This window comes from Cannabis sativa, chromosome 2, assembly GCF_029168945.1.
Source record: "Cannabis sativa cultivar Pink pepper isolate KNU-18-1 chromosome 2, ASM2916894v1, whole genome shotgun sequence".
Classification (NCBI taxonomy): Eukaryota; Viridiplantae; Streptophyta; class Magnoliopsida; order Rosales; family Cannabaceae; genus Cannabis; species Cannabis sativa.
In genome coordinates this window covers 23,220,306-23,292,394 of record NC_083602.1, presented here as the reverse complement: position 1 = coordinate 23,292,394, position 72,089 = coordinate 23,220,306, and the positions used below count along the sequence as shown (strand labels likewise).

At 32.2% G+C, this 72,089-nt stretch overlaps 5 protein-coding genes across 6 annotated transcripts; 4 read left to right on the top strand and 1 right to left on the bottom strand.

Annotated features, from left to right (window-relative positions):
• The first annotated feature begins 25,388 nt into the window (after positions 1-25,388).
• Positions 25,389-29,887, top strand: LOC115717639 (uncharacterized). Its single transcript, XM_061109248.1, has 8 exons — positions 25,389-26,158; positions 27,664-28,560; positions 28,666-29,067; positions 29,150-29,197; positions 29,295-29,360; positions 29,490-29,555; positions 29,734-29,798; positions 29,884-29,887. The coding sequence occupies exons 1-8, from the start codon at positions 25,871-25,873 to the stop codon at positions 29,885-29,887; spliced, it is 1,836 nt and encodes a 611-aa protein (XP_060965231.1). The 5' UTR covers positions 25,389-25,870.
• Positions 29,883-31,411, top strand: LOC133034205 (uncharacterized). Its single transcript, XM_061109247.1, has 4 exons — positions 29,883-30,196; positions 30,299-30,580; positions 30,692-31,048; positions 31,154-31,411. Exons 1-4 carry the CDS (start codon positions 30,062-30,064, stop codon positions 31,409-31,411), a joined length of 1,032 nt encoding a protein of 343 aa, XP_060965230.1. The 5' UTR covers positions 29,883-30,061.
• Positions 31,265-33,970, top strand: LOC133034852 (uncharacterized). Its single transcript, XM_061110308.1, has 2 exons — positions 31,265-31,676; positions 31,782-33,970. Exons 1-2 carry the CDS (start codon positions 31,432-31,434, stop codon positions 31,987-31,989), a joined length of 453 nt encoding a protein of 150 aa, XP_060966291.1. The 5' UTR covers positions 31,265-31,431; the 3' UTR covers positions 31,990-33,970.
• Positions 32,829-35,353, bottom strand: LOC115700217 (uncharacterized). Its single transcript, XM_061109246.1, has 3 exons — positions 34,369-35,353; positions 33,415-34,205; positions 32,829-33,284 (listed from the first exon to the last, which is right to left on the bottom strand). Exons 1-3 carry the CDS (start codon positions 35,351-35,353, stop codon positions 32,829-32,831), a joined length of 2,232 nt encoding a protein of 743 aa, XP_060965229.1.
• A 30,219-nt stretch (positions 35,354-65,572) lies between these two features.
• LOC115720628 (uncharacterized) lies at positions 65,573-71,137 on the top strand. 2 transcript variants are annotated; one of them, XM_030649792.2, is made up of 15 exons: positions 65,573-66,107; positions 66,912-67,034; positions 67,165-67,224; positions 67,307-67,402; positions 67,513-67,596; positions 67,688-67,806; positions 67,898-67,999; positions 68,649-68,765; positions 69,198-69,266; positions 69,456-69,522; positions 69,826-69,879; positions 69,998-70,093; positions 70,374-70,433; positions 70,516-70,560; positions 70,711-71,137. In XM_030649792.2, the coding sequence occupies exons 1-15, from the start codon at positions 66,090-66,092 to the stop codon at positions 70,804-70,806; spliced, it is 1,206 nt and encodes a 401-aa protein (XP_030505652.2). In that variant the 5' UTR covers positions 65,573-66,089; the 3' UTR covers positions 70,807-71,137. The 2 variants fall into 2 exon arrangements, with proteins under 2 accessions (XP_030505652.2, XP_060966290.1); XM_061110307.1 differs by lacking the exons at positions 70,374-70,433; positions 70,516-70,560 and having other exon boundaries at positions 65,727-66,107.
• The last annotated feature ends 952 nt before the right edge of the window (positions 71,138-72,089 follow it).

Sequence of the window (72,089 nt, the reverse complement as noted above, 5' to 3'; positions counted from 1 at the left end):
TATTATTATGCTTTTCTTACTGAGTCTGTCGACTCACAGTTCTACGTTTATGTGTAGGTAAAGGCAAGGCTAAAGCTGATGGACCGTGAGCGAGCTTATGAGATTGTACATGTCGGGGCGGTTAGGCCTGGAGCGTACGATCATCGGGACAGCGAGGCTGATTTTTGTAACTGGTCGTTAGACGACTTTTAATTTTATGTAACAGTTAAACAGTTAAATCTTTTGTAAATGGTTTTATAATCGGGATCCCGAGTCTTTTGTAATATTGTTTTATAAGTTTAATTAAAAAGCAAAATTTTAATTAATCACGTTTTTCCATAAACCTCGTTGATTAGCAACGAGCTGCACAGTACGTTTAAAAATCACGTAATAGGCCTAAGTTAGTTAGGGTGTTACAAGAGGAGAGAGGGTTTCGGCCAGTATAGAAAGTGGGGAAGGCTCAGTTTTTCTGAAGAGAGAAATTTCTGTCAGATTACTAATGAAAAGCATTGTTTGAGACTGAGCCATCACTTTCTATTTATAGGAAACTACTAGGTTTAGGTTAGGATTTATTTGGCATTAAAATAATGAAAATATTAATTTGAAAAAGCACATTAAGTGGCCGGCCATGGTGTAGTAATGGGCCTCACTTAATTTTGCAATTTTATCAAATTTTATCTCTATTTTCTCAAAAACGCCAATTTTCCAATTCTAATCTTTTAAATGCCAAAACTAATTATTTAATAACTAAAATAGATTATTAAATAATATTTTCATTTAATTTAATTATTAATTAGACATAAAAAGTCCATTCATAAATAAATAAACCTAGAAACTCTTTTCTTTACAATTTCACCCCTGCTTAGTGAAAATTCATAAAATTAGACATAGTCTAACTTTAGAATTATAATTGATCAATCACGAATCAATTAATGAGTCTTACAAGCAGAATGTTCTCAACTAGAATGGGGACCATGGATCTATATGCTGAGCTTCCAATAAGTGAACCAAATTTACCAAGTAAATTCCTACTTATTAATTCTTCGTTGAATCCACTCTTAGAACTTAGAATTGCACTCTCAGACTTATATAGAGCATATTGTATGTTCCACGATATCAATATACTATCTCATTTAACCATTGTTATAATCTTATTGTGATTTAAAGATCCTCTATATAGATGATCTACATCGAGATGGGATTTCTTTACCGTTCTCACCCCTCAATGTATTTTGCCCCTTAAAACACTTAGCTACCTGTAAATGGTGTTTAGTGATCTAATTTAGTCAGTTAAACAAGAGCTCATCCATTTACTTCTATTTGCTAAGCTCGAAGGGAATCATCACTTGACTTCTATACACCAGTAGAAGCTATAGATTCCATATTTATGTTCAGCACTCCCACTCAATCATACTATCATGTTCCCAAAATATACGTATCACCCTGACCCGAAAGTAGGCTTAACTAATAAATCAAAGAACATGAATAGCACTCCTGAGTTGAGCCCAAGCCTATCAGGATTTAGATTCTTTTAATCTTAAGATCAACTACTGATATTGACTTGGAAAGATATGTATAACGGTAAGTTTGTAATATCTTAACTTAGTTACAATATCGGTCCAGTCCAATGTATACTCCATACATTCGAAACTAGTATACTTTACTAATGTCCTGGAAAGAACATAACACTTACTCCAAGTGTAAGTACACATCATCGCTGATTATCACATTAGTGTAAATCCAATAACACTGATGAAACAGGGACCAAAACTTTTGATTCATATGATCACAATCACATTCCACTGTGTTGACGATACTGTAATTGTGAATAAACATATGATCTGGATTTAACTGATTTTGTGTGTATGAATGTAATAAACATATTAAACATATTAAACCATTAGCATGTAAAATTCATGCAAACATCAATCACTTCAAATTTCTTATATTGATAACTAATCAGATTGTAAAGAGTTTTATTTAGGGCATAAAACCCAACAGGCAGCATCATCTCCGAGATAGTTGTCCGAAGGCCGGAACCAGCTGGACGTAATGTAAGCTGAAAGACCTAAGGGAACAGGCTCCGGAGGACCAGAACCCATCCGGGACCAACCTAGGAAATCTCCTAAGTTTGAAAAATAAAATTCCTTCAAATGATCTCCCCACCGGGTTGAGGGCATCCTAAACCTATACAGACGCTCATCGAACCCTACAAGCCTAAGACTGGCATACTCGCCAACGGAAGGAACATAATGAACTACCAAAGGAGACTTACCACCGGCGCCGGAAGTGCTGGCACCAGGAGCCCCAGTGTTTGGCTCTGGAACCAAAGGTTGTGGCCTGGGAGCCCTTCTCTCCGTTGAATCCCCAATGTGAAGGGGCTTCCCGGCAATCGCCTGACTCCTTCTCTCCACCGGGCTCCCCATGCGGAGCGTCCTCCCGGAAGCCGCCTGGGCCTTAGAGTACGCCTTCTCCTGGGCCTTCCGGTAGAGATACTCCTGGTATTTCTTCTCTGCCGTGGCAATGATCTCGTCCCGGAAGGTCTTCTCCGCGACCGGTGCCCTCACATTGGGACAGATGACCCGGGAAAGGTTAGAGTCCTCCACAGATTGATGCGGAAGGATGAGTGTTGCCTTTCTGCAGTTCTCCGTAGTGACCAGACCCCGACGTCAAGATCGGCCCGGTCGTAAGAGGCAAAGGCCTGGGCTCTCCGAAGAAAGGCCTGAGTAGGTGCAGTCCGTTCATATAGAGGAATCCTCACCCACTCAGTAAGGAGCTCCGGATGGTCCACTGCCCTGAATCCGGAGGAGAAGAAAAAGCGATGGCGATACTCCTTAACGTGAGTCTGCCTGTTATACAGGACCACCCCTTTGTTAGCAGGGTGGGCCCGGAACCCATAAAAACTGTCCTTAAGTTTGTCCCCCTTCTTGGGGACGGAAACAAGTTCATAAAAATACAAATTTCCGCCGGGCGAGGAGATCCCCATCCCCGGGCGGCATAAAAAATAAATAAGCCTGAGAGCAGGCGGTATGCTTGGGGAATAAGTTGGTATGGCGCAAGGCCGACAAAAACTAGAAAATTAACAAAGTAATCCTGAAGAGGAAGCATGGCCCCAGCCATCAGGTGCGTTTGGCTCCAGGCCCCGAAGCCGCCGTAGTTGTGGTTGGGCGTCTCTGCGTCGCGAGGTGGCCGATGGTAGGTCCCTGAGGTGGAAGGCTTGATTCCAGTAACCTCCACAATGTTCTCCAATTGGTGGGGACAGGTCAAGGTGGAATAAAGCTCAGCCGCTTCCCATCCGGTCGCCCGGGACTTATACCCCTCCTAGGCAACGGGTCCCAGGGAGACCTCTTCAAGGGTAGCCATGCGCTTACCACTTTTCTTTGATGACTTTGAGCCAGAAGCAGACATTTTTCTGAAAAAAGAGTAAGATTCCAGCAGTTAGGCCCCATACCAAACCCTAAAATAAGAAAAAGGGAATGGGGGTCCCCTAACCGCTGGAAAGAGGCCCCCTTCGGACACGTGTCACACTGGAAACCCTAGAAGGATTCCCTGGACAAGTGTCGGGTGCAGTAAATTCACAGAAGAGGGCTTTACGCGATAAAGAAAATAGAAAGAAAAGAGTCTGTCCTATGCCCTAAGCAATCATTATACGAAGAACGTATGGCCTTCTACAAAGAAAATACACAATAACAACAGAGGCGTGACAATAGCAATCCTATCACTAGAGCAGTAAACTCAAACAGACTATATGAAGGATTTAAACACTTGCATGCCCAGAAATTTCGAGTGCAAACCCAGAAAAGAACAAACAGATAAGTAATAGCATGCCATTCAATAATAAAGCAAAGGATGCAAAAAACTTACGATGAAGTGTTGAACTGGGGGTTCTGCTGCAAGTCGAGTTAAGACGAGAAGGACTGGTAGCAACGAGCGAAGAAGAACTGGAAAAATCGCAAAGTGTTTAAAGGCCTTGTTCTAGGTCTGAGAATTTTCTCTCTAGGAAATTTGAGCAAAGTTGGCAAGAAATGGGAAGTAACCGAAATGAAGAAAAGGTGGTGGCTTTTATAGGCAAAAATGCATGAGGAACAGGCGTCATCACCTACCAATCGAACGGTGAGGGAAGCGCACGATTCAAATGCTCAAAGATCAACGGACCAGATTGATTTGCAATAAAGGCGGTGGAAACGCTTGAGTATTTGTCTGACACCATTAATGCGCCGTATCAATCAATGGGCGTGAAACGAATCGACCTCTGCAAAAAGTGAATCGCTGCATTAAAAGCCATCATTAAATACACCCTCACGCGCTCAAAGCTCGTGCCAAGAAACCGAGGAGTCAACCGGAGGCACTTGAGCAAGCCTGGTTTCATTTTTCAAATAAACAAGGCTTGGGGGTAAATGTTGCCCCTAATTTTGCCCAATATACGTGGACCAATCAGACAGGGACACGTGGATCAAGTAATTCACTATATTTGCTAAGTCTTTATGCCATAAGGTAGCGTCCCGGACGTAGGTCCCGGAGAAGGCGTATGAGACTCAATATGCTCCCGGAAGCTCAGATAACGCTAAGGCATCTCCGCGAGGTGTCAGGTTTCTCCTGAGCAATCAAGTCGCATTAAATGCCGCATGGGAGGAAGCGTGTTGGGACTGCTACACGCAATAAAGTCTAACGGCACAACCTCCAACCAGCAGCGCCACAGTAATGATCATTTAAGTCTAGCGACGGCTACACTGTGAAGAGTCACGTCAATCAAAAGGCAATAAGGACATTCCACATAAAAACCCTACAGCACCTAGGGATTTGACCATGCATTACCCATGGTATATTCATTGGGAATACCCAACTTTATGGATACTTACAGATACACTTGTAAGGACAATTCTAGGCATTACCCCACTAAAAATACTATAAATACCCCCTCAAAGCTCATTAAATGGGATCGAGAATCTTGGGCTGCATATGAGCAAGTAGAGTAAATACTCACCAAGAACATTCTCTGTATTTATAAGGGTGAATCTCTCCCAAGTACATTGTCTGTATTAAATACATCCATAAATAACAAAGACTCGTGGACTAAGGCTCATTAACGCCCCAACCACGTAAAAATCCTTCTCTCACTTTCTTACAGCTCAATAATTTTATAATATTTTATTAGTTGCCGAAAATCTCGGTCAACAGTTAGCTATTCTAAGTGATTAGGGGTGGACCATCCCATAGTCAATAGATAAGAAAGTGTTTGTTTAAACAAATACTACTTTTCTAAGAAAATGACTAAGTCTGAAAAGTAGCAAATAAAGGAGATATTTTTTTCTTGATTCCAAAAGTGTTCTATCATCTTATTTGACATATGATGATCCCACTGCCTCTGTTGTCTTGTCACAACTGAAGAGATCAATACCATTTAGTTTTCTTAGACATAATTCACGGTACCTTGTCGTAGTGGGAGAGTTTCTAAGAACTCACCTTCTTATGACTTGGAACACACTAGTGATTAAAATCAATTGTGAGTTTAAACAAGTAATGGATTGTCAAGATAAGAAACTAAGAAGAAAAGCCAATAGGACTATGGTTTAATCCATTCACATGGAGTAACCTGATCTTTCTATTACAAGGACATAAAAGGAAATTTCGTGTATAAGTCTATTCAATGGACTTAACAAAACTTCATGTTCCTAGTATTATAGGTTTGAGTTTATCTAAACCTATGGCTTGTGGTATACCTGGTAATTACTTACTCTAATGCAAGCAACTTACTTTAGTAAGATGCTGAAGCATTTTCTTTCTAATGGAAATCTATAGAAGCTTCACAACTTCCTAGGCATAGATTTTATTTATCTAAGGAAAAGTCTCAACTATTCCAGAAAAGATAAAGCCATAAAAGAATTTTTTATATCAACAGTGAGAGGTTTCAGATATGCTTTCGTATGCCTTAGACCAGACACCTGCTGTTGAGTGGGAGTAATGAGTAGTAGGTATCAGATTAATCCAGGAGAAGAACATTGGAAGACAATCAAGTAAATCTTAAGATTAAGAAGAGGAACTATATGTTAGTCAATAAGGGTTTATTTAAAACTCTTAGACTACACCACATCATATTTCGAGATTTGCCTTTGTGCTAGAAAATCTTTCTGATAAGATGGTGATTACTCTGGGGTGCAATGGTGATTTTGGAGAAGTGTAAAAACCTATCTGAAGTCTCTAGGTCTACCAGAAAGGGACTGAATGTTAAAGTTGCAGGAAAGGTACTTATTCAGTCTAAGAAAGTTCTATACATTTTTGGCACCATTCCAAATTGTCTTAACTACTAGTGTTATTTCTTGATTAACCAAAAGTAGTTGCCAAAGGTATAGAATCCAGTATCCCAAATGAGTAGACATATAGAGAGGAATTTAGCATTATCAATGATTTTGTGATTAAGGAAGAGTAATGGTGGAGAAAAGGTTGTGTTTAAATCAACATTTCAGATCCTATTACGAGGAGTTTACTACTACTACACTTGATTTGTGTATCAAGGTGTTGAGATTATTTGAAATGCACTTTTTGTTTTATATTAGTGCAAGTGGGAGTTTGTTGGGTTTTATGCCCTAAATAAAACTCCATTTCAATGTAATCCATTTTATTCAACATCAATAAAGAAACAGAAGTTTTTTTTCATTCATTTGTATGTTTTGGTTCATCTTATCAATTGCTTGTCTATTTGATTTATAAATTCATCTGAAACCCTTTTCACATACTTGATCCTGTTTATTGTGTTGTCAACACTTTGGAAAGTAAACATGACTATGTGAATAAAGTTTCCTAGATTTATCAAACACAGGGTTTTACTGATATGATAATCTACAACAGAGTTTACTTGCATTTGGAGAAATGCTATGTTCTTTCCAGAGCATTGGTTAAAGTAAAGCTCAGGTGGGATGCATGGAGTATGCATCGGAAGGGACCGATATTGAACTTTGACTTAGATTTATTAAACTTACCGTAATATCTATTCAAGTCAATATCGCCTAGTTGATCCTAGATCAAATGATCTTAATCCTGTTATGATTAGGGTCAATCTCAAGAGGTTATTCGTGTTCTTTGATTTGTTAGTTAAGCCTACTTTTGGGTCAGGGTGATACGTACATTTTGGGAACACGGTAGTGCAATTGAGTGGGAGCGCTAACATAAACATGGAATCTATAGCTTCTATCTGGCGAATAGTAAGTAAAGGATGATCTCTTTCGAGCTTGACCAAACGAAAATAAATGGTGGAGTACTCATTTCACATAAGCTGAAATATCATTTATACGGGGTTAAGTGTTTTAAGGAAAAAATACATTGTAGGGTGTAATGGTAATCTAATCCCTTTATAGTGTAGATCATTTATATAGAGGATCATTGATCAAATTTGGATTATAACAATGGATAACTAATGATGTGTCTATTGTTGGAAATTATTTTACCAGGATCTTAGATCTACTCACAAGTATGTTTATTAACACCCTAAATATGAACTTTCTAAAAACGAGCAAATAAACACATATAAAGTTTAGGAAACCTTACATTGGGTGCAGCGGAATAATATGACTCCTTCCGTTCAGATATCTAGCGCTTGATTCCTTTCTGTAGCAGAGCATTATCAATATTTGAACCTCGATCTCTTTCTCTGATTCTTTAGTGCTGAAAGTCTTTCTTCACGATCTTCCTCACTATGATTGAGGTATCACTTGCTGTGTGTGGGCACTATTCTCACACTAAGAATTTCGAAATTGAAGAGGGAAGAGAAAGAAGAAGTGGCGGCTAAAGATAGGGAGAGAGAAAGGCTCAGGTTTTTCTCTGAAGGGAAAAATAGAAAATTTTAGTGTCAATTTCCTGAAGCCTTCACTATCTATTTATAGCATTCCACTAGGGTTAGGTTTGAATTATTTGGCATTAAAATAATGAAAATATCAGTTTAAATTCCCTACAAAAGTGGCCGGCCATGCATAGTGGATTTGGGCCTCACTTTTTGCAATTTTGCAGTTTTATCTTTTCTGCATCTGATTTTCTCAAAAACGCCAATTTTCTAATTCAACCATTTAAATGCCAATTCTAACTATTTAATAACTATAAATAATTATTAAATAATATTGTCATTTATCATATTTATTAATTGAACCATACAAAGTATCATAATTAACAAATATGCCCCTAAAACTCTTTCTTTACAATTTCGCCCTTACTTAGTGAAAAATTCACAAATAGACATAGTCTAATTTGAGAATTATAATTGATTAATCAAAACCAATTATATGAGTCTTACAAGCAATATTATCTCAACTAGTGCGGGGACCATGGGTCTATATAACTTAGCTTCCAATAAGTAGATCAAGAATTTATTACTAAAATTCACTAACTTATTAATTCTTCGTTGAATCCACGCATAGATCTTAGAATTGCACTCCCAGTATAATAGAATGCTCCATATGTTCCACCGTATAGACACATCATTAGTTATCTATTGTTATAATCCTAATTTGATCAATGATCCTCTATATGAATGATCTACACTGTAAAGGGATTAGATTACCGTTACACCCTACAATGTATTTAATCCTTAAAACACTTAACCCCGTATAAATGATATTTTAGCTTATGTGAAATGAGATCTCCACCATTTATTTTCGTTTGGTCAAGCTCGAAGGAGATCATCCTTTACTTACTATTCGCCAGATAGAAGCTATAGATTCCATGTTTATGTTAGCGCTCCCACTCAATTGCACTACTGTGTTCCCAACATGTATGTATCACCCTGACCTAAAAGTAGGCTTAACTAACAAATCAAAGAACACGAATAGCCTCTTGAGATTGAGCCTAATCATAACAGGATTAACATCATTTGATCTACGATCAACTAGGCAATATTAACTTGAATAGATATTACGATAAGTTTAATAAATCTAAGTCAAAGTTCAATATCGGTCCCTTCCGATGCATACTCCATGCACCCAACCTGAGCTTTACTTTAACCAATGCTCTGGAAAGAACATAGCATTTCTCCAAATGCAAGTAAACTCTGTTGTAGATTATCATATCAGTAAAACCCTATGTCTGATAAATCTAGGAATCTTTATTCACATAGTCATGTTTACTTTCCAATGTGTTGACAGCACAATAAACAGGATCAAGTATGTGAAAAGGGTTTCAGATGAATTTATACATTATGTACATATAATCATGAAATAAATCATGTGAACCATGCAACATTAAATATTATTTCTGATCTATATTAATAAGTAAATCTGATTATATTGAAATGAGTTTTATTTAGGGCATAAAACCCAACAAACTCCCACTTGCACTAATAAAAAATAAAAGGTGTGTTTCAAATAATCTCAACACCTTGATATACAAATCAAGTGTAGTAGTAGTAAACTCCTCGTAATAGGATCTGAAAGGTTGAATTAAACACAACCTTTTCTCCACCATTACTCTTCCTTAATCACAAAATCATTAATAATGTGAAATTCCTCTCTATATGTCTACTCTCTTGGGATACTGGATTCTATACCTTTGGCAACTACTTCTTGGTTATTCAGGAAGTAACACTAGTAGTTAAGGCAATTTGGAATGGTGCCAAAGATGTATAGAACTTTTCTTAGACTGAATAAGTACCTTTCTTACAACTTTAACATTCAGTCCCTTTCTGGTAGACCTAGAGACTTCATATAGGTTTTTACACTTCTCCAAAATCACTATTCCACCCCCAGAGTAATCACCATCTTATCAGAAAGATTTTCTAGCACAAAGGCAAATTTCGAAATCTGATGTGGTATAGTCTAAGAGTTTTAAACACGCCCTTATAGACTAACATATAGTTCCTCTTCTTAATCTTAGGATTTACTCTATTGTCTTCCAATGTTCTTCTACTGGATTAATCTGATACCTACTCATTACTCCCACTCAACAGCAGGTGTCTGGTCTAAGGCATACTAAAGCATATCTGAGACCTCTCACTGTTGATATAAGAAATTCTTTCATGGCTTTATCTTTTCTGGAATAGTTGAGACTTTTCCTTAGATAAATAAAATCTATACTTAGAAGTCGAGATATAGATTGCCATTAGAAAGAAAATGCTTCAACATCTTACTAAAGTAAGTTGCTTGCATTAGAGTAAGTAATTACCAGGTATACCATAAGCCATAGGTTTAGATAGAATACTAGGAACAGGAAGTCTTGTTAAGTCCATTGAATAGACTTATACATGAAATTTCCTTTTATGTCCTTGTAATAGAAAGTTTAGGTTACTCCATGTGAATGGATTAAACCATAGTTCTATTGGCTTTCTTCTTAGTTTCTTATCTTGACAATCCATTACTTGTTTAAACTCACAATGGATTTTAATCACTAGTGTCTTCCAAGTCATAAGAAGGTGAGTTCCTAGAAACTCTCCCACTACGACAAGGTACCGTGAATTATGTCTAAGAAAACTAAATGGTATTGATCTCTTCGGTTCTGACAAGACAACAGAGGCAGTGGGATCATCATATGTCAAATAAGATGATAGAACACTTTTGGAATCAAGAAATAAATATCTCCTTTATTTGCTACTTTATTTTCAGACTTAGTCATTATCTTAGAAAAATAGTATTTGTTTGAACAAACACTTTCTTATCTATTGACTATGGGATGGTCCACCCCTAATCACTTAGAATAGCTAACAAACCATGGTTAATAGTTCTAGCTATTCTTAAGAATTCGATTAGGTCATCCATGAATCTAGTAATGATTTACATCAAGTATACAACCATTAAATCATTCTGAAATTGTATTACCGTAGAAGGATTTAGGCAACGACTAGTAACTAATCATCAATATGCAACTCAAAATTTCTGGGGAGGTAAGTTTGGATATAATTCAAAAATCAATTTAATGATCTTTGAACTGCGTATCTACTAACTATTTCTCCACCCCTATCAGTTCGCAAGATCTTTAACCACTTACCTTAATGGTTTTAACCATTGCTAGAAATTAATGAAATTTTTCAAACATTTCAAAATTCTTGCTAAAAGGTATAATCTAGAGTTATCGTTTTAAGAATACAACGAAAAACTCATATCCACCCCTGAATGTACATCCATCTGCGAATGAGATGAACTACTTTCAGTGGATATAGGCATATTAACTCTTTGCAGAGATTGATCTTGTCAAATCCACTATGAACAAGATACAAATGCCATAGATTAAAAATAATGTGGTTGTGTCTTTTGATGACTTAGGTTTAGTTACATCAAAGAATTCTTAGAATAGTGCAAGTGGATCCTGGTCACAGAATACCTAACTCATATTCCATACAGTTTGAATCCATTAATAGAAGATGGATATTAAACACTTGGAAAGTGTAACTATATTGCTTCCTGGAAATAGAAATATAAGAAAATTTCTGTTTGGATTCTAAAATTAAAGTCAAAGACTTAAATTTATACCAAATATTATGAGTAATTCTATCTTCGACCACCACTACTAATTTAACTCTAAGTCTGATTTGCCCACACAAGTAGGAGATTTCTAAGATTGAGGATTTATATCAATTGGGAATAGAATTTCGGGATTATAATCATATGCGTCATTTAATTTCTTAAGAGAAAATATAGAATGACATTAAATGATATATAGACCATTCATCCAATGATATGTTATTGAGCTAATTCGAAATGAATAAGCTAAGAGGAATTAGGATAATTTCGTTTATAAATAAGAATCCAACGATGCTTCGATTAACGAGAGTCAAAGTAATCTTATTATGTAATCTTCTTGTTTCATATTGTAAAAATACTAGTCTAAGGTGTCATCAATTGATGAACAGCTAGATGTCGCATATACAATATTTATCTTTCGAGATCTAACACTATTATGTATGTCTAATGGTGAAAATCCACTAGGGATTTATCTCATTAGATAAACAAACCAAGTTAGACCAACAATGAAGATTCGAAATTAAACTACAATTTAACAACAGAAAATAACATGGTTCAATATAAATTCATACACAATTAAGAAATTATTAAACATATAGCAAGTAGGAATGACGAGTGAAAATACTAAAACATACAATCCTAAATAATTTCCAAGGTTTTCAACAAACTGATATCAGTGTCCCGTTTAGGCGAGAGTCAAAGCTACCATCCATTGAATAGAGTTGTCAGCTCATCTAAAATGCTAAACATTCTAGCAACCTTTTATTCGATCAAGATTGGAATTCAGCGTTGTCCCGGTTAGGCGAGAGTCAAGGCAATTCTATCTTATGAGCTTCCACCATTGTTTCATAATTTGCAAGTCAAGTATGGTCGCCACCATTAGGGTGATCCATACCATACAAAACACTTACAAACTACTTATCTTTCGAGAGTAAACGGTGCGAAATTGCTAATGAACGTTCCTCAATTAGGGAGGATTACTCACTAAAACAAACGCGATGTAAAACCAACAATGGAGATCGAATATCTTAATAATAAAGCTCATTATTTAAAGAGAGTTGTATTTTCTTTGATTCTCTTTATTTAATCTATTTATTTTAAATATATATTTATTTAATTAAAATTTCCAATTTGAATGAAAAATTCTAAATATAAATTTTAATTTAATATTTATAAATTTTACTTAGATGGATATAAAAAATAACATGAATTATTTCCATCTTAGTAATAATTTCCAATAAATATTTAGAAAAATATTCAATTTAAGTTGTTACAAAATTAATTTAAATTAATTTACAACTCAAATTTAATTTTCAATAAATATATATTGCATTTCAAAAAATTAAAGTATTTAAGGATACAATTTTCGAAAATGCATGTTAAAATAAAAAATAAATCTTGGAAAAATTATTCTAATTTAATGTTGGCCCAAAATTAATTAATAAAATTAATTTACAACAAAAAAATATAATTTTCTTATTTAATTAAATACATAAGAAAATTTTCAAATATTTAAGTATGATGATGAAAATCAACTTAAATATTAATTTTCTATTTAATTAAATACACTAGAAAAATACTTCAAGCAAAAATATCACCAATCTAGATTTTCCTTTGACTAATTAATTCAATTTCTAATAATATATTTTAATTCATTTATTTTAAATTAATCAATTAATGAAAAAATCATTGATTTAAGTTGGTCCAAAATTAAAATAAATAATTTACAACTTTAATCTATTTTTCAAATAAAATTCGAAATTCCAGCATTTAAGAAATGCAATTTCGAAATTTGATTAATAAAATAAAGAAAAAATATATTTTGAAAATTATTTAAATTTAAGTTGAAAAAATAAATTTCAACTTAAAATAATTTTCTATTTAATTAAATGTCATGAAAAAGAAATATTTAAGTATCATGATGAAATCAACTTAGATATTTAATTTTCAATTTAATTAAATGTATTAAATTGAAGAAATAAATAATTAAGTGTAGAGAAGGCTTAATTATTAATCTCTAGTTTAATACTAGGAAAAAATATACTTAAAATAAATTGTACCAAAATTAATTATTTAAATAATTAATTTCACAATGTATAATATTTTCCTATTTAATATTAGAAATAATAAGTAGTCTAGAAATAACTATCTAGAAAATATCTTATTTGACTAAGTATCTTTTCCACAAAATTTGAAAAAATATCTAATTTAAGTTGTATTAGAAAAAATCTAGAACTTAAATATTTTCAAATTTAAATTTAATTAAATATCAAAAATTAAGTTGTAACCACTTAATTTAAAAATATTCCATTTTAAGTTAATATTCGAAAAGATATTAACTTAAAAAATATCTAAAATATTCCATTTTAAATTAATATTCGAAAAGATATTAACTTAAAAAATATCTAAAGAATCTTAATAACCAATGCCTAAAATTCCTCAACTTAATTTTGAAATTTTAAATCCAAAAGATATTCAGATTTAAGTTGGTTATTTGGAGATAACTAAATATCAACTTAAATAGGAATATTTAATGAAAAATTTAAATTAAGCTTCAGAAAGAATCTAGATGGTTATAATTCTATATTTAATTAAATACAAGAAAATACATATAGTTTAGCTTAGAATAAAAATTCTTTAAACTATGGTTTTCTTAAATTAATTTCAAAATAAATGGAATTAATTATGTTGCTAATCAATTTTATTAGGTTAAACTAATTTAATTAACCTAGTACAGTTATTCAAACCAGGCAAATGGGCCTTCACAATTGGGGTGGTTCATGTGAGGGGGTGCTGGGTTCAGTATGTCGTACCCACTTCTATGGCTCCCAACTCTCACACAAGGCCCAAAAGAGAGGAATTTAACCTTAAAATGAACAACTGTTATTAATTGAATAGGCCCAAAAACTAAATGGGCCTAAATAAAATCTATGAAGAACTATGATATTTTATTTAGCAACAACAAACTATATGCATCTATAATGAAATTAAACACATAGGCTCACACAGGCACACTTTGGATGGGTCCTATCATTTTGCTAGGTCATACACAGATGAAAGAAGATTGTAAATATACCTGTTACAAATTATTGACTTGACCAAGGGAGCCATCAGATCATTAGATCTGGCAAAAAGTTAACCATGGCTATTTGCAATCAAGCAATAATAGGTTTTGAAAACTTACAAACAAGCTAAAACATATACTCCTGCAACAAGGTTAGCTGGATAGTTGGATGTAGGATTTATTTAATTTTAAATAAATAATTTCGAAAAAAAAATAATTAATTAAATAAAAAAAATTATTTTTTGAAAATTTTAAAAATTAAAAAAAAAATCGAAAATTTAAAAAAAAAATATTTAAAATTAAACCTACAATTTTAAAAAATTAGGTTTCAACCAACCTAAATATCATTTCAAAATTTGCTAACTACTTTTAAAAATTTAATGTTATTTTATAAATAAAAATTAAATAAAAAATTAAAAAAGATATGAATATCTTTTTGAGATTTTAAATGTAATTTAAATAAATAAAATAACAAAATTTGAAAGTTAGCAAAATATCTTACATCTATTTAAAATTACATGATTATAGTTATCTTATTTTAAATTTAAATAAGGTCAAATTATTTTAAAAAAAAGATTTAATTTAAAAATTTAAAATCTGACCTTAAATTTAAAAATAAGATAAGATATAATCAAATTTAAAAATAAGATAGATAATTAAGCAAAAAAGATAGATACTAACTATTTTTAAATTCAAATTACACTAATATCATGAATTAAATTTAAAAAATATTAATAAATTTAATTATGATAATTAGAATTGAATTAGGAATAGTAAATTTATAAATACAGAACTACACAAAAAATCAGAAGTTAATTCCATGAAAAAGCATGAAAAAACGAAGAAAAACGAAAAAAAAAATGCGAGCTGTACAGACAGTAGCGCGCAAGGGGCTGCATGGGCGTGTAACCTCGGCGCAGGGGGCTGCTAGCAGCCTCTCCGCGCGCGCACGTGCCTTGTTGCTCAACCCCGATTTTTTTCGAAACATCAAAAAATCATAACTAATTCAAATTAAATCGAAATTGGGTTCTGTAAAAAAGTAACTTGCTTAATTTTTTTCATAATATCCAATAAAAATAATTCTAGAAACAGATATTCAATTATTTTTCACGAAAATTCACAAACATCAATCAATCATCAAATAACACTCAATACAACATGATACCATCTAAAACATCAAACAATCCTTTTAAAGTCCAAATTTCTTGCAAGCAGATCAATTACCATGGCTCTGAGGCCAGTTGTTGGAAATTATTTTACCAAGATCTTAGATCTACTCACAAGTTTGTTGATTAACACCCTAAATATGAACTTTCTAAAAACGATAAAATAAACACATATAAAGTTTAGGAAACCTTACATTGGGTGCAGCGGAATAATATGACTCCTTCCGTTCAGATATCTAGCCCTTGATTCCTTTCTGTATCAGAGCACTATCAATATCTGAACCTGGATCTCTTTCTCTGATTCTTTAGTGCTGAAACTCCTTCTTGTTGAAAGTCTTTCTTCACGATCTTCCTCACTATGATTGAGGTATCACTTGCTGTGTGTGGGCACTATTCTCACACTAAGAATTTCGAAATTGAAGAGGGAAGAGAAAGAAGAAGTGGCGGCTAAAGATAGGGAGAGAGAAAGGCTCAGGTTTTTCTCTGAAGGGAAAAATAGAAAATTTTAGTGTCAATTTCCTGAAGCCTTCACTATCTATTTATAGCATTCCACTAGGGTTAGGTTTGAATTATTTGGCATTAAAGTAATGAAAATATCAGTTTAAATTCCCTACAAAAGTGGTCGGCCATGCATAGTGGATTTGAGCCTCACTTTTTGTAATTTTGCAGTTTTATCTTTTCTGCATCTGATTTCTCAAAAACGCCAATTTTCTAATTCAACCATTTAAATGCCAATTCTAACTATTTAATAACTATAAATAATTATTAAATAATATTGTCATTTATCATATTTATTAATTGAACTATACAAAGTATCATAATTAACAAATATGCCCCTAAAACTCTTTCTTTACAATTTCGCCCTTACTTAGTGAAAAATTCACAAATAGACATAGTCTAATTTGAGAATTATAATTGATTAATCAAAACCAATTATATGAGTCTTACAAGCAATATTATCTCAACTAGAGCGGGGACCATGGGTCTATATAACCGAGCTTCCAATAAGTAGACGAAGAATTTATTACTAAAATTCACTAACTTATTAATTCTTCGTTGAATCCACGCATAGAACTTAGAATTGCACTCCCAGTATAATAGAATGCTCTATATGTTCCACCGTATAGACACATCATTAGTTATCCATTGTTATAATCCTAATTTGATCAATGATCCTCTATATGAATGATCTACACTGTAAAGGGATTAGATTACCGTTACACCCTACAATGTATTTAATCCTTAAAACACTTAACCCCGTATAAATGATATTTCAGCTTATGTGAAATGAGATCTCCACCATTTATTTTCGTTTGGTCAAGCTCGAAGGAGAACATCCTTTACTTACTATTCGCCAGATAGAAGCTATAGATTCCATGTTTATGTTAGCGCTCCCACTCAATTGCACTACCGTGTTCCCAAAATGTACGTATCACCCTGACCTAGAAGTAGGCTTAACTAACAAATCAAAGAACATGAATAGCCTCTTGAGATTGAGCCTAATCATAACAGGATTAACATCATTTGATCTAGGATCAACTACGCGATATTGACTTGAATAGATATTACGGTAAGTTTAATAAATCTAAGTCATAGTTCAATATCGGTCCCTTCCGATGCATACTCCATGCACCCAACCTGAGCTTTACTTTAACCAATGCTCTGGAAAGAACATAGCATTTCTCCAAATGCAAGTAAACTCTGTTGTAGATTATCATATCAGTAAAACCCTATGTCTGATAAATCAAGGAATCTTTATTCACATAGTCATGTTTACTTTCCAATGTGTTGATAGCACAATAAACAGGATCAAGTATGTGAAAAGGGTTTCAGATGAATTTATACATTATGTACATATAATCATGAAATAAATCATGTGAACCATGCAACATTAAATGTTATTTCTGATCTATATTAATAAGTAAATTTGATTATATTGAAATGAGTTTTATTTAGGGCATAAAACCCAACATCTATATGGTGGAACATATAGAGCATTCTATATACTGAGAGTGCAATTCTAAGTTCTATGTGTGGATTCAACGAAGAATTAATAAGTCAGTGAATTTAGGTTATAAATTCTTGATCTACGATCCTGGTAAAATAATTTCCAACACCCAAAACTGCCCCAACCGGTAGACCAGTTCCCCAACCGGAATTCCAATTCTGTGGGGTTTCCTGGGGACCAACCGGAATTCTGGTTCCTACAGGTCCCACTGAACCGGACCGGTTCAGTGCAGGAAAACTTCAAAAATTCCTAACTCACACAATCAACCCCAAATCAAACTAAAGCTTCCACACCTGTTATATAGACCACATAAAACATATCCAAGGCAATAAAACAACCTAACATGCTCAGATTCAAGATTCAACATTAAAGAGCCAAGCTTGAGTTCTAAAACTCAAAGCTTGCTCAAACCTTACTACAGCGACCAAAATCAGTTCAAAACAATATATCTAACCATAATTAAACCTTAGAAACACAATTCAAACAACAAGAGCAACTACAGAACTCATAACCCCATTTCATGCAAAAACCTTAACTTAAAACTCAAGAAATCATAAAGAGAGGTACAAGGAACTTACCTTGAGCTTGAATGTACTTAGAACTTGTTGTAAACTACTGGAATTGATGAAGAAAACACCAAACCCTATTTGCTCTAGGGAATTCGAGAGAGAGAGTTTCTTTCTTTTTTTCTAAATTTGACTTTTTAAAATAAAATGAAATAACATATAAAAAAAATGGTTTTATTAACTTAACTTTAACAAATAAAATCAGAATAATAATCCCACTAAAAGACAAAACTAACATAGGGCAAAAAGACCATTTTGCCCCCACTTAAGCCAAATGGTCATAAAACCACCTAGGGGTATTTTGGTCAAATCTAAAATCTCGACTAATCTTGACATCTCAATCTCTAACTATAATGCCCCGCTATACTAAGAATACTAAAATATGATTCCAATAGCCAAACGCCGCGTTCCAAAGTTGTCGGGCACAAAACATGTGAAATTATAAAATTCCATATATAACCTATAAAATGCATTCTAAATTCAAATAAATCTCCGTAAATTAATAATTCATAACTCATAAACAAGTTTCATAATTAAACCCTAATTATTTGTTAATTTCCAAATTAAAATTAAGCAGTCTTTACATATATACAAGAATATAACATCATTTAATATCTTAAAATTCTTATAATTCAGTTTAGAATTAGAATTATAAAATAATGATATTATTTGATAATTTAAATATACGGTAGTATTTTAAATTCAAAATCTCAAAATGATTAAATTTAAAATATAATGAGATAAATAAATTATTATTATTTAATTTTTAGAAGAAATAATTAAAATATTTGTCAAATAATCTCTTTATTTTAAATAATAATAAAGAGATTTCAAGACTCAATTTATCACAAAAAGTGGTCAAATTCTAAATTCATACAAAATGGTACAAAACTCCAAATGATCTCATCAAAATTAATCTAGAAATATTAAAGAGATTATTCACCTCACCAAAATTTTAAAGAGGTCATTAACCTCTTGAAAAAATCTCAAAAAGAGTAATTTTACCTAAACAAATTCAAAAGTGAACTAAATTTTAAAGCCATAATAAATTAAATGGCATTCCTAAATGACGTCATTCACCTCAATAAAAATTGAAAATGAATTCACTTTTCATAAAAAAATTTGAACTACGTTTGACTTGATTCCTACAAAAGGATACATAAGCAACTTAGTTGCTAAGACTAAGTGCAGTCGCCAGTACCGTAAAATGGTATAAAATAAAAATTTCAAAATTCCATAAAAGGTCATCCACCTAAGAATTTTTTTAAATTTCAAATAGCAAAGAATTCCTGAGAGTGGTCATCTACCGGAATTCTTATATTCAAATTCAAAAATACTTCATTCTGAACTACAAGTGGCTTGATCCTTCATAAAGAAGGTATGTAGGCAGCTCGGTTAATTAAATTGACTGAGTTCAGCGGCAATTCTAAATTTCCCTAAATTATTTCAAATCATTTAATATCATCGTAATTGGAATCAAAAGATATTTCCTTTAAGCAAAAGATTGTAATTAAGAGATTATTTTTATAATCTTGGATGGGTCAAACTTAAATTAATTAACTCTTATGCTGTAAATTTGGCATAGATGAAATTATGTTTTGTATTTACTTTTAATACTCTAAATGTGAAATTTTTGCTTAACATAGAGCAATGAATAATATTCTATAAATGTAGAGCATGCATAGTGTATTTTAAAAAAAAAAATTAAAATAAAGAAGCAGTTTAGAGTATCTACTGTCGCATATTTTATTTTTAGTATAGTTCTTTAAATTTTTTTTAAAAATTTTCTATTTTAAAAAAGCTGTTGTGAGTGCTCTAAAACAAACCTAAAATGAAACAAAAAAGATTGTGAACTTATGATAGAAGGGATTTGGTAATTAATAAATGCTTAGAAAAAAAGAGGGAAACTTACAAAAATACTAGAGTTTGACCTAATTTTTATAAAAATACCGCCACACGGCAAAAATAACTTTTATACTGCCTTGGGACTTTTTTTTTCTTTTATATTGTAAATACCAAAAATAAAAAACGAGGTCTCCATCTTCTACACCCAAAGACAGAAACACCACAATAACACCAGAACAACCGAAAAACAACAATTAAATCCGGTGAGATGAAGCAGAAACATTAAAACCATTAATATTTGGGTTGTCATGGTTTTTCTAATGTTGTTTTTGGGTTGTTCCACTATTGTTTCGTATGTTTAACAAATGTTAGTTTTAAATTACACATGTTAAACCAACCACTAAATATTTATATGAGGTAACCAGAATGAAAGAATCATGGACAGTAATAGACTTACCTTCCATTAAAGTGGTAAAATCTAGAATATAAAAAAAAAAAAAAAAAAAAAAGAAGAAGAAGAAGAAGAATGGAAGCTGGCTGGGAAAAAAACAACATAACAAATGTGATTAATGAGTAAATTTGTAAATTTTAAGCATTTAATTATGTACATAAAATTAATTTAATCAGATATTTTCATAATTTTAATTGTAAAATTATTTTAATTGAAAATATTTAACTTATTTTAATTTTATGTCATTTTTCAGATTTAGAACTCAAGTGAATGATTAAAGAAGATATAAAGCCCAATTTAATGGCCCAGGCCTATCCCCTTCATTTTAGGGGTAAGTTGAAAAATACCACTTTTATTAATTAATTAATCAAATTTACTTTTAATTTTATATTTAATTGAAACATACCTCTTTTTATATGTATTGTACCCAAAATACCCTAACATAAGAGAGTCACATAGAGAGTATCTTGAAGTGACATGGGCAAAATTAGTAGTGTTTAAAAAAAGAGGTAAAAATAATAAACTTTAAAAAGAGAATAAAAATAAAAGAGGACAGTATAAAAAAAATATAGAGTGTAATTTCCTTTCATATTTTATGCCTAATGCCAAGTTTGGTGAATGACTTCCTAAGCTAATAGGTCGTCAATCAAATGAACATATATTATGAAGCTCAAGCCAACCTTTAATTGTCCATCTCTTTCTCTCTCCAATCAAAATTTAATAACTTCTCTATCAGCTCAAATTCAAATCATGGCCCAACTCTCACGTCAAATTATGGGCCCAATTCTACTTTGTCTCACGCATGTGTATTAAACAAGAGTAATGCGATCCAATTTAATTCTTTTTCTGAAGCAATCAACGTGGGCTTCACAAGACAAGTATCAACTATCCCTGTACGCCCACTATTTGATGCATGAATAAACGATAGACCATCACATGGCCATTTTGCTCAGATTTTAGAGCATTTCTCCACTACTTGAAGCCACGATATTCATTAGCTTAGGGGCCCTATGCACACTATAAATAGGAACCAAATACAATGAAAATGACATCTGATTTTAGAGTAAAGAAATACACTTTCTCATCTTGTTCTCTCTTATTTCTATTTTATTTTACTTATTTTAGTGACAAAAATGAGTGAACTATTTTAGAAATATTGGTGAGGTTAGAGTGTAGCTTTTGTATTCCTTATTTCTATTGTTGATATTGATTCTTTTGTGCTTCATCTCTATAACTCATTTATTAAATTATTCTCCATCTTCTAATTTTTCTTCCAAATTTAATAGTATCTTTTATATAAGTTCAGTCATGCTTTTCTTATGTAAGTTAGGCTATTAATATTTTGGTATATTTATTATATTGTATGTCGTTTACTGCATTCTGCCAATAGTGGTATTTTGTCGATTTGTGATATATAATATAATATGCTGTGAAATTAGAAGTAAGATTCAATTTATGCAAGATTAATTAATTTGTGCTCTTAACATATATATCTTCCAGTTGTAATTAATGGTGTAGAATTGCAACTGTGTTCGAATTAATATCGGTATTAGAATAGGATTTGTATAACTACATTTTTACCTTACCAAACTCTTTATCTAATCAACTTTCTCACCTCATCATTTCATTATTTTTAATTCATTCCAATTTTTATCTTTTTCTATTTATACTAATCTTTGGTGGTAATTTACCTCCATGTGGATACGACAATAACCCGTTTACTACTGCGACCGCAGTGTAACTAATTGGGCGACATCAAAATGTAATAAATATGGAAGCTGGGGCACAATAAGAGAACATACAGGAGGAGACATCAAAAATTAAAAGAAGGATAACAACTAAAAAACAACAGTGGAACAAAAAAAAAAACTGAACATATATTGAAGTATATGATATTGCAGAAATAACTTACATACAAATTTCATTATTTCTCTATTGTTATTAAAAATAGAGCAGTACAATAATATTTAAAAAAATAAGATAAAAAAATAAAAGAAAACAGCAGTAAAACAATAATAAAACAATAACAAAATAAACTATAAGAGTCATCAAACCATACAAACCACTCACAAAACTAGAGCTAACTATAACCCAAAAAAAAAAAGGAAATTATAGTAAATGACCCCAAATCATAGGACTATGTTAGTATATGTCCTCATTTTAAAAAATTATAGTAAATGACCCTAAATCATAAGACTATGTCAGTAAATATCCTCATTTCAAAATCATTAATTTTTTATTTTTTTATTTTTTAGGATTAGAAGCAAATTATTTAAAGATCGTGGTATATCTATATTAGTTTTGTTAAAATCTTTTTTATTTAAAAGTTATGTCGACTTTTTTAATTTTTTATGAGTTGTTGTGGCTGTTGGTATATAGATTTTATTGTACGATATCTTTCTATTTTATTATATGGTATATTATTATTCTTAGATGATATTTATTTTTTATTATGATATGTATAATAGTGGTATATAATTTTATTAGTATAATAAAAATATTTTAATGCATGTATATAATTTTATTGGCATGTTACATATATTTAATTATTATTTTTATATATTTTGATTGTATGATTATATATGTTAAATAATATTTAATTAGTTTTTATTTTATTATATGCAATGGTAGTATATAATTTTGTTATCATGGTATATATATATTTTAATTGTGTTATATAATTTGGTTAATATAGTATACATATATATATATTAGTAATACTAGACAAATGTTACGTGCAAGGCACGTATACTTAGTTATATATTTAGATTTTTTTTTTAAGTTATATGTTTTGATTTTTGAAAGCTAGAATAAAAATATTATATATAATTTAGTTAAATAAATAATATTATTTTAATAGAAAATATTTATTTTAAAGCTTTATAAAAGAAAATATAATATTATACTTTTGAAAAAGATAAATAAATACACATGCTCAAAGTTTTTAGAACAATTTATTTTAAAAAAATTAAATAATAGAAGTTATTTAAAGTCGATCAAATTCAAGCCAAAACAAATCGAATTGTAAGAACACAATGAATATTAATTTCTTATCTATCCCCATTGTATATATATATATATGAGTGTTTTATAGTAGGTCTTTTTTTCTCTAAAATTAATAATGGAAAGTTTAAAATTTATTAAAACTAATTAATTAATTGAAAAAATAATGGAAATTTGATGATTAAGTTTGTTATATTTGACTTTGTAAGTAGGTGTCAATTCTTGAATGGTTGTAAATTATTAATTATTTCAAAAAATATTAAAACTAAAACAAATAATATATTTTTTTTTATTTCTTTATTCTCCACTTACTTTTTTTCAGTCGATCTTTTCAGTCGACTCCTTCTTCCTAATATAAGACCCAAACTCCATCCATTAAAAATCCAAAAAGATAAAATTTTTTAGTAATAAAAATTATTAAATCTAAACTTTATATGAAAAATTTATTAAAACTTAAAATTAAAAACTTTATATGCAAATCTCTCCCATGTCCAAATTGAAGCAAGTGTCAAATTAAGAGCAGCAACTCAAGTCAAGAACACGCTCCAAGTTCGACGCTCTGGCACGAAAAGCTTTGCCCTCGTGTTTTATAAAAAGAAAATATCAGTATTAATGGAATTTGTTTTATTATTATTTTATTTTTGCCCTCGTGTTTTATAAAAAGAAAATATCACTTCAAATATTAATGAGATTTGTTTTATTATTACTAGGGGTGTTCACAAAGTATCCGATCCAATCCAATCCGCACGATCCAATCCAATCCAATCCGCAAAATGCGGATATCCGCACTTGTGCGAATTGGATTGGATTGAAAAATTCAAAATCCGCACTTGTGCGGATTGGATGTTGTTTGACCTCAAAAAGTAACCGATCCAATCCAATCCGCACTTAATTATATATATTTTTAAAAAATTATAATATATAATATATATTAATCAAAACAAGACACAAACTTCTAATTTCCTAATCATTTTTAGTAATATATTGAGTTGGTGCATTTTATTTATTTTATAATAAAAAACACAAGAAAAATAATTCTTATTCACATAGACACATACACATAAATTTAAATATATGTATACTAGCTTATTTATTTTAGTAAGAGATATATATATATTTTAGTGTAAATTTAAGGATAAGTACATATATATTGATATATAAATATCTATATATATATGTATATTGGTTTGATTTGTATATAAATAGAGATAGAAATAGATTATTATTGGAGATTAAGAAACAATAGTCTTTTTTAAATTTTTTTCTATGAAATATTAAATAATTTATTATTAAAAAAATAACCGATCCAAAATAACTGATCCAATCCGCACTATTGCGGATTGGATTGGATTGGATTTAAACTCTTATGTGGATCGGATTGGATCCAAAATATGAAATCCGCACTTAGTGCGGATTGGATGTTGTTTGAGCAAAAAAGTGCGGATTGGATCGGATGAACACCCCTAATTATTACTTTATTTTTGCCCTCGTGTTTTATAAAAAGAAAATATCAGTTCAAATATTAATGAGATTTTTTTTATTATTATTTTATTATTTTATTAAATAAAAATAAAAAATAACCCACGAATTTCTCATAAACCAAGAATTCAGTTATATAGGCACACTTTATATAGAATAGATATATTTTTATTATTATTTTTTTTGTATATGTGTTTTGGTGAATGGTATATTTTTTTTTGTTATACAGTATATAATTCTTTTTAAATAATATTTAAGTTCTATTTTCTATTGTACTTTTGTTGACATGATATATAATTTTATTAGTATCCTATATATTTTTATTTTTATTTATTGTTATTATCTATCTATATCTATATATCTATATAAAAAAGAAGTATGAAGCGGTGACATTGCACTCTATAATCTCTCTAAATAATATTATGGAAAATTTACATTTGGAGCCTTTATTTTGATCTAATTTCCTTTTTTACCGTGATCTATTATATTGGGTAAGTTTACCGTTTTTTATTACCGTTTTATATTTAATTATCATTTATTGAGCCACGCGTTTCCCAAGTGACGTCAGACCATGTGTTGTCACTTCTTATCCATCATCCCACGTCTTGCATCTCACGCGCGTCAGGGGTATCACGTTTTTTGATATTCATGATAATTGCTCCCTATTTTGTAGACTTGTAAGTATACTGTCTAGTTAGAGGGAGGGAGCGGTTTATAGGGTTTTTTAGTGGGTTTCTTTTTTTTCAAGTTCAGAAATTTCTAGTGTGGGTATTTTTTAGAGAGAGTTTTGAAATTTAAAATTTCTCTCTATTTAGTGTGGCAGTTTCATAGAGGGTTATTCATTTAAAACTTTCTCAAAAAAATCTGATTGTAAATGGTTAATACTCGTTCTTCCCTTTCTCCATCTGGTTCATCGAAGCTTCTTCTTGACAAGTTAAAAATGAAGAAAACGATTTCTGAAGATGACAATGAAGATCTTTCTGGTGGTTCTGAGGGCTCTGGTGATGTTTCTGTTAAGGAAGTGAAGAGGAAGCAATATAATCGTGGAAACAAGAAGGTTACTGACGATCGGCCTTTGAAAAAATTGAAACAAGTTGTTGAATATGATGAGGACTTCTACGACAGTGATGATCTAGAAGTTGAGAACAATGAATCGATGAAGGTATGTGTTCTTATTTTTGTTTATTTTTCAGTTTTTTATTTACTTTTTATGAGATTTTTTGGATTAGGTATTCTTTATAACTTTTTCTATTATCGATTTAGGTTTTGTTGTTATTTTTTAATTTTTTTATTGATTTTTATTTTTCATTTTGGTAGTTGTTTCTTGTTTTCTGAGTAGGGTGACACATATATATATATTTATATTTTGTTTTCATTTTAGGTTTGTTGTTTGAGATTCTTTTATTTCCTTTTCATATTCTTTGTTGATGCTATTTCATCTTCAATTTTTGGGCATATTCATTTGTTAATTTGATGTTGCATATGTATGAGTGGATTTTCTTTTCTTTTTCGTTTTTATCTGTTAGTGTTAATAGTGTTGTTTTGGTTTGTATATTTAAGTTTTAGTTTGTTTTTTTTTTTTTAATTTTTTTTTTTTTAGTTTTTTTTTTTTTTTATATTCAAGTTTATTTAGGTGTTTATTATGTTTATATTTTTTTTTTGTATATGATTTAGTTTATTTTGTTTGTTATTATGTTATTGTATACTTTACTATTCCTACAGTTTCTTAATTCACACACTTACAAATTAAGCACAATACAGAAATGATTGGCATAGTTGTTGGGGAAATTGGTTCAGTCGTTTGTATTTTTGTTTATTTTTTTCAATTACATTTATATTAACAAATCAAGCACAATTTACAGAAATGATTGCCGTTATTGTTAGGTGGTTAATATTTTTGTATATGATTTAGTTTGTTGACATATATGGCCTCTCGTGAATTCTAAAAATATAGTAGAGTAGATTATATATAAAGAAAGAAAAGAAAACAACATGGTTGGACACATGATTTTGTAGTTGGATCAACAACGGTCCACTGGCAGTTGACCAAATTAAAATCTTGTAATATATATATATATATATATATATGAAGCATTTTTATTTATAAGTCACACACAATCACGGAGTACTATTCATATATATAAGTAAATTTAGTATCAAACCTTTTATTTGATGATATAAATAAGAGAGAGAGATTTGTTGTTATTGTTAAACTAACTAACCATTTAGATTTTAGAACACCTCTTTTTATTATTGTTATTGTTATTGTTAAACTAACTAACCTTTTTTATATACTTTACTATTTTCACGAGTAAACAGTAATGTTCTGTTTTTTTTATTATTGTTGGTATGTCAACTGTTTTGTTTACATAGTTTTCTTTGTTATTTAGTTGTTGGGGACATTGGGTCCATTGTGTTTGTTTTTGTTTATTTTTCAATTACAAATGATTGCCGTTATTCTTAGGTGGTTAATATTTTTGTATATGATTTAGTTTAATTTTTTAATATTTATGTATTTTTGTATACTTTGCTATTTTCAGGAGTAAACAATAATGTTATGTTTTTTCATTATTGTTGGCATGTTGGATTTGTTTTGTTTACATAGTTTTGTTTATTTGTAATTTTTTATTTTAATTTTTTTATGTGATTACTATTTTAATTTTTTAGGAGTGGGAGTTATATTTCAAGCATGAGGATAGGGTTGGTGGAAGAATAATTTTTTTTCCTAACCATGAAAACAATGTTATTGCCATTATCAATAGTAAATTGACTCCTTCTCAAGCAAAGCTGTTTCGTGAGACATGTTTTGGACATTTTTTGGACATGAATCCAATTGCAATGCAAACTCAGTTGATTCACAGTGCTTTGCACAGGGAGGTACACCAGAAAAATCCTTATGAAATGTGGTTCAAATTTGGTTCTCAAAATTTCAGGTTTAGTTTGGCTGAGTTTGCTGTTGTGACTGGTTTATTATGTGTTGGTGATTCTGATATGAGTGGTTATGCAAAGAAGGAGAATGCATTTGTGGATAAGTATTTTAGTGATCAACAAGTAACAGTCAGTGCTGTGGAGGAGAGGTTTAGGTATAGTGATTTTAAGTTGGACGAATACGCTGTTAAGATGGCGGTGTTGTATTTCGTTTCTAATTGCTTGTTCACAAGCCCTAATTCCAAGAAGGTTCCTAATGAAATACTCAATATTGTTGGGATTGGTGATTATGAGAGTTTTCCTTGGGGAAAATTAGTTTTTAAGAAAACTTTACACAACTTGAGGATTGGTTTGAGGGGTGTACCAAAGAAAAAAACAGGGAAAGATATTGGTTCCAAGCATATTGATAAGCGTAAAGGGAAAGCAAAGGCTGCTGATAAAGAATCTTCGAGGACTTACAAGTTGCCTTGTTTTCCTTATGCATTTCTTGTTTGGATTTACGAAACTATTCCTCTTTGTCAGAAGGCTGGTTTTTGTGAATATGATAGTGATCCAGAATATAGGATTTGTAGATGGTTGAATGTGGGTCTTCCTAATAATAGTGCTGTTGAGAGGAAAGTTTTTTCATCTCCTAAGGTACATTTTTATTTATTTTTTTGATATTATGTAGTTTACATTTTTTTTTTTGAAGTTTATTGGTTACTAATTGTGTTTATTTTTTTTTTTTTTGTTTCGTGATAGCTGAAAGGTGAATATATATTTCCTACAGATGAAGAGAGATCAATGCTTAATCTATCTGGTCTTGAGTTTATTGAGAAGGAAGATTCAGATGTTGATGTTGATCGAGTTGGTGCGATTGGTTTACAATCTTCTATTTTAAATGAGTTAAGGAGGGACGTTAAAAAAGTAATTCAAAAGCAATTACATTTTGATGGGTCTTTTGAGGGTTTTACATCAGATATTAAGTGTAGATTCAAGGAGTTGGAACTCAATATGATTTCCCACATAGATTCTAAGATTGATGAAAGTTTGCAATTTTACTTGGATTTGAAATTTAATGACTTGAAAGAAAAGTTTGATGATTTAAAAGCTTCTCAGAGTGTCGTGGATATCCGTGATGATAGTGGTGGTGATAGTGATGATGTGAGTGTTTATCCATTTGTTAATTGTTTAGTTGTCTTACTATTATTCGTTTGTATGTTTATTAATATTTGTTTTAATGCAGGAATCTGGTTTGAAAGATGGTGTTAATGTTGATTTGGCAGTGAAGGATGTAAATATGATTATTTATTTTTTTTTACTTGTTTATTTTTATTTTATAGTTTTAAAGTTCTTATTTTTATAATTGATGTGTTTGTTTGTTTTTTCAGGATCTAGTTATGAAAGAGGTTGATGATGTAGATTTGGTTACTGAAAATGTTAAAGATTATTCTATTGTATGTTTGTAAATAGTTTTTTATTTTAATGAGCTTTATTTTTTTTTTTTTTGCAATATTAAGTAGTTTTATCTTTTTTATGATTACTTAGTTTTTCTCATATTCTTTTTAATTATTTGTTTGTAACAGGATCCTGTTTTAAATCTTGCTGAAAGTGGTGGTGTGTTGGTTAATGAGGGAGACACTGTTGTAGAGGTTTTGTTCATGTTTCCTTTATAAATATTTTGTTGTTTACAGTTTTGTATTTTATTGTTAAAAGAAATTATTTTGTATATGGATATGATTTATTAAAAGACTAATTAATATGATTTATTATTTGTTATGTTTAATTATTTTTATTTATATCATTATTATTTTCAATATGTTTAATTAGGGTGAAGGTTTACAAAATGTTGGAGATGGTGGTTTGGTTAAAGAAGGACACCTTTGCTTTTCTTGGTAATATTTTTGTTTTCTATTTGTTTTTGTGTTTTTATATAAAAATTTGTTTACATGTAAGCGTTTACGGTATTCTTGTTTACAGGTAATGTGTTTTACTGTTTACATATTTTTTGTGTGTTTTCTATAAGTTTTGACTTTGTTTACAATTTTGTTGTTATTTTATGTAAATATTTTTATATTTTTATTTAAGTTTATGCTTCACAATAAGTTTTATATATGTTTTGTAGGGTGATAATGATGATGTTCCAAGTTTTGATATAATGGGTTTTCTTTCATCTCAGCCCGATGCTAATGCTGATAAAGAGAAGAGGAAAAAACAAGATGAAGATGATCATGCTAAGTTTAAAGATTTAAATAAGAAATCAAAAGATGATGAAGATGATGGTGATGACCAGGTAACCACTTTGTATATTTTATTTTTTATTTCCTTAATTTATTTTTTTTCATATTTATTTTTTATTTTTTTTTTCTCATTATATGTTAATTTCATTTTTTAGGGTATGGGTGGTGATGCTGTTTCTTCTATTGTCAAGGAAGTTATAAAGGGAATTAATGAGGGTGATGACAAATCTAAAAAAGGTGGATCAGTTACCAAGGATGATGTTGGTGGTGAAGCAAGAAAAAATATGGTTGATTCATCTGCAATTGATGTTGTTGTGGCTGGTGTCATTGGGTCTCCTAACTTGTTTGATAGTCAAGGTACAGAAGATAGTATTACTTTGTCAGCCATGGAGATCATTAATGAAAAAATTGAAACCATTGAAGGAAGCCTGAAAAAGGTACGTATAATGTTAATGGAATTAACAGTTTGTCAAAGTATTTCTTTTTTTGTTTGTATATTGGTTTGTTTATTATTGTTTATGTATTAATCTGTTTGATTTTGTTTCTAGGAAAAGAATTTAGAAGCTAATTCTTATGAGTTTGCAAAGAGGGTTCCCAATATTGGATCTGCATTGAGGAGTCCATTTACATCTGATTTTGGTTCTATTGGGAGTAGTAGTAAACCAAAGGGAGAACAATCTAAGTTGCTTGCTTTTTCTTCAGTTGCACTTGACCGTATTGATGATCTTCAGTCTAAACTTTTTGAGCAGTGGTTTAAGGTCGGTTTCAATGATAGGAACAAGATTAAAAAGTTTAAAGAACGTGATAGGAAATTGAAAGTCCCGTTGGATTTTGCAATTATGAAGATTGATGATAAGATGTGGTTTTATGATTTGCTGACTCCTGGAAGAAATTTGTCATGCTCGGTTAGTCCATTTATTTTTTTTATTTTTATGTTTGATTTTAAATGGGTTTTTACATTATATTTGATTTTTTATGAATTTATTTTGGCTTTTTTTTTTCTGATGCAGCATTTGGATGTTTGTTTTTACTACTTGAGAAAGGAGATAAAGTACAATGAGAGTGTAAACTCTTTTGTTAATACCACTGATTGTTTCTTTGCCTTTTGCCTTTGCATTTTTGAGATGTATAATGAGTTTGTTAAGAATGATTGTGACATTGAATCTGTTAAGAAGGACAGCAAAGCTTCTGCATACGTAGCTGGTTTTGGTATGTATTGCAGTAGAAAATGGATTGAATTAGATAATGTCTTAATGCTATTAATCTGATTGATTTGGCTCACTGGATTATGTGCATTTTTGACATACGTTTGAGATGTCTTAAAGTGTGCAATTCTATGAGATTTGGGAGGTACAAGAACTCAGAAAAATTGGTTCGTGCTTTTGCTGTCATGTTGCCTATTTTGTTGTCACATGTAAATTTTTATGATCAAAGGAAAGATATTGATAAGAGCACAGGATTTTTTCAAGGAAAGAGTGAGACAGACCCTTTGGAAATTGTTATCGTTCAAGATTTGCCTCAACAAGAGCAGTGGTAATCTTTTTTTTTTTGTTATTTTTTTGTTTTTATGTTCTTATTTGATTATATTCGTTTCTGTTTCTTTTTTGTATCTAACTGTTTGTTTTTGATTTGTCACAGTGACTGTGGTGTTTTTGTTATAAAGTACGCTGAGTATTTTATTCATGGATTGATTGACAAGATTCCGAAGGAGTTGGACATTCCTTTTGTTCGAAAGAAGCTGTGTGTTGAGCTCTTTGTTCATGCTAAGAAGAAGGAAGTGAGTGGTTATGAATCACCTTCAGAGTATCCTGGGAGGATGGAAAAGGATGGAAAGAAAAAGAAGTAGTTGTTTAATGTAGTTGGAAACACTTTTGTTTCTTGTTGTTTTGATACTTTTGTACGGGTTATTATTGACTAGTTTGGGTAGTTATGAACGTTAAACATATTAACCTTCTTTTTGCTTGGTCATTTTGTCAAACGTATGTATGGATATTGGAACTATTTTCAGTACCTTTAATATGATATTAATGCAGGTTGCTTTTGGAGTTAAGTTTGAAGTTTTTTTTTTTTACTAGATGTGTAATATAATGTAAGATTATTATGGAATTTTATCAGTTTGGTTTTTTGTTAATGGTAGTATGTATTTTTTTTGTTTGTTGTATTCTTTTTTTTGAGTTTGGTCTGATTAAGTTGGTATTTTTCTTTTTTCAGGGTTTGTAAACCGTTGCATATATCTTCTGTTTTTTATTTATATTTTTTGGAAAAGAGGTACACACTTTCAAATCATAGAGGTATTTTTGTTTATTTTTTCAATTTATTATGTTTAAGAAATTAAGTTAAATAATATTGATTACATTTTTTTTTACTATCAAATTAACAACTAAATTGTTTATGAAAATGTTAATTAAGAAGATATTTTTAAAATAGTTTTGTAAATTATAAATCAAGATTCAAATTATTGGTTTTTTCTTTTATATTTTTGAAATCATTTTATTTACAAAATATATTTGTTATGTTTATTTTGTTAATTTTCGTAAAACAGTAAGCACATTTGTGTTCATCTTTATTTATTTATATGAAGGTATTTAAAATGAAAAATCAGAAGTTCTTAGTGTTCCTTTATTTTGTCTTATATTTGTAAAAATAAGAAATCTGAAAGACATTTTTTTGTTGTATAGTTTGTTTCTAAAGTAACTTTCTTCTCTTCAGTGGATTTAGAATTGCTTCATTTTTGCAAGACCGTCGATTATGTCCTTTTTGGTTGCATTTCCCACACTTGACTTTTGTTTTTGTGTCCATTGCTCCTTTATATCTATCTTTCTTTGGCCTCCCAGCTGGTCTTTTATATTTTGGTGGATGTACTGTGATATTCTTCACATCCTCTGGTATATTCCATGATGTTGCTTCACCTAATGGAAGTATGCTATCCTCATATGTTGACATGAAAGCTTCTTTAGTGTAGTAGTAGGAGCAGTATTTGTAGCAAGAGAAGTTTCTTTTGGCTAGTACAGCCATTGCATGCGAGCAAGGCATTTCGTCATAGTCAAACTTCTGACACGTGCATGTTTTGTTTTCCAGATTTACTATGTAGGAGCTTGTATAATCGTGCACTTTGTATACAAGAAGGTTAGCTGTCTCAACCTGCATGAAGAATTTATACAGGTTTTTGTTATTATATTTTTTTCAGAAATTATTTGGTTTACTGTTAATGTTTTTTTTTATATTTTTCAAACAAATTATAAAATTTAATTTAAATTAATGTTAAGTGTACCTTGTATTTTAAGCCCATTTCTCTTTGTTTCTTGAGAGCCTTTTCTGGAATATTTGCCAAAGTAGTGTCCGTTTTCAAGGCTCTATTTTTGTTTTCCCAATACCATCTTTGTACCAAAGAGTGTAGACATTCTAGTAAGGTTGCAACTGGTAATTCTCTTACTGATTTGAGAGCTGCATTCACTGACTCTGCTATGTTTGATGTCATTGTTTTGTATCTTTTATTCATGCTGTATAGCCTTGTCCATTTATCATATCCAACTTCATTGGCCAAGAAATCTCTTATTCTTAAGTCAATGTTGTCCAAATCTTGCATGCATTTCTCAAATTCTTCTATAGTGTAAGCTTTCGAAGCTCCATCAAATGCATGTTTGAGCTCATCTCCTCCTTTTTTGAATTTCATTTTTAGATTTTTGAGCAAGTGATAGCAACATACCCCATGCATTAGGAGTGGGAAGTTTGACTTTGTTGCTTTGTATATACTCTCATGCCTATCCGAGATTATGCATTGTCCTTCTCTTTCTCCATATGTTTCTTTTATTTTTTGCATGAACCAATTCCAGGAGTTGTCATTTTCAGAATCCACTATTGCGAATGCAAGTGGAAATATATGCCGATTTGCATTTTGTGCATTTGCAGTCAATAGAGTACCTCCATATTGGTTTGTCAAGAATGTACCATCTGTGACTATTATTGGGGTGCAATGTTGCCAACCTTTGATTGAAGCTCCTATAGCGAAGTATAGATACTTGAATTTACCATCTTCATCAGTAACAAGATCTGTGATTGTTCCTGTTACATAAGTAACTTTTTAGTTTATTTTATTATTGAATATTTTTGTATACTGTTTTGAATATATTTTGATGTTTTATGTTAAATTATTAATTTTTTTTTTCTATATTAGTATACTATTAAGTTTTTTGATTTACGATATGCAAGAGTATAAAAAGAATACCTGGATTGGATATTTGCATCATGTATAATATGGATGGTATTTCGCCATACGATTCTTGTGGGCAGCGTCTAGCATCCACCATAGCTTTTTCTCTTGCTCTCCAGGCTTTTTGGTAGGATATTGAGACACTATAGTCATCTGCAATGTCGTCTACAATTTCATTTGGAGTGTAGTTTCTTTTTGGGTTGACAAATTTGTTTTTTATCACATGCCCAACTAGGTTGCTTGTGGCTTGAGGATGGTTTCCGGAGGTGATATCTAACGAACATGTATGGTCATATTTTATCTTCCTAACTTTGAACATTTCTGTTTTTCCATGTTTTGAAGCTAGGAAACTCCACTTGCAATTTTCATCAACACAAACGATTTTATAGTCAAGAGTTGATGATCTCTTCACCTTGAATGGCTGGTTTTGTCTAATTGAGTATAGGCTGATTGCATTCTTCAGTGTTTGCTTGTTTGAAAAGACTTGGCCAACATGTATTCTGTCAATTTGAGGATTTGTAATTACTTGGTTTATCTCTGAACTTGTTTGCAGTGCTTGTTGTGCATGATCATAAGCATAATCTGCTACCAATTGTGCATATTCTGTTCTTGTTGGTAACTGTTCAGTACACTGCATACTTGTTTCTCCAATTTCTAAATAATTGTTGCTGGCAAGACATTCAGGTGATGCTGATGATTCAAATGTGTTTACCATCAAAGGGTATCTTGTTTCATCATCATTTTTCTTCCTTATTTGATGGTAGAACTTGCAGCCATTGTCATCTTTGATGGTTATAGGTGGTATCCCTTCTTTAATTTGAAATTTCACTGTAATTCCATACTTGTTTCTGTCTATTGATAAGGTTTCATAGATCTCCTGTGCAAGAACATTATAGGAACATTTTATTGGGATTAGTATACCTGCCACTTCATAATCATTGTATGTTGTTTTGTCTACCCATGTTCCATTGTAGAAAAGGATGATTGTCATGGGGTCCATTGGTTCCTGTGTGTTATCATATACATATTAGTTTATTTATTATTTTTTTTTAATGAAATTTTAAGTATTTGTGAAAATTAATGTTGATATTTTTTTGCACAGTAATTATGTTTTTGTTTGGAAAAAAAAAAAATCGATGAATTGCATTTAGCATAAACATGAAGAAATTGCACTGTGAATAGGAAAATTTATGATCATGTTATTTGTAATGATATTTCTTAACAATGTAATATTACAACAAAGATATAGATTACCTTTTTCTGTTCGATGATTATTTTTGGTTGCGCGAAGAACAGAGCACAGTCAACAAGTTTTTCTGCAGGTAACGATTTTTCTCCATTGTTTTATTTTTTGGCCAGCAACATCTCTGCAATCTGTGTTGTGTTGAGGATCGTTTTATGTTGTTGAGAAACAACTTCGATTGTTGCTTTTCGATTGAAATACTGGAGATTGTTGCCGAAGCTTTTTTCTTCGTCAATGGTGTTTTCTGTTTTCAGGATCTAATAAGAATTTTCTATGTTTTTTACTCACAGTAACACAGAATCGAAGTCGTAGACAGATTCGAAATCGTTTTTTGATTTCGATTTGTTGATTATTGAATTTCAGGTTGTATTCCAAGCTTTTTTTGGTCGTTAATGGTTTTTTTTTTTTTTGTAAAAATGATTCAAATTGATTTGAAAACTAACAAATCGTGAATTTATATGTTCTTGTATGTGCGTTTGTATTTCACGCACTGGTTGTAAGATTCATATTCCATTTTTTGTTAATTTTTTGGCGCGTATGGTCGATCGTGTTTTTTTTGTTTGCGTTATTTTTTTTTTTCAATTCAGGTAGGAGAAGCCTACGTGTCACGTTATTAGGGTTCATTTTTTTAATTAAGGTTATTTCTGTTAATTGATTATATTATAGGTATAATACTAAAATTTTCCCTAATATTATTTGCTCTCTCTTTACTTTTTTCTTTTTTTTTTTAATTTTTTATTAAGTTTATAAATATTATTGTTTATTTAATTAAAAACATATTTACATATAATTTTTTTAACAAATAATTCGTATTTACAAATTGACACTCTAGATTGGTTTCAGTCTATTCTAATATATATATAGATAGATATTTTTTTTTACATTTTTTAAATAATATTAAATATTTAATTTAATCTAAAAAGAACTCAATAATATTTAAGTATTAAATATTACACGTTTTTTCTTAAACTATCAATCATCTTTTTTTTTTTTTGAACTATCAATGACGATATTTTTTCTTTAAATAAAAATATTAAAAAAACTCAAATACATTTAACTTTAAACTCAAATTAACTTTAACCACAAATATCAAATATCACCACGTTTTTTTTTTTAAACAATCAATCATCTTTTTTTTTTTTTCTTTATCTAGATATTTAATACCATGTGTTTTATCTAAATACAAGTTAGGTATCTTGTATTTTTAATAATGCTTATTTGGTATCCTATATTTTAAAATCATACATATTTAGTACCCTAAATTCAAATTTTTTTGATAAAATTTATCAATACAATCAAATTATTTAAAATTTTATGAATTCTGAATTCAAATTTAATGCGTTAATTATATATAACTGAGAACTGTTTGGTTAAATTAGTAAAATTATATTGATTAAATTCTACTTTAAGGTACCAAATATGTACAATTTAAACATATAAAGTACCAATTAAGTATTATTGAAAATACAAGGAACCAAATATCTTTTTCGTCAAAATGTAACTAAATGAGTATATTCTCTTTTCTTAAACCATCAATCACGTTTAATTTTTTTGAAAATAAAGATATTTGAAAAACTCAAATATCAAATCTTTTTCATAATTCAACTTATTACTACTAGTTTTAAATATATATATATATCTAAATTTCATAATTTAACTTAATAATTAAATTTTCTAAATTTATTTGATAGAGTGTTTTTTTCTTACTACTTAAATAGTGATACAATTAGAGTTCGTAGATTATAGAATTCTCTTAATACTAAGAAGAATGGAGAATTAATAAATCTTGATATGATTTTTATTTATAAGAAGTAATTATTATTTTTATTCGTATTTTTCCTCTGTCTTTTCGTCAATTATTAATTACTCAATGTATCATGATTGTTGTGATTTTTTTATTTATTATTTTCACTCATTTTATGTAATGATCGCTTTAGTAATTTGGATTAGTAAAGGCAATTAGCACAAATTTATGTTATTTTATAATTATTTATGAATTTATTTAATTTTGGACCCCATTATTTAGAAATAAATATTAGAATTATAATTTCTCAATTCTGGAGATTTTATTAAACTCTAGGGGTATTATTTAGCTTATATGTGAAATATGCAATTTTTGTAATTTTTGCTCGGCGACAACGGAAAATGCGATGGATGGCTAGTTTGATCACATGGGTAAGTTTAGAACCTTATTTCTTAGTGGGAAATATTTTTGAGAAAATAAAATATCGGGATTGAGCGGGGTTATGGATTTTGACCATTTTACCCCTAGCTTTTGGAATACCCTAGTTTTATGAGTAAGGGCATTTTGGTCATTTGGTTAAGTAGTGTGTTAGGTGGCTGCCCAACTTTGTGACACCTTGCACCCTTTTTCTCAGCCAAGGATAAGTTAACTAATTAATTTTATTTTAATTAGTTAGACAGAAAGAGGAAAATTAGAAGGAAATACAAAAATTCAAAGGGAAAGCTCTCTTTCTTCTCTCTCTCTCTTCGAAACCAGCAAGAACAAGGGGAAGGGCTGCTGATTTGTGGTGATTTCAGCAAAGAAATCTTGGGAGAATCAAGCTAAGGTAATCCATACTGGAACCCTTCTCTAGTTTTTAAGTTTTTGCTTAGTTTTAAACTTGTGAAATTGTAAATTGGGGGCTGTTAGGGTTTGATGCTTGTTCAGTTCAAATTCTAGGGTTAGTTTGGATTGATTTTAGTTCCTAGCAGCTGGTTTTGAGGTTTGTTGTAGGTTTTGAGCAAGTTTAAGCTTTGAGTTCAAAGCTTTGGTCTTTAATGGCAAGTTGAGTTTCAATGGTTTGTTCTGTGATTTTCTGGCTGGAATATATTGTGTATACCCTTATTAGGTACTCTGAAAGGTTTCATTGCATTTGGTGGAGAATTGAGCAAAGAATGAAAGGTTTTGGGAAATCAGGTGCAAACCGGCTAGCCGGTTTGCAGATCCTCTAAAACCGGCTAGCCGGTATTGGCAGGGTTCCCTGGGCCTTTCATTTTCTCAATTTCGTCTTTGCGGTGCCTTGGTTAGGTGTTTCCCCATTTCCAGAGTTAGAATAACTTATAGAAAGTATAACAGAACCTAGGGTTTTGGTTTGTGTTTCCCGAGATTAGGGTTTTAATCATGTAACTTACTTGGTTTTAAAATGTGATTAGGGCATCCATCTAGCACAAGATTTCCATTTAGGTCGGCCAGCACACTTGAATTCAGAAATAAGGTAAGAACTGAATATAATGTGTGATATGATTATCTGAGTGTATGTATATGTTATGTGTATATGCATGCTTAAAGTGTTAATTGCACTATCAACGCTTGTACGGTTATGGTACAGAGTGCATGTTGGGTTTTATGCCCTAAATAAAACTCATTTCATATAATCAGATTTACTTATTAATAAAGATCAGAAATAACATTTTATGTTGCATGGTTCACATGATTTATTTCATGATTATGTTTATATAATGTATGAATTCTTTTTAAGTCCAGAACATATGAGTTTGTTAGAGATTATAGTGTTGTTAGCACAGTGGAATATAATCTTTATTGTATGTTCAAAAGTTTATTCCCTGATTTGTCAGAACACTGGATTTAGATTGACATGGTAAAATCAGCGATAGGTATTCTTACACCTTGGAAAAGTGTTATGTCCTTTCCAGGACATTAGCAAAGTTTACCAGTATCGGATATATGGAGTATACATCGGAAGGGACCGATATTGAACTTTGATTAGATATATTAAAACTTACTGTAATATCTATTCAATTCAATATCACATGTTGATCCTAGATCAAATGATCTTAATCCTGATATGGTTAGGTTCAATCTCAAGAGTGTTATCCGTGTTCTTTGATTTGTTAGTTGAACCTACTTTTGACAGTCAGGGTGATACGTACATTTTTGGAACACGGTAATGCAATTGAGTGGGAGCGCTAAGATAAATATGGAATCTATAGCTTCTATCTGGCAAATAGAAGTAAAGGATGATTTCCTTCGAGCTTAACCAAACGAAGATAAATGGTGGAGATCTCATTTCACTTAGGTGAAATATCATTTATATAGGGTTAAGTGTTTTAAGGATAAAATACATTGAAGGTGTAGCGGTAACAGTAGTGCCTTTTCAATGTAGATCATCTATATAGAGGATCATTGATCACATTAGGGTTATAACAATGGATAACTAATGACGTGTCTATATCGTGGAACATATAGAGCGTTCTATATGACTGATAGTGCAATTCCAAGTTCTAAGTGTGGATTCAATGAGGAATTAATAAGTTAGGGAACTTACTTGGTAAATTCGGTTCGACTTATTGGAAGCTCGGTTATATAGACCCATGGTCCCCATACTAGTTGAGACCATACTGCTTGTAAGACTCAGTTAATTGATTTTAATTAATCAATTATAATTCTAAAAGTTAGACTATGTCTACTTTATGAATTCTCACAGTTTAAGGATGAAATCGTAAGAAAAGGGTTTTTAGGTTTAATTATTAATTAAGAGACTTTGCATGTCTAATTAATAATTATTTTAAATGACAATATTATTTAATAATCTATTATAGTTATTAAATAATTAGTTTTGACATTTAAATGATTAGAATTGGAAAAGTGGCATTATTGGAGAAATAGAAATAAAATTGAGAAAACTGCAAAATCCAAGTGAGGCCCATTTCACCCTATGGCCGGCCACATGGTTTGGTTTTCCCATTTATTATTTTCAATTTTAATTGCCATGTAATTGCTAATCAAAGCCTAGCAAAAATAGGAAAGTGGTGGATCACACTAAATAAGGCAGTTAATCAATTACACAGTAAAAGAGGAAATTGTTTATTTGGAAAGTTGTGCTCTCCCTTTTCCCTATATAAAGCAACCCTTGTTCTCTTCTCTTGCATGTCTTTGTATGCTTGATAAGCCACGAAATTATGAGAGAAAAATAGACAAAAATTTCGAAAATCCTTGTGAGATGAGTAGTGCCCACATACATCAAGTGGTATCTCAATCATAGTATGTAAGACTATGGAAATTCTGCATCAAAGAAGGAGAAAAGAAGATCCAGGTTCAGATCTTGGTGATGCTCTGCTACAGAAAGGAATCAAGGGCTAGAGATCTGAACGGAAGGAGTCATAATATTTTGCTGCACCCACTGTAAGGTTTTCTAACTTTATATGTGTTTATTTTCATTGTTTTAGAATTCATATTAGGTTGTTAATCCAACATACATGATAGTAAATAGATCCTGGTAAAATAATTTCCAACAACTGGCACCAGATCCATGGTAATGATTTACTTTCATGTAATATGAATAAAAACGATGATTGATATGTTTTTTTGTGTTGATTTGGACGGTTTCATGTTGGTTTATGTGCTTATGTGATGAATGTTAATGTTGTACGAAATTTTTCCATGAAAAATATTTTTTCATTTTTTGAAAATATTTTATGTGACAGTCAGTAGTCCCGTGATCCGTAAAGGGAAACACCGGGTAAGCTGTGCAATCCCACACCGCCTGGGGAAGGTCAAGTGGGATGATTCTGAGACTGTGTAGGTATGAGACTACACAGTTAAAGAGAGCTTAAATGGATTGATTGGTACTACCTATATCAACAAGGTGCATCTTGTTTTTCGGTAGCCCATCACGAAAGAACTCCACAGTTAAGCGTGCTTGGCCTGGAGTAATTTAAGGATGGGTGACCTCCTGGGAAGTTTTCCCAGGAAGCGTGCGAGTGAGGACAAAGCACGCTGGAAACACTCGTGTTGGTCTGTAGGGCTAGTCATCAATCCAGGAAGCAGTCAGAGTGGCGTACTTGTGTATAAGAGCCATTCATTCCGTGGGTGTAAGGACCCAATGGAGGCTTGAAGCGGGGACATTACAAATGGTATCAGAGCCTTGACCCAGCCGGAAGTGTGGTCGACGAGGACGTCGGACCCTGTAAGGGGGGGTGATTGTGACAGTCAGTAGTCCCGTGATCCGTAAAGGGAAACACCGGGTAAGCTGTGCAATCCCACACCGCCTGGGGAAGGTCAAGTGGGATGATTCTGAGACTGTGTAGGTATGAGACTACACAGTTAAAGAGAGCTTAAATGGATTGATTGGTACTACCTATATCAACAAGGTGCATCTTGTTTTTCGGTAGCCCATCACGAAAGAACTCCACAGTTAAGCGTGCTTGGCCTGGAGTAATTTAAGGATGGGTGACCTCCTGGGAAGTTTTCCCAGGAAGCGTGCGAGTGAGGACAAAGCACGCTGGAAACACTCGTGTTGGTCTGTAGGGCTAGTCATCAATCCAGGAAGCAGTCAGAGTGGCGTACTTGTGTATAAGAGCCATTCATTCCGTGGGTGTAAGGACCCAATGGAGGCTTGAAGCGGGGACATTACATTTTATTTGGATTCCTTGTGAAAAATTGAGCAATTTTTGTTTTTACGGAACTCGATTCCGATAAAAATTGAAAGAGTTATGATTTTTGGAAAATCAGGGTTCAATGGTGTTCCCTACAAATTGCGAATTTTGTGGATTTTTCTCCAAAAATCCAATTTTTTCATGGGATTGTTTCCCAAAACTCTTTTTTCCATTTTTAAATATTTCTTAATTGAAATGTTTTCAATTTTAAATATTTTCAATTTGGAATTTTTCCAATTTTTAAATATTTCTATTTTGGAATGTTTTCAATTTTAAATATTTCCTATTATGGTCAGATTTAAAAATTTGTTAACTTCTTTAATATTTATTTATTATTTAATTATAAGATTAGATATTTTGATATTTAAGATATTTTGAATTAAAAGATAACTTTGTCTTTTTATTTAAAATATTATATTAAAATTATCTTATATGACAAATTAAATAATTAATAAATTTGAAATTAACATAGATATTTTATAGATATACTTACCATAATATTTTCAAATTCAAAAATTTGTTATTTTGTTTAATATTTAATTATTTATAAATTATAAGTTTAAAAATGATATTTTTTCTATATATATCATTTTTTCCTTATTAAAAATTTAGAAATCATATCTTAAATATTTAAATAACATAGAGATTTTTGTAGAGATTTGAATATTGCTTAATTTTAGATATTTTGACATATAATTATGGTAATTATTATTTATTTATTATTTTATTCCTAAAATAATAATTATCTAACCAAATCTATTTTAAAATTGGTTTGATTTATTAAATTATAAGATCTTAAATGATTGAAGATTCTTTCCTTTCAAATCATTGATCTTATTAGATTTTAATTTAATTTGATTCAAATAAACTTAGATATTTTAAAATTAGTTTCCTTTATTTGGTTAGTTTAAGAACAATAATTTAATTATATTAATATCTTATTTCACATCTGTTACATGGACAATGTTTGTTTATTTTATATTGTTTATTCAAAAACTTTTTTAACAAACCTATTATTTATTTGATCTAAATTGCTATGATTAACTTGTTGACAGATCCAATGATCTGATTTTAATCATAGTCCAATTGTCAATAGATCTTATAAATAATTTGTAACAGGTAAATTTTGTACTTCTTTCATCTGTGTAAACCTAGTAACATGATAGGGCCCATCTAAATCATTTGACCTGTGTGAGCCTATATGTTTGCTTTTGGGCTTAGATGCATATAGGAAGCCCATTTAAGTTTTTACTAAGTAAATGAACTAGGTTGCAAAAATAAATTTTGACATTAGGAAATTTATTTAGGCCCAATTAGATTTGGGCTTATTCAATGAATAACAATTGTTTATTTTAAGGTTAAATTCCTCTCTTTTGGGCCTTGTGTGAGAGTTGGGGGCCAATAGAAGTGGGTACGACATACTGAACCCAGCTCCCCCTCACATGAACTACCCTAATTGTGAAGGCCCATTTGCCTTATTTAAATAATTGTATTAGGTTAATTATATTAGTCTAACCTAATTAAAATTGAATTAGCAACATAATTAACTTTTAAAATATATGAAATATATTTTTCATGTAATATTTTAAAGTTAATTTTAGAAAAATACTTAGTTAATGATATATATATTCTAGATAGTTATTTCTATTACTAATTATAATTTCTAATATTAAATAGGAAAATATCATAGATTGTGAAATTAAATGTTTCCTAATTAATTTTGGTACAATCTAAGTTTAGTATATTTTTCTAGTATTAAACTAGAATTAATAATTAAGTTTCCTCTTTACTTAATTATTTATTTCTTGAATTTAATACATTTAATTAAATTGAAAATTCAATATCTAAGTTGATTTTTTAATCATGATACTTTAATATTGTTATTTTCATGTTATTTAATTAAAGTTGAAAATTATTTTAAGTTTGGAATCTTATTTCAGAATAACTTAAGTTTGAATAATTTTCAAAATATATTTTATTTTATTTTATTAATCATTTTCTAAAATTTCGAAATTGCATCACCTTGATGCAGAAATTTCGAATTTTATTTGAAAAATAGATTAAAGTTGAAAATTATTTATTTAATTTTGGACCAACTTAAATCATTAATTTTTTCATTTAATGATTAATTAAAATAAATGAACTAAAATATATTATAATTAGAAATTGGATTAATTAGTCAATGAAAGTCTAGATAGATATTATCTGTTTTGCTTGAAGTATTTTTCTAGTGTATTTAATTAAATAGAAAATTAATATTTAAGTTGATTTTTTAATCATGATACTTAAATATTTGAAATTTTTCTTAGATATTTAATTAAATAGGGAAATTATATTTTTTGTTGAAAATTAATTTTTATTAATTTTGGGCCAACATAAAATTAGGGTAATTTTCCAAGATTTATTTTTATTTTATTTTAAAGCATTTTCGAAATGCAATATATATTTATAGAAAATTAAATTTGAGTTGTAAATTGATTTTGAAACAACTTAAATTGAATAATTTTCTAAATATTTATGGAAATTATTACTAAGATGGAAATGATTCACGTTATTTTCATATCCATCTAAGTATAATTTATGAATATTACATTAAAATTTATATTTAGAATATTTTATTCTAAATTGGAAATTTTAATTAAATATATATTTAAAATAAATTGATTAAAATAAATATTAGAAGAAAATACAACCTTCATTAAATAATGAGCTTTATTATAAGGATATTCGATCTCCATTGTTGGTTTTAAATAGCTATTGTTTTAGTGAGTAATCCTCCCTAATGGAGGAACGTTCATTAGCAAGTTAGCACCGTTTAATCTCGAAAGATAAGTAATCTTGTAAGTTTTTTATATAGTTTATGATCACCCTAATGGTGGCGACTGTATAGACTTGCAAGAATATGAAACAATGGTGGAAGCTCATAAGATAGAATAGCCTTGACTCTCACCTAAACGGGACAACGCGGATTTCAATCTTAATCGAATAAAAGGTTGCTAGAATGTTGATCATTTTAGATGAGCTGACAACTCTATTCAATGGATGGTAGCTTTGACTCTCGCCTAAACGGGACACTGATATCATTTTGTTGAAAACCTTGGAAATTATTTCGGATTGTATAGTATTTTCACTTATCATTCCTACTTGCTATGTGCTTCATAATTTTTGAATTGTGTATGAATTTGTATTGAACCATGTTATTTTCTGTTATTAAATTGTAGTGTAATTTCGAATCTTCATTGTTGGTCTAACTTAGCTTGTTTTTCTAATGAGATAAATCCCTAATGGATTTTCACCATTAGACTAACATAGTAGTGTTAGATCTCGAAAGATAAATATTGTATATGCAACATCTAGCTGTTCATCAATTGATGACACCTTAGACTAGTATTTTACAATATGAAACAAGAAGATTGTATAAATAAGATTACTTTGACTCTCGCTAATCGGAGCATCGTTGGATTCTTATTTAAAACGAAATCATCCTAATTCCTCTTAGCTTATTCATTTCGAATTAGCTTAATGACATATCATTGGATGAATGGTCTATAAATCATATAAAGTCATTCTATATTTTCTCTTAAGAAATTAAATGACGCATATGATTATATTCCCGGAATTCTATCCCTAAATGATATAAATCCTCAATCTTAGATATCTCCTACTTGTATAGGCAAATCATAGAGTTAGATTAGTAGTGGTGGTCCAAGAAAGAGTTACTAATTATACAGTTACACTTTCACAAGTGTTTCATAACCATTTTCTTTCAATGAATTTAAAACTGTATGAGTTTAGTATTCTGTGACCAGAATCCACTTGCACTATTCTAAGAACTCTTTGTTGTAACTAAAAGATACAACAACATTTCATGAATCTATGGCATTTGTATCTTGTTCATAGTGGTTTTGACAAGATCATTCTCAGCAAAGAGTTAATATGCCTATATCCACTGAAAGTATAATCATCTCATTCGCAAATGGATGTACATTCAAGAGTGGATATGAGTCTTTGTTGTATTCTTAAAACGATCACTCTAGATTTTACCTTATGCAAAAGAAATTTGAAATGTTTGAAAAATTTCATGAATTTCTAGCAATGGTAAGTGGTTAAAGATCTTGCGAACTGATAGGGGTGGAGAAAAAGTTAGTAGATATGCAGTTCAAAGATCATTAATTTGATTTTGAATTATATCCAAACTTACCTCCCCAGAAATTCGAGTTGCATATTGATGATTAGTTACTAGTCGTTGCCTAAATCCTTCTATGGTAATATAATTTCAGAATGATGCAAATAGTTGTATACTTAATGTAAATCATTACTAGATTCATGGATGACCTAATCGAAATCTTAAGAAAAGCTAGAACAGCTAACCCTGGTTTGCATGTTTGTTAGCTATTCTAAGTGATTAGGGGTGGATCATCCCATAGTCATTAGATAAGAAAGTGTTTGTTTAAACAAATACTACTTTTCTAAGAAAATGACTGAGTCTGAAAATAAAGTAGCAAATAAAGGAGATATTTTTTTCTTGATTCCAAAAGTGTTCTATCATCTTATTTTACAAGATGATCCCACTTCCTCTGTTGTCTTAACACAACCGAAGAGGTCAATACCATTTAGTTTTCTTAGACATAATTCACGGTACCTTGTCGTAGTGGGAGAGTTTCTAGGAACTCACCTTCTTATGACTTGGAAGACACTAGTGATTAACATCCATTGTGAGTTTAAACAAGTAATAGATTGTCAAGATAAGAAACTAAGAAGAAAGCCAATAGAACTATGGTTTGATCCATTCACATGGAGTAACTTAAAGTTTTCTGTTACAAGGACATGAAAGGATATTTTCGTTAATAAGTCTATTCAATGGACTCAACAAAACTTCCTATTCCTAGTATTATAGTTTTGAGTTTATCTAAACCTATGGCTTGTGGTATACCTGGAAATTACTTACTCTAGTGCAAGCATGAGATGCTGATGCATTTTCTTTCCAATGGAAATCTATAGAAGCTTCACAACTTCTTAGATATAGATTTTATTTATCTAAGGAAAAGTCTCAACTATTCCAGAGAAGATAAAGCCATGAAAGAATTTCTTAAATCAACAGTGAGAGGTCTCAGATATGCTTTAGTATGCCTTAGACCAGACACCTGCTGTTGAGTGGGAGTAATGAGTAAGTATCAGATTAATCCAGGAGAAGAACATTGGAAGACAATCAAGTAAATCTTAAGATTAAGAAGAGAAACTATATGTTAGTCAATAAGGGTAGTTTTGAAACTCTTAGACTACACCACATCAGATTTCGAGACTTGCCTTTGTGCTAGAAAGTTTGCTGATGAGATGGTGATTACTTTGGGGGTGGAGTAGTGATTTTGGAAAAGTGTAAAAACTTATCTGAAATCTCTTGGTCTACCAGAGAGAGACTGAATGTTAAAAGTTGCAGGAAAGATACTTATTCAGTCTAAGGAAAGTTTTATACTTTTGTGGCACCGTTCCAACTTGCCTTAACTACTAGGGTTACTTCCTGAATAACGAAAGAGTAGTTGCCAAAAGTGTAGAATCCAGTATCCCATGAGAGTAGACATATAGAGAGGAATTTCACATTATCAAGGATTTTGTGATTAAGGAAGAGTAATGATGAAGAAGAGGTTGTGTTAAATTCAACCTGTCAGATCCTATTACGAAGAGTTTACTACTATTACACTTGATTGGTATATCAAGGTGTTAATGATTATTTGAAATGCACTTTTTGTTTTCTATTAGTGCAAGTGGGAGTTTATTGGGTTTTATGCCCTAAATAAAACTCATTTCATATAATCAGATTTACTTATTAATAAAGATCAGAAATAACATTTTATGTTGCATGGTTCACATGATTTATTTCATGATTATATGTATATAATGTATGAATTCTTTTTAAGTCCAGAACATATGAGTTTGTTAAAGATTATAGTGTTGTCAGCACAGTGGAATATAATCTTTATTGTATGTTCAAAAGTTTATTCCCTGATTTGTCAGAACACTGGATTTAGACTGACATGGTAAAATCAGCGATAGGTATTTTTACACCTTGGAAAAGTGTTATGTCCTTTCCAGGACATTGGCAAAGTTTACCAGTATCGGATGTATGGAGTATACATCGGAAGGGACCGATATTGAACTTTGATTAGATATATTAAAACTTACCGTAATATCTATTCAATTCAATATCACCTGTTGATCCTAGATCAAATGATCTTAATCCTGATATGGTTAGGTACAATCTCAAGAGTGTTATCCGTGTTCTTTGATTTGTTAGTTAAACCTACTTTTGACAGTCAGGGTGATACGTACATTTTGGGAACACGGTAATGCAATTGAGTGGGAGCGCTAACATAAATATGGAATCTATAGCTTCTATCTGGCAAATAGAAGTAAAGGATGATTTCCTTCGAGCTTAACCAAACGAAGATAAATGGTGGAGATCTCATTTCACTTAGGTGAAATATCATTTATACAGGGTTAAGTGTTTTAAGGATAAAATACATTGAAGGTGTAAGCGATAACGTAGTGCCTTTTCAATGTAGATCATCTATATAGAGGATCATTGATCACATTAGGGTTATAACAATGGATAACTAATGACGTGTCTATATCGTGGAACATATAGAGCGTTCTATATGTCTGAGAGTGCAATTCCAAGTTCTAAGTGTGGATTCAATGAGGAATTAATAAGTTAGGGAATTTACTTGGTAAATTCGGTTCGACTTATTGGAAGCTCGGTTATATAGACCCATGGTCCCCATACTAGTTGAGACCATACTGCTTGTAAGACTCAGTTAATTGATTTTAATTAATCAATTATAATTCTAAAAGTTAGACTATGTCTACTTTATGAATTCTCACAGTTTAAGGATAAAATCGTAAAGAAAAGGGTTTCTAGGTTTAATTATTAATTAAGAGACTTTGCATGTCTAATTAATAATTATTTTAAATGACAATATTATTTAATAATCTATTTTAGTTATTAAATAATTAGTTTTAACATTTAAATGATTAGAATTGGAAAAGTGGCATTTTTGGAGAAATAGAAATAAAATTGAGAAAACTGCAAAATCCAAGTGAGGCCCATTTCACCCTATGGCCGGCCACATGGTTTGGTTTTCCCAATTATTATTTTAAATTTTAATTGTAATTTAATTGCTAATCAAAGCCTAGCAAAAATAGGAAAGTGGTGGATCACACTAAATAAGGCAGTTAATCAATTACACAGTAAAAGAGAAAACTGTTTATTTGGAAAGTTGTGCTCTCCCTTTTCCCTATATAAAGCAACCCTTGTTCTCTTCTCTTGCATGTCTTTGTATGCTTGATAAGCCACGAAATTATGAGAGAAAAATAGAGAAAAATTTCGAAATCCTTGTGAGATGAGTAGTGCCCACACACATCAAGTGGTATCTCAATCATAGTATGTAAGACTATGGAAATTCTGCATCAAAGAAGGAGAAAAGAAGATCCAGGTTCAGATCTTGGTGATGCTCTGCTACACAAAGGAATCAAGGGCTAGAGATCTGAACGGAAGGAGTCATAATATTCCGCTGCACCCATTGTAAGGTTTTCTAACTTTATATGTATTTATTTTCATTGTTTTAGAATTCATATTAGATTGTTAATCCAACATACATGATAGTAAATAGATCCTGGTAAAATAATTGCCAACAGTGCATTGGTATAGTGAATATTGTTGTGAGTACAGTACAGTGGTACCAACACAAGTACGGGAAAGTGTTGAGGTGTGTGGTATATCACTCAGTGGTACTCAGGGGTACGAAATAAACCCTACCAACACTCATACAGTGAGGTACGTTGTGTATGTGGTATAGTGGCTGTACCCTAGTATTGAACGTTCTTACTCATCTATTAAGCCTTGTAAGTAGGTGTATGGGCGCCTAATTACAGGTCGGAAATTATATGATATGTTATATGCATTTCTTACTGAGTCTGTCGACTCACAGTTCTGCTTCCATGTGTAGGTAAAGGAAAGACGAAAGCTGAGCAGGAGTGAACCTAAGCTAGGGTGAGATTGTACATGTCAAAGCAGCGCGACCTGGAGTTTTCGGTCTCGGGACATCTAGGGATTGTATTTTGGTAGTCGCTGTGCGACCTGTAAAATGTGTATTTTGGAATATTAACTTTTGAAAAGTTTGAAAACGGGATCCCGACACTTGTAAATATTTTAATATATTATAAAGTTTATTAAATAATATAAAAGTTTTAATTTAACACGTTTTTCAAGAAAATTCTTTGATTAGCAAAGATTGCACTGTAATTAAAAAAGCACTGTAGCGTGCCTTAGCATTAGGGCGTGACATTTTATTTCTTTAGATTATTCAAGGCAATGGGTAGTATCTATCTATGTCTATGTATAAAGTTGAAGAATGAGACTATGATGTGACAGTTAAAAGTTATTTTAGGTAATTAATTTATAATAGAATATGTTTCACTTATGTATAAAAGTGAATACTTACCAATCAATGTTTGATTTATTTTATGTACAGAGCAATTCAATTAGAAAAGATATTAACGACGACTACAAGTGAGATACAGTGATGATATCATTAAATGTAGTAGTGACTATAAATGAAATACGGTAATAACAATTATTTTAAAATTATATGATAAGTTTTCAATAAATATATATTTTAAAATTATACATAAAAATAAATTTGAAATTATTTGATACGATTTTATTATTTAATAAATATTCATACATATAATTTAAAATGTATATAAATAGCCGCACGCGAAGCGCGGCCTGTTAACTAGTTATATATATCTCTATTATAAGGTATATATTTTCTGTTATATGGTATATAAATTTTATTGTATAATATATCATTTTATTTTAGATAAGGCATGTTTAGTTTTTATTTTATTATACATAAATGTGATATATAATTTTGTTAGTATGATAGATACATTTTTTTTTTAATAATATTATATTATTTTATTTTATTTTTTATTGTAGGTATATAATTTTTCTTCTATGGTATATAGTTTTTGTTGTCTATAGTATATTATTTATTTAAGATGATATTTAGTTTCTATTTTATTATATATAAATTTTTTGGTATGTATTCACATTTTAATGGTGGTATATATAATTTTGTTAGCATGCTATATATATATATATATATTTTGATTATTAATTTAGTATTGTTATAATTTCTTTGTGGTATATAATTTTATTACTATGGTATATTAATTTTTAGTACTACGATATATCAAATACTACTATATATATTTAATGATCTAATATATTTATTCATTTTTGTTACAATATAATAATATGCAATACTAAAAAAATTATATAACTTAATTTTATTATTATATATATATTTTTTTTAAAAAAATATGTGATAAATGTATTTGTATAATTCTTATTAGCTAATTTATTATATTTGGTCATTTTCTTAATTTTTTTTTAAAAGGGGACATTTTTACTAACTTAGTTTCCAAATTTAGGACCATTTTGCATTAGTAAAAACAACAAAAACTTAGTAAAGTTTATGTTGTTCTAGAAAAAATAAATAAAGAAAAAAGAGATCTTTTTTTACTTAGAAAGTTTGAGTTGTCTACTGTTCTTCTTCTTCCTCTGTATTGTTCTTCTTGAAGATATTCTTACAACATAGGCTCTCTGTTTACTGGTCTCTCTCTCGCTCTCTCTCATCAAGCACATCTTGAGGGCTAAAGTTCAAACAATTGTATAAAAAAAATAAGTAAGTAAAGGAGAACATGAAGAAGAAGATGAACATGAGAGAGAGATGAATAGCTTAAGATGATGAAAAAAAATATGAAATCATGAAATGTGGGGTAACGTGTGATTATAAAATAAATATAATATATAATTTTTTTTTTAAATTCTTACCTTTTTTAAAAAAAAATGTGAGCTGCCATGATTTGACCATAAGCATCACATCAACAATTTTTTTAAAAAATTAATTAATAAAAATAGAGAAAGGCATGTAAAATATCAAGTGGCAGTATAAGCATTATAAAAGACACTTAAATGTACAGTATTTTTGTAATTTCTATCGCATGGCAGTATAAAAGTAATAAAATGAAAAAAAAAAGTGTACAATTGTGAGTTGGGCTGAAAGGGTGGTCATAAGCCCAAAGACATTACTATTGGACGAGAGCACTACTACAGTAATAGACTGAATCTGAAAGTGCAGTCCAAAGTCCAAGATGCATTAGACTGGGCCATGGTGGGCCGGACCACAATCATGGTGGCCAATAGGCTGTTCACAATCAAGAATACTAATACAATAGCAGGGAGCCACCCACCACACTATGATCTGAATATGATGAATATCAACCATGGATTATATGCTTCATTAATAGTTCTTCACTTAAATTTTTCTTTTGCAGAAAAATCATTCATACCCTTGTTTGTACTGCTAGTAGTATTAATAGAAAGGCTAATTAGTATCTTTGTTACATGTCAAAATAAAAGGGAAATTTGAAATTCCATGCTTACAATACTCTAAAAGTTTTTTCCTAAATGCATAGTTATTAAAATTGGTCATATATGACCACATTACTAATATCCCACAAATACCCCTCCCATTTCAAAAACTAAAATCAAAAACTCAAAACTTCTCTCTCTCCCTCTCGCTGAACGACGCCATAGCCTACACCCACATCCCACGACGCCACAGCCTTCACCTCCGACGACCATCGACCCACCACCACCGATGGCACCGCACGACCACCAGCACCGGTATCGACCACCCACAGTGGGTTTTTGGGTTTTTTCAGATCTAAGGTTGAAGACATCGGGCCTCCTATTGGCCCGATGCCGTCCGATGGGTTACAAAAGGCACAGCCCGATGGGTCCGATGGTTACAAAAGGCACGGTCCGATGGTATTTGTGGGGTCCGATGCGATTTTTGTGGGGTCCGATGGGTTACAAAAGGCAGGGGGTCCGATGGTTACTAATGGCAGGGGGTCCGATAGTGTATGAGAAATGGGATCCGATGGGATTTTGTGGGGTCCGATGGGTTACAAAAGGCAGGCCCGATAGTGTCTTGGGTATGGGGTACGATGGGTGCTGATGGTCGGTGCTGGTGGTGGTGGAATGATGTTACTGAAATCCTCTCAATTGTATGTACTGTAAATATGGTTCCAGTTCTATATGTTGATCGATCTTCCTTTCATTTTGAGAAATATAATGAAAATTTTCTTGTAGTTTTGTATTGTTATGTATAAGAATTTACAGAGTTGTAAAATTTTGTAAAGATCCACTTTTTCACTGTTTGACAGTTTTAGTACTAATTTAAAGAAATGGGGTATCTATGTTGGGGTAATAAAAATAATTAAAAACCATTTATTTTGTCATCATCTTATGCCATTTTAATAAAACAAAGATATTAGTTTAATACAAATTAAGAGTATTTTTCAAGATCATGGGCAACCACTGTAAATTTTCTAAAGATCATGGGAGGCACTGTTTAAGCTTAGATGGACTAATTTGGTCGGCTAGTTTACAATGTTCGATTGATTTTACAGTTGTTCTAGAATATTTTAGAAGGAAATAGAATATGGAATAAAATATAGAAAAATAAATAAGGTACTTAAGAGAGGGAACTTGTAACGCCCTAATGCTAAGGCGCGCTACAGTGCTTTTTCAATTATTGTGCAATCTTTACTAATCAAAGAAATTTCTCGAAAAAAACGTGTCAAATTAAAACTTTTGCTTTAAATATAAAACTTTGTAATATAATATAATATTTACAAATCACGGGATCCCGATTTCAAACTTTTAAAAATTTACTGATTCAACTTTACATTTCAAAATATATAACTTCCAGGTCGCACAACGACTTTCAAAATATAACTCCCAGATGTCCCGAGACCGAACACTCCAGGTCGCGCCGCTTGACATGTACAATCTCACCCCAGCTCAGGTTCATTCCTGTTCAGCCTTCGCCTTTCCTTTACCTACACATGGAAGCAGAAACTGTGAGTCAACAGACTCAGTAAGAAATGCATATAACATACCATATAATTTCCGACCTGTAAATAGGCGCCCATACACCTATTTACAGAGCTTAACAGATGAGTATGAACGTTCAATACCAGGGTACAACCACTATACCACATACACATCGTACCTCACTGTACGAGTGTTGGTAGGGTTTATCCCGATCACTGAGTAACCCTGAGTGATGTACCACACACCTTAGCATTTTCCCATGCTTGTGTTGGTATCACTGTATCGTACTCACAGTCACAACAATCACTATACCAATGCACTCTATAACTTATTCATACAAGTGTTGGTAGTGTTTAACATAATTCAAGCATGCATATATAAACACATATACACACATTCAGATAATCACATCATACATTATACACAGTTCTTACCTGTTTTCCGAATTCAAGTGTGCTGGCCGACCTGAACGGAATTCACGTGCTAGATGGATGCCCTAATCACAATAATAGTAATACAGATGAGTGACTCGCTAAATCACTTTCCGGGACTTTAAACTTGAAACTAAAAGTTTCCCTATCGATAAACCTCATGGCAATACCCTAAATATCTCAAAATTGGCCAAAACTAGAGTTCTAGAATTTCCCCCAACAGGCAGACCGGTTCCCAACCGGCATCCCGGTTCTGGGTCACCAACCGGTCGACCGGTTCGTATTGACCTCCCAGAACCGGAATTCCGGTTCTACTGCTGGGAACCAAAAAAACATCCCCCTTAATTCAAATCAATCCCAAACCTTACCAAACTCTCCAGTATACCTATACAATGCATAAACAATGATTTCCAGGCAGTAATTCTCAGAATAAACCATCACAACTCAAGTTGCCATTAATGAACAAAGCTTTGCACTTAAAACTTAAACTTGTATAAAACCAACAACACCTTTGTAAAACCGAGTACTAGGAGTTAAAATCAACTCAAAAGAACCCCAAAATTCGAACCCTAAACCTACCTCAACCTAACAGCCACTATATCACAAATTCATTAATTCAAACTAACATAAAACTTGAAAATTCACATATTCAAGGATTCTAGGGTTTACCTTAGTTTGATTCTCCTTGAAATCTTGGTAGAAATCACAAATTTCAGCAAGAAATCCCTTGGTTCCTAGCTGGTTCGAAGAGAGAGAGATGAAGGAAAGAGAGCTTTTCTTGATTTTTTTGGTATTTTTTCTAATTTCTTGATTTTTCTTCAAATGAGACAAAAGGATTTTTAATTAATCCTTTGCTGAAAACCAGCTTGCAAGGTGTCACTTACTAAGGGCAGCCACCTATCCCTCACCCAATAAAAATGACTAAAAGGCCCTTAAGGTTAAAACTTGGTTAATTCTAAAGCTAGGGGTAAAATGGTCAATTCCATAACCCCGCTCAATCCCGATAAAATATTTTCTCTAAAATATTTCCCACTATGAAATAAGGTTCTAAACTTACCCATGTGATCAATCTAGCCATCCATCGCATTTTCCGTTGTCGCCGAACAAAAATTACAAAAATAACATATTACACATATAAGCTAGATAATACCCCTAGAGTTTAATAAAATCTCCGGAATTGAGAAATTATAACTCTAATATTTATTTCTAAATATTGGGGTCCACAATTAAATTAATTCACAAATAATAATAAAATAATAAAAATTAGTGCTAATTGCCTTTTCTAATCCACATTACTAGAGCGGTCATTACAATTATCCCCCCGTTAATAGGATTTCGTCCCCGAAATCTAACCTGAATAGCTCTGGATGTTGAGTCCTCATATCTGACTCCAATTCCCAGGTGGCTTCTTCCACCTTACTGTTCCTCCAGAGCACCTTAACCAGTGCAATAGTCTTGTTGCGAAGAACTTTTTCTTTTCTATCCAAAATCTGAACAGGTTGCTCTTCATAGGATAAGTCTGGTTGTAGTTCAAGGGCTTCATAACTCAAGACATGAGTCGGGTCTGACACGTATTTCCTTAACATAGAGATGTGAAATACGTCATGAACAGCTGATAATGCTGGTGGTAAGGCTAGCCGATATGCTACCTGCCCGCCCTTCTCGAGTATCTGAAATGGCCCAATGAATCTAGGGCTTAACTTATCCTTCTTCCCGAAGCGCCTAATACCCTTCATTGGTGAAACCCGCAGGAAAACATGTTCCCCTGCCTGAAATGTAACATCTCTGCGCTTCGGATCAGCATAACTTTTCTGCCTGCTTTGAGAAGCAAGCATCCGAGCCTTGATCTTATCAATAGCTTCATTGGTCCTTTGCACTAACTCTGGACCCAGGTACTTCCTTTCTCCTGTCTCGTCCCAATGAATAGGAGAACGACATTTTCTACCATATAACATCTCATAGGGAGCCATCCCTATTGTACTTTGGTAGCTATTGTTGTAGGAGAATTCAATTAAAGGCAAGTACTTACTCCATGAACCCTCAAAGTCCATGACACAGGCTCGCAGTAGGTCTTCCAAAATCTGGATAGTTCTTTCTGACTGACCATCAGTCTGAGGGTGAAAGGCTGTACTAAACTTTAACTTGGTACCCATAGCCTTCTGAAGACTCACCCAAAACTTCGATGTGAACTTTGGATCCCTATCTGATACAATAGATTTAGGGGCTCCATGGAGACGAACTATCTCCTTCACATACAATTCAGCATACTGATCCACTGAATATGTAACTTTCACTGGTAGGAAGTGAGCTGACTTTGTGAATCTGTCCACAATGACCCATACAGAATCATACATCCCTGTAGTTCTAGGTAAACCTGTTACAAAGTCCATTGCGATGTCCTCCCACTTCCATTCTGGAAGGACTAGAGGTTGCAATAACCCTGCCGGCCTCTGATGTTCAGCCTTAATCTGCTGACAGGTTAAACACTTGGACACATAGTCCACCACATCTCTTTTCATCCCATACCACCAGAAGTAGGGTTTCAAATCCTAATACATCTTGGTGGTTCCCGGATGCAACGAATAAGGCGCGGTGTGAGCTTCATCCAATATTTCTTTCTTAAGCTCATCAATACTAGGAACACAAACTCGAGCCTTATATAACAACATTCCACTGCTTGAGACTGAAAAGCCTCTAGGCCGACCAGCCACTACTTCATCTCGAACTTTAACTAGCTCGGGATCTTCCAGTTGTGCCTTTCTGATTCTCTCCAACAGATCAGATTGGAGTGTTAAATTATGTAATCTCCCGACCACGAACTCAATTCCTGCACTAATCATTTCTGAGGCTAGTTGAGGGGCTATCATAACCGTAGTACACACTTGCCCGGGACCCTTTCTGCTTAGAGCATCGGCCACAACATTGGCCTTCCCGGGGTGATACAGTATTTCGCAATCGTAGTCTTTAACTAACTCCAACCACCTTCTCTGCCTCATATTCAAATCTTTCTGGGTGAAAAAGTATTTAAGACTCTTATGATCAGTATAAATCTCACACTTTTCACCGTAAAGATAATGTCGCCAAATCTTTAAAGCAAAAACCACAGCAGCGAGCTCTAAATCATGAGTTGGGTAACGCTGCTCATAATCCTTCAGTTGACGAGAGGCATAGGCTATGACTCTGTCAGCTTGCATCAGAACACATCCCAGACCCTGTCTGGATGCATCACAATAAACAACGAATTTCTCTTGATCTGATGGCAAAGCTAACACCGGAGCTGTTATCAAACGCTGCTTCAATTCCTGAAAGCTTGATTCACACTTATCTGACCACACAAATCTCTGATTTTTCTTGGTCAATTCGGTTAGGGGCATAGAAAGTTTAGAAAATCCTTCGACGAAACGTCGGTAATACCCTGCTAACCCGAGAAAACTTCGAACTTCTGTCACAGACTTAGGCCTCGGCCAATTCTTCACTGATTCTATCTTGTTTGGATCGACCATAATTCCATTTTTCCCAACAATATGACCCAGAAAGGACACCTCGGACAACCAGAATTCACACTTTTTGAACTTGGCATACAGCTTGTGATCCCTAAGTCGCTGTAACACCATTCGAAGATGATGCTCGTGCTCCTCTTCTGACTGAGACTATACAAGAATGTCATCGATAAACACTATAACGCAGTTATCGAGGAAATCCTTGAACACCCTATTCATGAGATCCATAAAGGCCGCAGGAGCATTAGTCAATCCGAATGACATTACCAGAAACTCACAGTGCCCATATCTGGTTCTAAAAGCAGTCTTCGGTATGTCCTCCTCCCGAATTCTGAGTTGATGATAACCAGACCGTAAATCAATCTTCAAAAACAGTGTCTTTCCCTGAAGCTGATCGAACAAATCATCGATCCTGGGCAACAGGTACTTGTTCTTAATCGTCAGCTTGTTTAGTTCCCGATAATCAATACACATTCTGAGGGAACCATCTTTCTTTTTCACAAAAAGAACCGGAGCACCCCAGGGCGATACACTGGGTCGAATATGTTGGAAGTTATTTTACCAGGAACTTAGATCTACTCACAAGTATGTTGATTTAACAACCTAAATATGAACTTCTAAAACGATATGAAATTAAACACATAAGAGTATCAGAAATCTTACAGTGATTGCAGCGGAATATATGTCTCCTCCCACTCAGATCTCTAACCCTTGATTCCTTTCTGTAGCAGAGTATAATCAAGATCTGAGCCCGAAAGTCCTTCTTTGTTGTTTCTGAATTCTACACAGCGTTCCTCACTATAATTGAGGTATTACTTGATGTGTGTGGGCACTACTCTAGCACTCATACATTTCGAAACAGTGAAGGTATAGAGAGAGAGAGGGTGGCGGCTCAGAGAGAATTTTCTGAGAGAAAATTCTTTCAGAATAATGCTGTGAAAAGCTTGTACAGTTGTTTTAAACTCTGAAGCCTTTGCCTTCTATTTATAGAAGACCACCAAGGGCTATGATTGACATTTTGAACTGAGAAAATCAAAGGGAAAAGGAAGGTAAAGGGGCCGGCCTAGGCAATGTGGAAACAAGGCTTGCCTCTTTTCCAACTTTCCTTTTCCCACACTTGATAATTTCCTTTTTTGTGAAAAATTGCCAATTCCATTGTTCAACCATATTAATGATAAATCTAATTATTTAATAATTAAAAATAATTATCAAATAATATATTATCATTTATTTTATTAATAATGAAACTAATTAAAGTTTCCTAATTAATAAATATGCCCTTCAAAATCTCTATTTACTGTTTTGCCCTTAATAAGTGCTAAATTCTCAAACTGACAAGTCTATCTTGAGAATTTTTAATTGATTAATTAAAATCAATTAAATGAGTCCTACAAGTAATATCATCTCAACTAGTGAGGGGACCATGGGTCTATATATCCAAGCTTCCAATAAGCAGATCTAAAATTTACCACTTAAATTCACTGACTTATTAATTCTTCGTTGAATCCACACATAGAACTCAGAATTGCACTCTCAGTATATAGAATGCTCTATATGTTCCACCATATAGACACATTATTAGTTATCCATTGTTATAATCCTAATGTGATCAATGATCCTCTATATGGATGATCTACACGTAAAGGGACTTAAATTACCGTAACACCCTACAATGTATTTTATCCTTAAAACACTTAACCCTGTATAAATGATATTTCAACTAAGTGAAATGAGTACTCAATCATTTATCTCGTTTGGTTAAGCTCGAAGGAAATCACCCTTTGCTTACTATTCGCCAGATAGAAGCTATAGATTCCATATTTATGTTAGCGCTCCCACTCAATCGCACTACCGTGTTCCCAAAATGTATGTATTGCCCAGACTAAAGTTCTAGGCTTAACTAACAAATCAAAGAACACGAATAACACTCTTGAAATTAAGCCTAACCATATCAGGATTTAGATCATGTGATCTAGGATCAACTTATGATATTGAATTGAATAGATGTTTACGGTAAGTTTCAAAATCTAATTCAAAGTTCAATATCGGTCCATTCTAATGCATACTCCATGCATCCAACCTGAGCTTTACTTTAACCTATGTTCTGGAAAGAACATAACATTTCTCCAAATGTAAGTAAACTCTGTTGTAGATTGTCATATCAGTGAAACCCAGTGTTCTGATAAATCTAGGAATACTTTATTCACATAGTCATGTTTATTTTCCACTGTGTTGACAACACAATAAACATGTTCAAGTATGTGAAAAGGGTTTGGATGAATTTATAAATCAAATAGACAAGCAATTGATTAAGTGAACCAAAACATACACAAGTGAATGAAAAATTACTTCTGTTACTTTATTGATATAGAATAATCTGGATTACATTGAAACAGAGTTTTATTTAGGGCATAAAACCCAACAGAATAAACCCAATATCAAGCATCCCCTGAAGTTGTAACTTAAGCTCCTTGAGTTCTGCTGGAGCCATCCTATATGGAGCTTTAGAAACAGGTTCGACTCCAGGTGCCAAATCAATTACAAAGTCAATCTCTCGCTGTGGCGGCAATCCCGGCAACTCCTCGGGAAACACATCAAGAAAATCTTTCACCACCCGGACTACCTCAGGCCCAAATGTTTCAGGTCTGCTGGAATCAAATACCACCGCTAGAAATCCTACACAACCATCGCATAGTAAATCTCTAGCCCTTAGCACAGAAATAACCGGGATCCGAGACCCCTGAACTGACCCAACATAAATAAATGGATCTTCACCTTCCGGCTGAAAAGTCACCATTTTACGCCTACAATCTATACTGGCCGAATACTTGGATAGAAAATCCATTCCCAGTATAATATCAAACTCAGTTAATTTCAATTCTATGAGGTCAGTACTCAATTCCCTATCTTCGATCCTAATCGGCATAGACCTAATGCGCCTATTAGAGATAACCAATTCCCCGCTAGGCATTAGGGTTCCAAACCCTCTTTCTAAAATATCACAAGGCCTACCCAAAAGATCAATCACTCTTGTAGCCACATATGAACGTGTAGCTCCCGAGTCAAATAATACTGTAAATAACAAGTTGTTGACGGGAAGCTGACCTGTCACAACAGAAGGACTGGCTGCAGCATCAGCTTGGGTAATGGCAAACACACGAGCAGGAACCGGTTTCACCTCAGCTTTCGGCTCCTCTTTCTTTGCATGGGGGCAATCTTTCTTGAAATGCCCCACCATGCCACACAGGAAGCATGTCTTCCGGTTACACTCTCCCGGATGATGTTTCTTGCACCTTGGACACTCAGGATAAGAGTAACCCTGGCGTCCTCCTCTGCCTTGGTTCCCACGGAACCGCTTGCTTTGCCCCGAGCCACCAGAAGCTGGAACAACTTTTCTTTTCTGCTCAGTGGTGGAGTCACCACCATCCCTACCATAAACAGGAGTAGGAACAGTGGGGGTTCCACCGACACTCGGAGTCACCCGGGGCTCCTGAAGAAATTTTACTGCACCCTCGGCTCTCAAAGCCTTCTCAACCATATCTGCATACGTGGTTGCTTCAGTAGTGGTAATAACCAGATCATGCCGGATCTTTGCACTCAAACCCGCTAAATATTTTTCTTTCTTACTGAAGTCAGTGGGCACAATTCCTGCTGCCAACTTAGCCAACCGATCAAACTTCGTTGTGTACTCAGTGACTGACATTCCCTCAGTCTGAACTAGATCAGTGAACTCTTTCCGCTTTGCACTGCGGACCGCTTCGTTGTAATACTTGGAGTTAAATAACTCCTTAAATTCTTCCCAGGTCATCAGCGTGACGTCCCGAGTGAGGGTTATCAACTCCCACCACACGAGAGCATCTTCCTGAAACTGGAAAGTGGCGCAGGTCACCCGGTCATTTCCAACCACTCCCATAAAATTAAGGATGCGTTCAATCATTGAAAGCCACTGCTCGACCTTCATTACATCAGGGCCTCCCAGAAACACTGGAGGTGCCTGTTTTCGAAATCTTTCGTACAACGGTTCCATACGGTTGCCAACAACAGGTTGTTCTGCTGGCACCGCAGGAACTGCAACAGCCTGAACCACTTGAGGAGGCACGGCAGGAGGACCCTGCTGCCTCAACCTTTGGATCTCTTCATCTTGCTGGCGGATTCTATCTTGCATCTCAGCAAATCTTTGCTCCCAATCAGGAGGAGCTTGAGGTGGATTTACAGGGCGACCACCCCCGAGCTCCCGCCACGGCCACGGCCGCGACCACGAGGATTTTGAGGATTCCCCTGACCGCCTCCGGTCTCAACCATGCCACCTTGACTTCTTGTATTTCGCGGGGCATCCATTTAATAGGACTTAGCCTGCGAATCCATAAGCCAGGCAGGTTAGACAACGATCAAAATTAACACCGCTCTTAATAACTTAAAGGCAACACACTTTCTTCTTCTTTTTTTTTTTTTAAAGAAATATATTTAATTTAAATCTAATATGCTTCCTAACATGCTTTCACATCACACTTATTTAAAATACTAAACAAGTACGGGCTTACTGAACCATGAACCGAGCTTTCTCTGATGAAGATTGTACATGTCATAGCCAGCTTCGGTAGACAAACCTGGCGGCTTTGATACCAAAATTGTAACGCCCTAATGCTAAGGCCCGCTACAGTGCTTTTTCAATTATTGTGCAATCTTTGCTAATTAAAGAAATTTCTCGAAAAAAAACGTGTCAAATTAAAACTTTTGCTTTAAATATAAAACTTTGTAATATAATATAATATTTACAAATCCCGGGATCCCGATTTCAAACTTTTAAAAAATTTACTGATTCAACTTTACATTTCAAAATATATAACTTCCAGGTCGCACAACGACTTTCAAAATATAACTCCCAGATGTCCCGAGACCGAACACTCCAGGTCGCGCCGCTTGACATGTACAATCTCACCCGAGCTCAGGTTCATTCCTGTTCAGCCTTCGCCTTTCCTTTACCTACACATGGAAGCAAAAACTGTGAGTCAACAGACTCAGTAAGAAATGCATATAACATACCATATAATTTCCGACCTGTAAATAGGCGCCCATACACCTATTTACAGAGCTTAACATATGAGTATGAACGTTCAATACCAGGGTACAACCACTATACCACATACACATCGTACCTCACTGTACGAGTGTTGGTAGGGTTTATCCCGATCACTGAGTAACCCTGAGTGATGTACCACACACCTTAGCATTTTCCCATGCTTGTGTTGGTATCACTGTATCGTACTCACAGTCACAACAATCACTATACCAATGCACTCTATAACTTATTCATACAAGTGTTGGTAGTGTTTAACATAATTAAAGCATGCATATATAAACACATATACACACATTCAGATAATCACATCATACATTATACACAGTTCTTACCTGTTTTCCGAATTCAAGTGTCTTTGCCGCCCAGCACTCGAACGGAATTCACGTGCTAGATGGATGCCCTAATCACAATAATAGTAATACAGATGAGTGACTCGCTAAATCACTTTCCGGGACTTTAAACTTGAAACTAAAAGTTACCCTATCGATAAACCTCATGGCAATACCCTAAATATCTCAAAATTGGCCAAAACTAGAGTTTTAGAATTTCCCCCAACAGGCAGACCGGTTCCCAACCGGCATCACGGTTCTGGGTCACCAACCGGTCGACCGGTTGGTATTGACCTCCCAGAACCGGAATTCCGGTTCTACTGCTGGGAACCAAAAAAACATCCCCCTTAATTCAAATCAATCCCAAACCTTACCAAACTCTCCAGTATACCTATACAATGCATAAACAATGATTTCCAGGCAGTAATTCTCAGAATAAACCATCACAACTCAAGTTGCCATTAATGAACAAAGCTTTGCACTTAAAACTTAAACTTGTATAAAACCAACAACACACTGTAAAACCAGCTACTAGGAGTTAAAATCAACTCAAAAGAACCCCAAAATTCGAACCCTAAACCTACCTAAACCTAACAGCCACTATATCACAAATTCATTAATTCAAACTAACATAAAACTTGAAAATTCACATATTCAAGGATTCTAGGGTTTACCTTAGTTTGATTCTCCTTGAAATCTTGGTAGAAATCACAAATTTCACCAAGAAATCCCTTGGTTCCTAGCTGGTTCGAAGAGAGAGAGATGAAGGAAAGAGAGCTTTCTTGATTTTTTTGGTATTTTTTTTTAATTTCTTGATTTTTCTTCAAATGAGACAAAAGGATTTTTAATTAATCCTTTGCTGAAAACTAGCTTGCAAGGTGTCATTTACTAAGGGCAGCCACCTACCCCTCACCCAATAAAAATGACTAAAAGGCCCTTAAGGTTAAAACTTGGTTAATTCTAAAGCTAGGGGTAAAATGGTCAATTCCATAACCCCGCTCAATCCCGATAAAATATTTTCTCTAAAATATTTCCCACTATGAAATAAGGTTCTAAACTTACCCATGTGATCAATCTAGCCATCCATCGCATTTTCCGTTGTCGCCGAACAAAAATTACAAAAATATCATATTACACATATAAGCTAGATAATACCCCTAGAGTTTAATAAAATCTCCAGAATTGAGAAATTATAACTCTAATATTTATTTCTAAATATTGGGGTCCACAATTAAATTAATTCACAAATAATAATAAAATAATAAAAATTAGTGCTAATTGCCTTTTCTAATCCACATTACTAGAGCGGTGATTACAGAACTACAGATAGGTTTGCTAATAATTTGACATCCTAACTTAAAAATACAGCTAAAAATAGTATATAGGTGGTCGATACAGGTGCTGGTGGGGGTCGATATCGGTGCCGGTGGTCGTGCGGTGCCATCGGTGGTGGTGGGTCGGTGGTCGTCGGAGGTGAAGGCTGTGGCGTCGTGGGATGTGGGTGTAGGCTGTGGCGTCGTTCAGCGAGAGGGAGAGAGAGTAGTTTTGAGTTTTTAATTTTAGTTTTTGAAATGGGAGGGGTATTTGTGGGATATTAGTAATGTGGTCATATATGACCAATTTTAATAACTATGTATTTAGGAAAAAATATTTAGGGAATTGTAAGCATGGAATTTCAAATTTCCCAAATAAAATGCTAATTAGGCTAATAGAAAATTAAGTATTCTGTTTTGGTTTTGCTTTTCCCTTTTTCTTTCCGTTATTTTCCCTTTTTTATTTTGCAGATTCTTAATTTCCCGGCGTGCAAGGAAAGAAAAGAATCCAACTTTATACTTGTTTAAAAATCATAATCAAAATATTATGCACATTTTGCTTTCTTTTTTCTTTGTTTATTTCTGGCTACTTATCAATTGTTGGGGAAAAAAAATCACAATATCAGACACCACGATTGTTAGCTTGTACATATCTTATAATCATCTAAGACAATAGTTCCTTTCAGAAAAAAATAAATAAATAAAAATAGTATGACGTTGTTGTATGAATTTGTTACACAAACTGTTTAAAAAATCATCATAGCTGAAAGTCACAGTCATATCCAAAATAATAATAGAAAAAAGAGATAGCACCAAGAATCTATTATTTGAAATAAATAAAAAAGTCAAGAATGTATACGAATAGTTTTATTTCTTTTTTAATTATTATTATAGTGAATGATAAAAAAAATGAAAATAGAATAAAACACCAAACCGTGGCGTGAACAAGACGAGACGACTAGAATAAAAACAAACTAATAAATCTTTGTAAGAGATATTTTAATCAAAAGAAAAGAGATGGCTCCTTTATTCTTCCCATAATTATTATTAATTTATAATTACAATTAATATGAATATTAATATTAATATAGAGATTTAGTCTTGTACTGACTCGTAGTAGAAAAAATGGAGTTAAGATAGGCCTAACTCAAACCCAAAACCCGCACCTGTTTAATTTACCCGTCTTACTCGCTCTGCCTCTCTCTCCTTCTCTCTCTCTCTCTCTCTTTACAATTATATATCTTCTTTTCTCTCTCTCTGCAACTCCATCTGTTCCACGTTTTCTTTTTTTCTTTCTTTTGAATATATTATACATAATTGTGATGATTGATATGTGCCCAGTAACGTAATCCTCGACCATTGGTGAAAATGCTTCAAAGAACACGTTTTTGGGTTGTGTTGGGCATATATTGATTATAATAGTAATAGTAATTGTTGTTCGGTGTTGGGGTCTTGGCAGTTTCAGATAATCAAATGAAGTCTCCTGATTTTGTAAGTACCCATCTTCATCTTTCTTCTGTCTTTTTTCCAATTTTACTCTTTTTTTGTTTTTTGTTTTTTCTTTGGTAGTTAAAGTTTAGATTTTTAATAACCGAACATCACCAAACAAATGATATCTATACGTATAAATTATATTGTTGGGTTTCAGATATGTCGTTTCTCTGCCTTTTGTAACAAGAATTTATGTAAAATCAGTTCCTAAATCCCATAAATATATTTATATATTTGTATACATAGATAGATATGTTTTGCATGTGTTTGCTTCATTGGTTAAGTACACTAATTTCGATGCTGCTAATAAATCCTAATTTACTTTCTTGGTTTCAGTGAGTCCAGCACATTATGACTTTTAACAGACAAAACCAATCAGCTTAAGTTGTGATAAAGTATTTTTCTTTTTGCTGTAATTGTACACAAAGGCTTAGGTTATTTCTTCAAATTGTTTTTGAGTTTTCATTGATCGGCATTACATTAAAGCTATATATACTCATCAATAAGAAAGTGTACTCTTTTATTTTCATTCACGCATAAGTTTCCTTACCCATTTGAACATAATTATTCTTTGCATAATTTGAACAATTTGTGTTCTCATAAAGAGCAAGCAATATATTGTCCCTCTCCTGAATCTTTGCATTTCCTCTTATTAATTTCAATTATTGGTTATTGAATCTTTTTTGTCAGTACCCATAAGAATTTTTTACAGAATTAGTACTTTTGGGGTTGCAAGATAACACTGAAAAGTTCTGTTTATGTAGTTAAATTTGGCTTTTGGTTTATTCTTTCTCCTCTTCTCAGGTATCTTTACTTGCTGATTCACACAGTAGGAGGTCTTGCTTTTGTAGCCTTGTTCCTGCAACTTCTTTGCTATGTCTAGTTTTTTTATTAGGGAATGCTTTTATAGCACCAATCTACAAAGAGGTATTTATTTCTTCTATTCATCTTTTTGTACTTTTTTTTTTATGTAAATATAAGATCAAACTTTCTTAGAATCTGGTCTATAGTTAAGTCCCTCAAACTTTGTAATGACTCTTTTGATACTTCTGTGTAGAAATTATCAATATGGGGAATGACTGATACTCTACATAATCTTAACTTCAACAAATGCAAGGTGTGTTTTCTTCCATACAACATAAATTATTAATGTACATAAATATTGGGACGTTGTTATTCACATTTGTTTGTCCCTTTAGAACCAATGTAGACCTAATGGGAGTGAGGCATTACCCGAAGGTATTGTATCCAAGACTTCAAACTTGGAAATGCGGCCTTTGTGGGGTTTTCCAAAGGTATGATTTTAGATGACTTATTCTAGTCCATTGATTGCTTTAAGTATGAGAATTCTAAATCTGTTTTCAAGGCTTCTTGTCAATACTGATTTGCATCCTTTTTCAACCAGAAAAATGAAAGTGCTAAGGTTAACTTATTTGCTGTGGCTGTTGGCATAAAACAAAAGGATTTAATCAATAAAATGGTTAAAAAGGTAAGAAGCAAATTTTTGCTCTCTAAAATTAACGAGTTATACTTTCTGTATCCAAGTGAATGATTCCTCCTGTTTACACATTGTTTTGCAGTTTCTATCCAATAATTTTGCTGTAATGCTCTTCCATTATGATGGTAAACTTGATGAATGGAAGAGTTATGAATGGTGTGACCATGTGTTACATGTATCTGCAATCAATCAAACAAAATGGTACTTCTCTCAACTTTTAGTCTAACCTTATTAAAATGGAAGCTGCAGTTTTCAAACCTGATTTATCGTGTGATGATGCCATTGATGCTAGGTGGTTCGCCAAACGTTTCTTACATCCTGATATAGTGGCTGAATATGGCTACATTTTCCTTTGGGATGAGGACCTTGGAGTAGAAAGTTTCAGTCCTCAAAGGTATGTCATGTCACCTCATGTTTATGCATTTGTGTTTTTGTATTTCCTATTATGAATGCTCTATATCACGTACCATATTCAGATTATGAGGGTTGCATATCTTTTATCTTAAAAACTCACTCTTTTATCACATGTTAGCTAGCACCCGAAGTTCAGACATAAAATTTCCTTAAACCCTTTTTCTTTAAATCCATTCTTTAGACCTTGTTTGTATTAAATTAGTTGCATTAAGGATTGAAAAATAACACCTTAGTTGATATTTCTTTTAAGGGTAAATACCATTTTGGACCCTCTGTTTTACAAAAGTTACCAATTGGACCCTGTGTTTTGTTAAATGATAAAATGGACCCTGTATTTTCTAAAATAGTACAAATAGGACCCTGAATTGATTTTTTTTGTCAAAATAAAGTTTAATTATAATCCGATCTAAAAGTGCTATGACAAAACTGTTTACATTTTTTGTATCTGTTCGTATTAAGCATTGTCTTCAAGTTGGTTGTATTAAAAAAAAAAGTTGTCAAAAATTAAGCTCATATTTTAGAAAATACAGGGTCCATTTTGTCATTTAACAAAACACAGGGTCCAATCTGTAACTTTTGCAAAACACAGGGTCCAAAATGGTATTTACCCTTCTTTTAAAATCTTTTAGGTATATATCTATTGTTCAAAGTGAAGGGCTTGAGATATCACAGCCTGCACTTGATCCAGCCAAATCAGTAGAGCTGCATCATCAAATTACTGCACGGGGGAGGAAGATAGTCCACAGGTATTAGTAACAATTCCATATTATCAGCGTGGCAAGTTGTAGATTTCGTAACTTTTAGCTACATTTGAAGAAGTATGGCACAACGTAATGTTGTCCTTCTTATGATAAACAAAAACAGATCACAAGGACACCATCTTTGAAAACATGATTAGTTTTAGACAATAAAATTTATGTGAAGAAAAGTATGAAAAAGTTCACAGGGATTTTGGTTTTACCTTCATATGTATTGTCAGATAATTGCTATTTACTGTGTACAAGGAATTATTCAAGATTCAAGTAGCAGAGAGTGACTATTTTTTTTCTTTTAAGCTTAAAATCATTTCTAGGTGCGGTTATTTAATGCCACCATTTGACCAATTAAGAGAAATGCCTGTGTGTAGTTTATTTCTCTAGTATGAAGGCTTACTTATTTTTCACTGTTTGTGTCTGCAGAAGAATTTACAAGCATGGTGAAAGTGGGAAAGGTTGTGATGGCAGCAGTACAGCTCCTCCATGCACTGGGTAAATTTTCAGCTTTCAGACTTAATAGTACTACACCATAATAGTGTTATCTTGCTAACCAAGATAGGAATTTTTTTTTTCTTTCCTGAAATAACTTTAGTGGATCCTCTTTGTACATTTTGTAAAAGTATTGCTGCTATAATATAAGTTCATTTACACCATAATATGAAATGAAGATTTTTGTTGCAGATGGATTGAAATGATGGCCCCTGTTTTTTCAAGAGCTGCTTGGCGTTGTGTATGGTATATGATCCAAGTGAGTTCTTTTCTGTTTTAAGAATGAAATGAATCACCTGACAGGGGTAGCTCAAACGCTCAGGCGTGTGGTTCGCTCCCAGGTCGGATGTTTGACTCCCTCCTGGGTACTAACATAGCATTTATTATAGTGTCCTCTTTTATGCTCCCAAAATAGTGTAGGATTAGAGAGAGTGACTAATTTCAAAACAAAAGAAAAACAATGACATGTCATGAATCAACTCTTCTTATGTAAAATCAGTAAAATAAATGAATCGTGAATGTTAATTTTGACTTAATGACCTTCTTGTTTGATTATTTGCAGAATGACTTGATTCATGCTTGGGGTCTAGATATGCAGCTTGGTTACTGTGCACAGGCATGTTTTTTCTGATATATTATTTTTATCTTAAATGGTTGCATTACTTTGACCTTCTCATTGATCATTTTGGCTAGACCATGTTGATTAAGTATTCTTTATCTTTCTTTCTTGACAGGGTGATCGAACCAATAATGTTGGTGTTGTTGATGCTGAATACATAATTCATTATGGTCGCCCTACACTGGGAGGTGGAGGTGGTGATGGAAATAAGGTTAGAAATATGATCATACTCTCTATTCTTATTGGGACACACTCCATCTTCTCTTGAGCTTTATGTTTAACTTTTCACTTGGTAATTTTGACTATTTTTTATACATGAAATTCCCATCTTACGTTAAGCACAATAATCATATACATAGATAAAAATCTAAACTCTTTTCAAACATAAAATGTCTGATGTCATTTATGATGGTATCTTATCAACCATGTAAACCTCTCATGTTTTGTCATGTGCATAATCCAAAAATAACTGCCAACATATTCCGATGCAGACAAGTTTTTCAGCGAAAGGCCACACTGTTAAAACAAAAAATATTTCAAGCACAGAGAAGGTTTCGATCTCTACACTACATCTTCACTGTATTTTCACTGTCAATTGGACCTAAAACCCCTTAATCTTTTTCTTTTTTGTAGGCACCATCCCATTCTCATTCCCATTTTAAGGGCCCCAGAGTGGATGTAAGTTTTGACTTATGAGTTACATTCTTCTTTTGAAACTTCCCAAACAAGAACAATATAAACTTATTATGATTCAATGAGGCAATTTGATTGGAGATTGATATCTTATGTTAGATCAACTTAAGAAATTGTTTTGTGTAATATGTGTAGGTGAGAAGGCAATCATACATAGAATTGGATATTTTCAAGAAAAGATGGGAAAAGGCTGTTCAAGAGGATAAATGTTGGGTTGATCCTTACAAATGAACACAGAGGAGAAATCCCATACATTCTAAATTTTTCTGCCACTTTACAGCAAAATATTGCATAAAGGGAGGTATGAGCAATGAGCACAAGGTATTGATGATGGTTAATGCTTATAGGAGTAACACAATTTTATGTTGTCATTCTTTTCTTTTAAAAAAAAAATAATAAAAAAAGAAAAGAAAAAAGTTAAAATTAAAAATAATCTTGTAAATGTGTTATTTTTATTTTCTTACGTAAATAGTATATAGATAGATGTTTGTGCGCAAGAAAAGTAGGAAATTATTTTGTGCCTTCAGAGCAATAATAAATTTTTACTTGTTGAGTTTCTAAAGTTAGATATCACAATAAAGTTTCATAAAATGATCTTATTAAGCCTTTAGTTTGAGTGATTTCATATAGGAATTACTTTTTTTCTTCTTCTTCTTATTAAAGATCCAGCTGTCAGTGGGATTGTGGGGACAAGCACATCCACTCTAGATGAACCCCATTATGTTTATATTTAATTATAGAGTAATGTTTGTGGCACACTTAAAACACTTAAACAGTGACCTGTAATAATCTTAACTACACAACTAAAAGTAATGTGATCCACACCAAAATATTTATGGTGAAAATTAAATATACGTCATTACTAATGTTATAACTTATAAAGTTGTCATTACTAGTTAGAATTTACTTTTCATTATTGCAAATTGTGGGGTATTTTTATATGTACTCTAGTTGGACGGACGAAAAGATTGTTTTTGCTGTTGAAAAGATATGTTGAATTGTATGTTTTGAAACTGAAAAAAAAAAACAGAACTGAAAGATCATAAGAGTGAATAAAAGTAGAGGGATGGATGATGATATTCAGCCAAAAAACATAAAAATTACTAGTAATGTATTATTCAATGATTAAGAATTTGAGGGTCACAGCCCATTTTCACTTGTTTCGAGGTACAAACAACACAACACAAGAGTGGAGATATTGGACAATCCCAACTTTAGGTTAAAAAGGGCTTTACAACTGGTTCACACTTTTGAGTATTGACACCAAAGTCAAACAGTCAAATACTCCATATGTGTTTTATTTTGAAATGAGGCCACCATTGTGGGTCCGATTGCCATACTCATTGTCCTTATTATTTCTCACCCTGAATAAAAGATGGGAAATATGATATGAGATATACAAATTGTTGACAAAAGATTCAAAAGTCAATGTCTCTTCCATAATTTTAATTGTACACAACAGTCACTTTTTTTTGTTTGTTGATAAATGAGTAGTAACAGTAACAAAAAATTCT

What these genes read in the sequence shown, in the direction of transcription:
- LOC115717639 (XM_061109248.1), top strand. Translation starts at nt 25,871, where the DNA reads ATGGTTAATACTCGTTCTTCCCTTTCTCCATCTGGTTCATCGAAGCTT. An exon ending in GTGGTGGTGATAGTGATGAT is followed by an intron (nt 29,068 to 29,149) that starts GTGAGTGTTTAT and finishes GTTTTAATGCAG; the next exon opens with GAATCTGGTTTGAAAGATGG. An exon ending in ATGTTAAAGATTATTCTATT is followed by an intron (nt 29,361 to 29,489) that starts GTATGTTTGTAA and finishes TGTTTGTAACAG; the next exon opens with GATCCTGTTTTAAATCTTGC.
- LOC133034205 (XM_061109247.1), top strand. Translation starts at nt 30,062, where the DNA reads ATGGGTTTTCTTTCATCTCAGCCCGATGCTAATGCTGATAAAGAGAAG. An exon ending in AAGATGATGGTGATGACCAG is followed by an intron (nt 30,197 to 30,298) that starts GTAACCACTTTG and finishes TTCATTTTTTAG; the next exon opens with GGTATGGGTGGTGATGCTGT. An exon ending in GAAGAAATTTGTCATGCTCG is followed by an intron (nt 31,049 to 31,153) that starts GTTAGTCCATTT and finishes TTTCTGATGCAG; the next exon opens with CATTTGGATGTTTGTTTTTA.
- LOC133034852 (XM_061110308.1), top strand. Translation starts at nt 31,432, where the DNA reads ATGTGCATTTTTGACATACGTTTGAGATGTCTTAAAGTGTGCAATTCT. An exon ending in TTGCCTCAACAAGAGCAGTG is followed by an intron (nt 31,677 to 31,781) that starts GTAATCTTTTTT and finishes GATTTGTCACAG; the next exon opens with TGACTGTGGTGTTTTTGTTA.
- LOC115700217 (XM_061109246.1), bottom strand. Translation starts at nt 35,353, where the DNA reads ATGGACCCCATGACAATCATCCTTTTCTACAATGGAACATGGGTAGAC. An exon ending in GATGCAAATATCCAATCCAG is followed by an intron (nt 34,206 to 34,368) that starts GTATTCTTTTTA and finishes CTTATGTAACAG; the next exon opens with GAACAATCACAGATCTTGTT. An exon ending in AAATGGGCTTAAAATACAAG is followed by an intron (nt 33,285 to 33,414) that starts GTACACTTAACA and finishes TTCTTCATGCAG; the next exon opens with GTTGAGACAGCTAACCTTCT.
- LOC115720628 (XM_030649792.2), top strand. An exon ending in CTTTGTGGGGTTTTCCAAAG is followed by an intron (nt 67,403 to 67,512) that starts GTATGATTTTAG and finishes TTTTTCAACCAG; the next exon opens with AAAAATGAAAGTGCTAAGGT. An exon ending in GTGTATGGTATATGATCCAA is followed by an intron (nt 69,523 to 69,825) that starts GTGAGTTCTTTT and finishes GATTATTTGCAG; the next exon opens with AATGACTTGATTCATGCTTG.